Source organism: Apium graveolens, chromosome 1 (assembly GCF_009905375.1).
Source record: "Apium graveolens cultivar Ventura chromosome 1, ASM990537v1, whole genome shotgun sequence".
Lineage (NCBI taxonomy): Eukaryota > Viridiplantae > Streptophyta > Magnoliopsida > Apiales > Apiaceae > Apium > Apium graveolens.
In genome coordinates this window covers 99,240,634-99,312,722 of record NC_133647.1, presented here as the reverse complement: position 1 = coordinate 99,312,722, position 72,089 = coordinate 99,240,634, and positions in this window count along the sequence as shown.

The following is a 72,089-nucleotide window of genomic DNA, read 5'->3' as shown; positions in this document are numbered from 1 at the left end:
TTTCTCAAAGTTCTCTTGGACATATTTCCTTAAGTCTAAAGATGAGACTAGTGAAATCATCATCAATCACATAAGGCAAGTCAACAATCATCCTGATTTCAAAGTTAGAAGAATCAGGAGTGACAATGGAACTGAGTTCAAGAATTCTGTCATGAGAGCATTTTGTGAAGAAAATGGGATTTTTCATGAGTTTTCAGCAGCAAGAACTCCACAACAAAATGGAGTAGTAAAGAAAGAACAGATCACTTATTGAAGCTGCAAGGACAATGCTTGAAGAATCTAAGGTACCAACATATTTTTGGGCTGAAGCTGTAAATACTGCATGCTACACTCAGAATATTTCTCTGGTTAATCAAGCAAAATGCATGACTCCCTACCAATTTTTCAAGAATAAGAAGCCAACTCTAAATTTTCTTTATGTCTTTGGCTGCAAATGTTATATCTTGAGAAATCAAACTGATCAGAATGGGAAGTTTGATGCTAAAGCAGATGAATAAATTTTTTGTTGGATATGCTGTTGGTAAAGCATATAGAGTCTACAATCTGAGAACCAACATTGTTGTGGAATCAATACATGTTGTGTTTGATGATAAAAAGATTGAAGGTCTGCAAGATGGAGATTACCATGAGAGCCTCAATTTTGACAATGTGGAGATGGTTAGTGATGACAGTGATGATGAAAGTGATCAAGAAACAGTATCAAAGGAAAATGCAGAAAAATCTACTACCAATGAAGCACAAAATTCAACATCAGTCGAGTTGTAAAATGCTTCATCCGTCGAGAAACAATCTGCTTTATCTGTCGGGAGACAACCAGCTTCATCCGTCGGTACTCAAAATTCACCATCCGTCGGGTCATCAAAAGAAGCTGAAAGTCAGAATAGATCACTTACAGAATATCCCCCTTTCTCAAATCAAAGATCCATAAACTCAGGGGGAGTTTCTAATAATCAAAACTCAATCACACATCAACACAACAATGAGGCCTCTTCATCTAGAGCTAATCTACCTCAACAAAGTAAATGGACAAAGGATCACCCCTTTGAGCTCATTATTGGTGATGTATCTTCTAGAGTTCAAATAAGGAGAGCAACTCAAGAAGAATGTCTATGTAGCAGCTTCCTTTCCAAGGAAGAACCAAAGAAGGTAGAAGAAGCTTTGTTGGATCCTGATTGGATTTTAGCTATATAGGAGGAGCTAAACCAATTTGAAAGGAACAAAGTATGGAAGCTGGTGCCCAAGCCTAAAGGAAAGAATCCAATAGATACCAAATGGGAATTCAGAAACAAGATGGATGAAAATGGCATAGTAGTCAGGAACAAAGCTAGATTGGTTGCTAAGGGCTATTGTCAACAAGAAGGAATAGATTTTGATGAAACCTTTGCTCCTGTTACAAGACTTGAAGCCATCAGAATCTTCTTAGCTTATGCAGCCCATGCCAATTTCAAGGTCTATCAAATGGATGTCAAGAGTGCCTTTCTAAATGGAGATTTTGAGGAGGAAGTCTCTGTCAGTCAGCCTCCTGGTTTTGAAGATCCAAATCTACTTGATCATGTATACTATCTTTTGAAAGCACTCGATGGATTGAAGTAAGCACCTAGAGCCTGGTCTGACACTTTGTCAAAGTTTCTCATAGAAAATCATTTCACAAGAGGTACTGTAGACAAAAATTTATTCTTTAGAAATGTTAATGGCTCTAGCATACTTGTTCAAATTTATGTAGATGACATCATTTTTGGCTCTACAGATGAAAAAGTTTGCAAAAAGTTTGCCAAATTGATGCAAAGTAAGTATGAAATGAGCATGATGGGACAACTAACTTACTTTCTTGGTTTGCAAGTTAAGCAAGTTAGTGATGGAATATTCATTAGTCAAACTAAATACATTTATGATCTTTTAAAGAAGTTTGATCTAATGGATTGCACATCTGCAAAAACTCCCATGGCCACTGCAACTAAGCTTGAATTAAACACTACTGAAAAGTCTATGGATATTTCAAGTTATAGGGGCATGGTTGGCTCACATCTGTACTTAATACCTAGTAGGCCATATATAATGTTTGCTACATGTCTTTGTGCTAGATTTCAGGCTGATTCTAGAGAATCTCACTTAGTAGCTATTAAGAGAATTTTCAGATATCTCAAGGGAACACCAAAACTTGGCATTTGGTACCCTAGAGATTCTGGTTTTGATATAACTGGTTATTCTGATGCAGATTATGCTGGTTGCAGAATTGATAGAAAAAGTACAACAGGAACCTGTCAATTTCTAGGAAATAAGCTTGTGTCCTGGTTCAGTAAAAAGCAAAATTCAGTTTCTACTTCGATAGCTGAAGCTGAATATATTGCTGCTGGCAGTTGCTGTGCATAAATTTTATGGATAAAAAATCAATTGCTAGACTATGGTCTGCAAGTGGAAAGAATTTCTATTATCTGTGATAACACAAGTATAATTGCCATCATTGAAAATCCACTATAGCATTTAAGAACAAAGCACATAGACATCAAGTATCACTTCATAAGGGAACATGTAATGAATGGTACTGTAGAACTATATTTTGTTCCAAGTGAAAAATAGCTTGCAGATATATTTACCAAGCCACTGGATGAATCCACCTTTTCAAGGTTGGTAAGTGAGTTAGGTATGCTTAATTACTCTTGAATCTTTTCAAATATTTTGCAAGTTGTAAAGCAGCTAGAAATTTAATTGATTTTTCAGTGTTGGATGAAATTTTGGCCAAGTCAAAATTTACATCCCGACGGATGATCATTATCCATCGAGTTTGATCATCTGTCGGAATACAATTTGTTAATAAAATCAATTATTTTTCTGGAATATTTTATAACTCGACGGATAACTGTTTATCCTCACCCGTCGAATTATCTTAATTCTAGCCATTAATTCTCTGAACATTATCCATCGAGTATACTTACAGTTTGTAAGCATAACATGACGGATAAGTGATGGAATTTTTACAGTTTATTTTTTAAACGGCTATTTTGGGCAATTTTTATTGGTCGCTTTATTTTACTTTATTATTTTGGACAATTATTTTTTTGAGATAGTATAAAAGCATAATTCATTTTCATTTCTTTTCTTTTATCATTCTCAGTTCATCTGCTCTAAATTCTCTCTTTCTCAAAAGCTATTATCATCTCTCTCTGCAACTTTTACTCTCTAACAATGGCACCAGTCGTCAAAATCATGTCTCAAACTAGATTCATCTATGAGAAGAATAATTTCACGGCTGTTGTGAACAAGGGGACTCAGCAGTCTGGCGACTACCACAAAATGATGGATTTTGTGAAGAACTGCAAACTCAACTATGCCATGCTGGAATCACCCACCATCTACTGTGAGGTTGTTGAAGAAATGTGGACGACTGTAGTGTACAATTCAACTGATAAGACTATCACTATTAAAGGTAAGGAATTCTGTGTTAATAGTGATATTGTTAAAGCATGCTTCAAGTTTCCTGATAATACTATCACTACTCTACACACAGACATTGATATTGTTAATATGCTTAATTCCATGGGCTATGCACTCTCTACTTCTAAATTAAGTGAAATTAGGAGATTGGGTCTTAGGAAGGAATGGAGTTATCTGTGTGATGTAGTTACTAAAGTATTTTCTGGTAAAATTAGCAATTTTGATTCAGTTAATATCTTCATGCTCAACATGCTTTACATGCTAGTAACTGAAAAAAATTTCAATTTTAGTGATCTAGTCATATTTGAGTTGGGGTTTAAGTTAGGGGAGCTAAATAAGAGGGGTAAAAATATTTACTATGCTAGATTTTTAATGATGCTTGCTAACCACCTCTCTAAGGATATTATGTTTGAGAACCCAACCAACAAATTAGATTGTTTGGTTCAAGAAAGGAGAATCATTGCAGATTTGAACAGGGAAAACCATCACAAAGAGATGCCACTCTTCTACTTCCCAGTAATGGAAGCACCTCAGGTAAGTGAGGTAATTTCCATTGTCTCTACTCTTCCAACCTCACAAATTTCTTTGCATACTATTATAGCTATGGCAACTGTGTCATTGACCAAACAATTGCCTACCCAAGCTACCAAATCCAAAATTTCAAAAACAAAGACAAAGAAAGCCCCCTCTGGAGTCTCTCAAAAGATGCCAGTTGTAAAATCCACCAAACCTAAAGAGGGGAGTGTGAAGGTGGGTAAGAAAGGTGAGGGACAGGGTGAACATCAAAGAAACCCTAAGGATAAGGTTGGAGAGGTGAGTGCCAACAAACTGCAGTGCTTAATAAGGACATTAGCTCAAGACTGGTTTCATCCTCCCAAAAGGATGTTACCATTGAAACAAGCTCTCAGCCAAGAGCACAGGCCAAAAGGGTAAGGGACTCAAGCTCACCCCAAACTTACACTAGAAAGAAGAAATCAAAGACCCTTGGGGATGCACAGGGTTCACACACTGTGCAAACTGGTGCTAAAGATACAGTCACTGCACCTTCTCAAAGTCAGGTTGATGTGGCTCCAATAAATGTGGAATCACAGCCAAAATCTCTAATAATAGAATCACTTGAAACACCAAATTCTCCCACACACTCTTTGGATGTTGACATGATAAACACATCACTTCCAAATTCTCCATCTTTAAGTCTCTTGGAGAAGTCAAAAATCCAAGCAAGTGAGCATCATCTTCTAGATGATTTGTTGGCTCACTTGCCATTTCTTTCTGAGACTGTTGAGACATCTGTGCCAAAATTTTCATCAATCTGCACAGAGTCCACAATAGTCTCCATACCAAACTTATTTATTTACACTCTCTCGATGGATATTGTTCATCCGTCGAGTAGTGATTGTATCCCGACGGATGTGCCTAACAGCAGTCATCCGTCGGTTAGCCAAATTACTACCCCGATGGATATCACTTATCCGTCGACTGTCTCTGCACAACTTCAAATCTCTTCAATTCTTACAAGTGCAGAAGACTTAGTAGTAGTGCAATCACTCCTAGGACTGAGGGAAGGGAGTGAAATGAGTGAGAGTCTGGGTTGATCCCAGGAAAAAGGAGAGGAAAAGAGTGAACCAATGCAGTCCATTTCTTCAGGACTGGCAAAAGTGAATGTGAGAAGTCCCACCTTAGATGGTGAAGGTGAGGGTGTGAGGGTGGGGAGCCAAGGTGAGACCTTGATGCAACAAAAGAGAGATCATGAGAGAAATGCAGGTACAGGAGTGATAAAGATGGAAACCATTGCAAGTGAGTCAATGAATGTCAATGATGCAGAAAGGAAAAGGCTATTTCAGCAAGAATATCAAGTTGTTATAGATTCTATTTCCCTAGATGCTAAGACATTTACTCACCCTGTTATCGCTTACCAAACTCTAGCTGTACATGGCAATGAGGAGGCTGAAAGATTGCTGAACTTGGTGCATACTACACAATCTTTACAAAGAGCAAAGGATGCAATCACTGCTATGCCTTCTAACATTGGCAGCGATTTTGAACTGGATGAAACTTCTTGAGGGGATGCTGGTGGGGATGATGAGGAAGATAGCATGAGCATAGGGGGAGATGCAGATGTTCCTACCTGGATGCTAACAAAAGAATGTTCCTACTCACATCTCCAATCAACAATATTCAAGCTAATTCATGACACCCAAACTACCATTCAGACATCTTCCAATTCAAGCACAAAGAAGCTACTCACGGCACATCTTGAAGCACTCCAGCTGCATAAAATTCAAGCCCTCCAACACAGTTAGAGTGTGGATGCAATCAAGTAAGAAATTTCTGAAGTAAATCATGATATAATAGAAAGGTTGGATGCTAGACTTCCTGCAACCACCATGACTGAAATTATTCAAAAGCTAAGGAAGGAGGCTGATCTCAATAGGAAAGTTGAGGCCATGGACTTAAGATTATCTGCTGTAGAGAAGTCAATGGCCAAGATACTTACCAATCAAGAAACTCAGACTGCTCTACTCCAACAATTGGTGGTTGCTCAACTCCCTCCCATACAACTTGAGGATAACAAAAAGGGGATAAAGGCTCAAGTGAGGGGGAGAAACAACTTAATATTCAATTTAGCAAAGTAATTGTGCCTATAATTGCTTTCACTAAGCCATCAACTAAAGACAACATTGATCTGATTAATGAAGCAGCAACCACATTGAGAGCAGCTCAAAAGAAGCAGTTGAGTCCAATCAACTGGGAGAAGATTGATGAGGATATACAAAAGAGGTTTGTTCTAACAAAGAAGCCAGAAAAATCAGCCATTCATCACTCTCAAGTCAGGCAAATCTCTGTGAATGATATGAGCATGAATAATCTTGAAAAAGGCCATCTATCCTGCATCAAATCTCCAAAGGCTGAGCTAATTTCGAAGCCAAAGGTGAAATATCCTAAATCTTCTCTAAAGAACCCTTTGGACACAGTGTATGAGACACCAAAGCCTGATGAAAAGAAACTGTTGTCAAGATCTATTGCATTCTACAAGGATCCAGCTGATTCAGCATTGAAAAGAAGAATTGCCAAGATTTCAGGAATGGTAAGGAAATTTGTGTGGTGGCTGAACACCCTCAATTTGCTGAAGCAAAATAAGAAGAAAAGGCAAAATTGAAGCAAGAAAAGAAGCAAACTGCTCTAGATGTTAAAAAGGTTAAACAAAAGAAGGAGCAAGCTGCTATCTTGGCCAAGCTGCAAGCTGTGAAACCTACACAACAAATTCCTGAACAATCATCTGAAACCACTGAATCTAAGGAGCTGAAAATGCAAGAAGAATCACAGCAGAGAAAAAGGTTTAGATAAAAACTTCATGCCAAGAGAAAAGTGGACTTTGATAAAAAGGAATTGGAAGATCAGTTTCCCAAAAAGTCTACCTCTATAACAACTCAAACATCCATGCCCTCTGTGGCACATGAAGAATTCAAGATAGATCCATCCAAGAATTTTCATGGTGAACCTATCATTCCAAAGGATGAGCCAATAGACTGGGATAGTCTACCAGTTGCTGAACTCAATCTACCTCATTTCATGAAGCCAAAGAAGACAAAGAAAAGAGTAGTCAAGACAGTGAAGCCCTCAACTCTCAGATCCAAGTCCCTAACCAAAGCTCAAACCAAAGTCAACAAGGGAGATATTATGTATATCTGTGATATCAAGAAATTCTCATATCTAAACCTCTATCTAGATGAACTGGAAGAAGTTAGAGGAATTGATGCTTACGGGAATCTACCTGAAAGGTTAGTATTCAAGTATAAGGGAGGAAAAGAGATATAATGGCCACTTCACAGGATCCTTCAAGAAAGCCAATCTGTGCTGATAAAGGTTTATTCACCATTCAAGAAGAACTTTGGATTCAATGTGACAGCTAGAAGACTAGTTCTAAAGAAGATTGAAGAACTGAGGAGTATTAGAGCCAAAGATGTACTCCCAAAGACTTTAACTATTCCTTACACAGGGAGTAGAGTGCATCTAAGGCTCTACTGGCTGATGGAATTCATGGATGATAAAGGAGTTAGAATATTCTTCAGATTAGAAGACCAGTTGAGCATCTCTAGCAATGAGACTCTTTTGGAAATGCAAGGAATGCTAAATCTCTCAGAATCTGTTGAACTGGAATTCCACAGACAGCTCCAAAATCAGATAGAAGAAAACAACAGAAAGCTTGGAAAGAGATCTAGATCATCAAGAAAATAGATCAATCTGCTCAGACTAGAGGAGCACCTTGAAAAAGACTGTGAGCAAATCTTTGTACACTTTGCCTTGTAAATTTTTTTAAGTGATTTTTGCAACACTTTACAGTTTTATCTACTTCCTTTTAAATTTGTATTTTTAGGGTGTTTTGTTATCATCAAGTTTCTCTTAATTTATGGCTACAATTCTAATAGACATAAATTGGGGGAGATTGTTGGGAATATGTTGTGAACTTGATGATTTCATTAACAAAACACCTTAGTAGATTTAACTTAGTGAAAAATGTAGCACTCGACGGATGATCAAATATAGTCCCGACGGATGACTCAATATAGTCCCGACGGATGATGATTTGACATCCATCGAGTGAGTAGCTTATGTAACAATTAGTCATATAGCACATTTCTGTAAACAACTTTGTATAGATTCTGTAGTAGCATATAAGTCATGTTGACTTTAATTAGATATTCAGAATAGGTTGATTAATTATAAATATATGATATCTTGTAATTCTGCATAAATAAAATGAAGTCAAGTGCCAAATAGCTATCTGACGGATGATCAACAAAGCTACCCGACGGATGATCAACAAAGCTACCCGACGGATGATCAACATGGCTACCCGACGGATGATCATGTACCCGACGGATGATCAATTCAAACATCTATTGATAGTGACAACACAGTCACATGTGTCGAGTGTTTGTAAAAGGAATGTGGCAGCCTACTCAACTGGGTTTTTGAGAACAAAGAAGCATTACCATTTCCATGCCATTATGAAGATATTCAAAGATGCTGGAATAAAGTAGTGAAGCAGTATAGTATTAGACTTGATAGGTTTTGTTTTATTATCTTGTCTTATTACTGTGTAATCTTGGTGATATATAAACCAAGAGTAGCAAATAGAACAACAACAAGACTAAGCAAATTCATTCTCAGAGAAATAATTATAAGTTGTATCCTTAGCATCTCTGTAAGTTTAGTTGTTCATATTTGTAAGCAGCTGTGAGCTATTCAAGCTACACAGGGTTCTCTTGATATATATATATATATATATATATATATATATATATATATATCTGTTGGATGCATTCAAATCCACCAAAAAGTTTTAAAGATTTGTATTTTTATTAATTTTTGTTTTGATTCATTTTAACTTGTCATTCCGCACTTTGCAAATCAAAACACTTACATATATATTTTGAGTTAGAACATTTTATAATTCAGAAAAAGTTTCAAGAATTTCATTCAACCCCCCTTCTGTAATTCTTGTTGCATTGTTAGGGACTAATAATTTATTTGTTGCTGAATATCCAAGCGTCGGTTTACTTAAAATAATCGTATTAGTAAGTTAACATGTCAGATTTGTATGAGTAAATAATTAGGTGTGTTAGGAATTCAATAACACACAAAGGGGGTGATTGTGTTTTACTATTTTTTATGCTTTTCTTGAATTCTTTTTTTGGTTGAACAAAGTAAATTGAATCTTGTAATGAAATATGTTACTGCAGAAATTAAACATGCAATTGTTATTCCCAAGGAACTAACAATGAGATTTACAGAAGGGTGGTTGAATGTAAATCTCAAAACTTTTTCAAGTTTTGAGTAGTTTCAAAAGCTAAGTGTATGATGAACAGATGTGTGTGAATTGCTTTGAGCAGGTGCAGACAGATGTATATTCAAGACATAAATGTAAAGAACATAAAGGCTTTAAAAACTTTTCTGGTGGATTTGTTGTTCCACCAGAGATGTGTATTTCAGAAAATCTGTGATACAAAGAATTGATCACAACTGCTTCCTAGTACAAACTAGATGATTTTCTCTCTATGTTTTTCTAAACAGCTCTGGAAAATTCATATCTAATTACTAGCTGTAACTTGGTTTATATATCACCAAGTTTACAAGTGAAGACAAAAATAAAATAAAATTATAAAATAGTTCTTCACATGTTTCTTCTTCATTTCTCTATCCAATGCAATCTAAGATAATTTGTGAATCTTTCAATACTTCCTTGTTTGCACCAGAATGGAAATGCTGCTTTTTCTTGATTCCTCCAAGAGGCTACCACATTCCAATTGTCTCTGTCAACCCATTTGCCTCTGTCAGCTTATAAATTGTCACTATCAACTGCTATGGAACTGAGCATCCGTTGAAGCTTTCATCCGTTGATGGATTTATCCGTTGATGCTTTAGTGACATCCGTTGATGCTTTAACAGTTGAAGCTTTATCCGTTGATGCACTCATCCGTTGGTGGATGTTATCCGTTGAAGCTTTAGAGACATCCGTTGAAGCTTTGTTTCTCATCCGTTGAAGGCCTCTAATCTATCAGTTAATACTACTTCATTTACACAAAATTACAAGGCATGAAATATTTACAATCAGCCCTCATATTTGCATATCCACTAGTAGTCAACATGACTTATAATTTCCACAACTTCTAAGAATTATAACGCAAATACAGAGACTGAAATGTGCTACAATACTAAACTTATTTCTAAGTAAAGCTACTCCATCAACGGATAGCCAAAATGGTCTTATCCGTTGAGGCTACAAATACTAGATTTCTACTTAAGTGTTTTGTTTAAATTATCATCAAACTAATACAAATATTCCTAACAATCTACCCCTATTTATGTCTACTAGAATTGTAGGCATAAATTCAGGGTTAACTTGATGATAACAAAACACTTAACAAATATATGAGTTGAAACCAAGTAGAAATTCAAAAGTGCTGCAAAAGTGTATGTACTGAGATATAATTAAAGATTTACAGTGTTTCCAAGGGTGCTTCTTTAGTCTGAGCAAATCATTTTCTTTTCCTTTGTTCCCTTATTTTCTTTCCTAGCCTCCTGTCATTTTCCTCTACTTGGAGTTGGAGTTGTCTGTAGAATTCAGCTTCATCTTCGTCACTGATATCCAACTTAGATTGCATGTCCTTGAGAGTTTCATTACTGGCAATTTTAAGCCGGTCTTCAAGTCTGAAAAATCTTCTGACTCCTTTATTGTCTCTGAACTCCATCAACCAATGAGGTGATTTATGAATTATGATTCCATGCTCAGGGATGAGTAATGTTCTAGGCAAGGAATTTGACTCCCACCAATTCTTCCTTATGCTGGAAATCTTGTTGAGAATCTCAGTTTTGGCAGTCCTGGTAAAACCAGTATCCCTTTTTATAGCTGAGTAGACTCTAATCAAGGTAGAGTAGCCCTCACTTAGAATTCTTTGAAGAGGCCAAGTCCTTTCCACACTTCCTTTATACTTGAACACTAGCCTTTCTGGTAGTTGTCTATAGGCATTTATTCCCCTTACTTCCTCCAGCTCATCCAGGAAGAGTTCAATATCTGTATGTTCTTTTATGTCACAAATGTGAACATAATCATCCTTTGAGGCTTGTGGCTTAGGCTTAGGTTTATGTTTCTGAGTGAATTTACTTGAGGTTAGATGAGGTGTTGATTTGGATTTTCTTTTCAGTTTCTTTGGTGGTGGAGAAGTAGTTAGGAAGGTAGGCAATTTGATGGTGTCCCAATCAATAGGTTCCTATTTAGGGATGATTGTTTCACCATGAATGTAACACCCCCAATCCGGGGTTGGGGATCCGGGTTGTTACGAGTTCCATTTCCCTTAATAACACCCAATCTTAATAATTACTCAACTACTCTGTACTGTGACCCCACAATAAACACACACACCACACGTTATAGTCTCAGAAATGAACATCCAAAAATAATCACAAGTCATTTTATTCCACAATTATGTCAATACACCTTAAAAAGGTTTCTGAATAAATTTACATTTCTTTGCCATTATTACAATTCATAATATACATAAGTCTGGTACATTACTAGTTGGAAACTTAGCCTATTGGTAATTTCTACCTCAGCTACAGCGGCCTGAACGCTTCCAGAAAGCTGCGGAACGTTTCCTATCCGCTTGCGAATTGGGAGCTTGGTCCTGTTCATCTTATCTATCTGATGTTGTGTGATGAAAGAAGAAAGCAAGGGTGAGCAGCAAGCCCACCAAAATAATATGTATAATGATTAACAATATATATGAGCCTACTCATAATACTCATGAAAGTCTTGGTCAAAAGAAATGAACCAAGTTGATATCTTAATGCGATGAAGTCGCAAAGTATTCAGTATATATACATATATACTTTTTAAAATATTCGAAGTCCTCTTCCATGCATAATACACACAAGTTCCAGTGTATAACTATATAAAAATATCGTTGCAAGGTGATCTCATATATCTAACCTTGTCTCAACGTTTTTCTGAAAATCTTTGTCATGCATAAGATAATCATTTACTAGATATAAGTTTAAAAGATGAAGTTACAAGATACTCCAATATACTTATATCTTTTCCAAATACTACTTGAACTACCACCGTTCAAGTTATAATTAGTTTCAAAAGTTCATCACGTAGATGAGACTACAAGATAATACTTGAATAGATTCAACCTTTAAAATATCATCAAAATAAAATGAAGTTATGAGATACTTCATTTGATGCAAACATCATTTTGAAAACTTGACCCTGCCAACACTCAACAATCGCCCAACCATAGCCTTTCTATCGAAGTGCTCTGGGTAGTGTTGCAGAAATTATCCAATTGGATGATGAACTCATTACGGGAGTTTGCCGCGCCAGGAAGACCACTTACTATGATCAGTCGTAGTAGTACAACCCCACCATTTTCTACATGTAGAGGAGAACCTGTCGGATTTAATTGTCAACCGAACACTGAACTCCTAAGGAATGGACCGCCTTAGCGGAACTTCCAGGCCATTTGGGCCAATATAATAAGGCTGGGCCGGCGCTACTCGGCCACTTACGCCACTCCTAGTTCAGAGGAAATCCATGACTCTGAAACGTAAAGCTCGTTCCCCCTTTCCCCAAGTAGAAACTTGTTGATACGGCTCCACCAAGAAGTCGTATCTAGTTGGAAAGGAAAACTCACCGATATTTCCCAGGCGATGCCTGTTAATGGATTAACTTGTTCCAAGAATTTTACTTCCCGAGTGTTGGGTAAGTAATCAATTCATTTATCAAAACAGCAACCTTGTTGCGAATATAAAACACACCACAGAGCCGGATTCCTCAGGTTTTGAGCGAGTATTTAAATCCCCTTCGAAAGGAGGATCTTAAATAAATGAGTTTTGGGATCCGCTCTAACTTTTAAAAATCATTTTGAAGACTCGCAAAACATTTTTAAGAATGTTTGGAGTGAAGCTGATTTAATGAAGTAAATCAGTCCCCAGAATATTTAAAAAATGTCTGAATATTATTATTTAAATAATATTTCCATAAAGAATAATCTTTATAAAAATAATTGAAGTAGAAGTTTGAAACTTGTACTTGAAATGAATATTAAATATCCAAAGATATACCTATACGAAACTACTATCTTTATTTGAATAATCAAAAGTGAGTTTGATTATCGACACCTTATTCTTTAATAAAATAAAGAATATATCTCAGCAAATAATCAGAGTCATAGATCCTCAAATGAATATTCAAATAATATTCAATAAATTAAATAAGCTGAGTCATAAGCCCTCGAATGAATATTCGAAATAATATTCATTAAATAATAAGCTGAGTCATAATACCTCGAATGAATATTATAAATAATATTCATTAAATAAAATAAAGGAGTCATACATCCTCAAATGAATATCCAAGTAATATTCAATAAATAATATAAAGGAGTCATAAGTCCTCGAATGAATATTCAAGATAATATTCAATAATAAAACAAAGTTAAAGTTTATCGAATAAACCCTATTCGATTAATAGTTTTGAAAACTATGACCATATATATATAAGTATATATATATGTATATATTTATATCCATATATACAAAATCTACTCGGGATCCTCGACTCCCGGTTTTAGAAAATATTTTCACCTTTGGGTCCCTATACCAAGGGTATATGTAAATTACCGCTATCCTCTAGCATAGGTATTATCAACTGAATCAACAGATATATATGGAAAGAATACGAAACAGGCATGCATATATATACCATATCAGCATGCTTCAATATATCGCAAAATTTGCTAATTAACCAACATGCATCTATCACAAGATAATGCATATACATATATACATCACAACAACAGTATAACGGATAGAAAACTTGCCTGAGCGACTGGGGGTTACGAATGGCTCGGGACGAGTCTGGTAACCTATAAACAACAAGTAAGTTGGAATTAAACCAAAGTCACTTGTACATCTATACTCTAACCAACTCAGACTCTAACGCTCGTTTTGTGCTTACTGATTCTCTTAAGTCACTCGAGTACCCTCGGCTCCACCATTTTTAATAATTTAACCTTTACGAGTTTTAAGGCGATTCCTTCGCGAGTGTCTTACCAACTGCCTAACACACTTACCTTAAATGTTTCACGCATTAATTAACCCTTTTTGGTCTTTAACCTATGTTTCAAAGTAAGGCGAGGGGAAAAGTTTCGTTCGTGAAATGCCGTTACTTGAAACGGTCGTTTCTCCTAAACCGTGCATCGGAATCGAACGAACTACATATCAAAATGAAGCTCGTAACATGAGCTATCTAGAAATGGCAATGGTCATAATCTAGCAGGGGGTTCTCGGGTCCTAATGTTATGCACAAAACAGTCTAAAGAAAATCGGACGTTACGACGGCTATGTTTACGCGATTTCCCAATTTTAAACCATTCAAAACCAACCCAATTCAACCTCAAGTCCAACATACAACCAACATCCATCCTTATCACATCATATCAACCCCAACCAATTCAATTTTAACATTCATACTTATGCCTAAGCTTAACTTTAATCATACTTAAGTTCTTTTAATCAAAACCACAACATTTACCATTCCACTTCAATACCAAATTCAATCCCAAACTCTAAATCACCAACATCAAGCTACAATATCATCCTACTAATCAAAATCATCTTATAATACATAGGAATCTAGGGTTTGGAGATGGTATACCTTCCTTGAAGAGTGGAGAATCAAGAGAATGGCTTGGAATCACCCTTAAAGTCCTTATCCAAGCTTAATCTAAACAAAACTTCAAGAACACAAATTTTAGTTCTTGAAAACACTATTCACCATCTTCTTTCATGATTTATAGAAAAAGATTGGCTTGGAATTAGAAGCTTAAACCTATAGGAAGTATGTAACTATCCATGGGGAAGCTTAGATAATTACCTTGCTAAATAGTAAGTGGAGGAGCTTGGACTTTCATTTTTTAAGAAAAGCACCCGAGAGCATGAAGAAGAAGAAGAAGAGAGATTTTTGTGTTTTGTTTGGTGAAATGAAATGTTTTGGCTTGGTTGGTTGATTTTTGTTGTTTGATTTAGTCAATTACCTTGTTGCCCTTGAATTTGTGTGGTTCTCATTCAACCACACCTCCTTCCTTCCCATGTCATGCCTACATCACTTTATGATGTCATCACCCCTCCTTTGTCCTCTTTCTATTGGTTGGATGACATCATCCCCACTAATCCCTTTGATTAGCTTTTAATTGTTTGCCTAATGACCGCTGATATGTTATACGGTTCGCTAAATTTTCGTTTTCGTTTATCGTTTGAGGGATCATACCCGGGATCTTATTACTTAGGCTCCCTTAACCTATCTCAATACATTATATTCCTTTTTATGATCCTCTCTTATAATCCTTTAATTTAAATCCTTTTTATCCTGCTACCTTTTTCTCAATTCTTTCTGTATCTAGTGGATTTCCGGGAAAATCAAAGTGTTCGGAAATTGGATTCTGACGATCTTTACATACACTTATATACCACATAGAGTACTAATAATATCCCAGAAGATCAATAACAGAACCCCTACATAGTGTGGCATGAAAAGTTTTCTCATTCAGCAAAAACACTATTCATAAGGGTTTCAAAATTTCCCAAAAATTGGGGTTATTACAGTCTCCCCTCCTTAAAAGGATTCCGTCCCGGAATCAGATAGAAATGAATAGGGATACCTTCTTAGTATTGCACTTTCTAACTCTCAAGTCAATTTTCCCACATCGTGGTTCTACCATCAAACTCTTACTAGTTTGATAACCCTTCTCCTAAGCAATCGTTCCTTCTTAATCTATACCCTTCCTGGTTGCTCCATATAGGTTACGTCTGGTTGCATGTCTATGCGCTCCTATGCCCCTATTTATCTGGCATCCGAATTACCCTTTCTTAACATTGATACGTGAAACGCGTTATGACTTGCTACATGGTAAGGCTAGCTCATATGCTAACTTCCCAATACTTCTTAATATATCCAAGGGTCCAACAATTTGGTGGACTTAGCTTTCCTTTCTTTCCGAATCTCATTAATTCTTTTCAAGGGAATACTTTTAACAATACAAGGTTGCCTCCTTCCTATTCTTTGTCCTTTCGTGTCAAATCGACATACTTCTTATGTCCTTCCTGGCTACTACCAGTCGTCCTCTGATTAGATCTATTATATCCCTGGTCCTTTGGACTACTGCGGGTCCGAGCATCTTGCGCTCTACAACTTCATCCTAACATAAGGGAGATCGACATTGTCTTCCCTCAAGGATCTCATAAGGCGATACCTCAATACTGACATATGATCTATTGTCGTAAGATAACTTAATCCGCGTTAAGTGATCATTCCAAATTCTTTCAAGTCTATTACACAGACTCTCATCATAACTTCTAATCATTACAGCTTTTGCTTCTCAATACCCATTCTTTTCCAGTTCGTAATCGCTATCACCTTCCGTTCCTAATATTATACTGGTTATACTTTTTCTCATTAGCGTTCTATAACCTTTTAATAACCACGTCAACCTTAGTATCACGAATGTGTTTCCATTCCGCATACTATCACAATTTTATTATCCTTTTTCAGTTGCTTCTATCTTCGAAAGCTTAATCCTTCATTATAGAAGTAAAAGAATTTATTGAGAGATCACTATGATCATGAACACTTGTTATATCGCATAGTTAGTACAGAAGGTGGCCAGCCTTTAGTACTTGACAAGCAACTAAACAATAGATGGTATCCTACTAGGCTTCTATCACAAAGATAGATAGTCATTCGGCAATACCTCCCCTTCTGGAAGGGTTGTTCTTCTCAGCTTACTTGAAATGAAAAGAAGAGAAAAGAACGAACTGAAGAGAATTGTATATATGTAAACAAAAATATTGCCATAAAATATCTGGCTTGGAATCTACCTCTGAACTATAGAGGTTTGTCATAGGAGAACAAAACATATATGTATTTATATCAACATCAAGTATTATAGCATCGTATTTCACATGCCTAAATATTTTCGCTATCCCGTCCATCATTCTATGGACCCATGCTCTTCCTCGAGCTTATACACAATCACCTTTGAAACTCCCTCGACATTGAAAATCGAATCTGGGATCTCATTCTAGACATCATCGTTACTAGAATTCTATGCTTGCATCACAACCTTCCTCGTATAGTCATACGACCCTCAATTGATAAGGATGAATAAATATTCAATAGGTAAATAATCTACTTAATTAGTCTATTCAATGATAACTTATACATCACCACGACCCGATTAGTGGTACTTAATCTCAACATCCATTCAAATACAACTCTCATGGTTGTAACCAGCTCATTACTCGCAGAATCATTGCTGCATTACTATGGTCCACCACTGACCTACTGTCGTCATTCACTTTCCATGAAATCTTAATATCTAACCATACGGAGTCCATACATGTCGTATAGAATACTTCTAAGGAGTTAACATAACCCCCATTCATAATTCATGAAGAACACTCCAGATCCTGACGTACTTTCATGACATGAAGCAGATAAAATTGCAGAAGAGTTTCAATCAAAGCAACGATAGCAGGTTAATACCATTCTTAATCATATGCCTTCAATAGAAGACTTAACTCAAAGGTTCGTTTAATCCTTTTTGAAACATGGTCCTGGCTTATCTCAAGATAGTATCTTCTGAGATAGATAGCCCGCTCATGGCGATTACACGAATTAAACCTTTACTAACTACTATTACGGTTGGGTATTGCACAGTCATCAGAAGGAATGACAATCTTCCAACCCAAAATACAACCATCACTGCTTTAACCATCATCACTGTATCCCTCTCGCACGAGCGCCTATAATTATCCTCTTACATTTAAAGTGTCGGCCACCTCTTTGGCCTTTCCTGATAGTAATATTTCCTTACAATCAATGTCGTCTTAACCACTTTCATAAATTTTCTACCCTATTTCCGATCACTGCTTGAGTGAAGATGTTTTCCTTTATTAACATTTTTTATTCTTGAGAATTTTGAATATTTCCTTTCTCCTTGTAAACCCTCTAAGGTTATCCTTCAATCGTTCCTCCTGTATTCCCTATATACAGGGCATATCAAAATACCATTTACTAATACTAGAACCATTGTCTATATACTTCTGAAAAATTTCTCCACTGATCCTTAAAGGTTATTATTACCTTAATCCTTTCCAATTCATACTGTCAAAACTCATACTATCCCTATTAAGGGTGAAATGCCAACCTTTATGCATTCCCCTAGGATTCGTTTTAAGTTACCGATATTCTATCCTTAATTCCACCTTTAAAAAGGTATAAGCATCCTTCCATGGATAAATAAAGTCATATATCCCTAATAAGGGTATCTTATTCAATCATTTCCACCTCGATAGTCTATACCGAATTTCACAATAGCATCCTTATTCAAGTTAAGGTCAATCCACATGGCCTCCAAAAGATAAAAATGGTTATCCGCTTTTCTTTCCTGATTTGGTAATGATCACATGGATGATCTGGAAGATATTGGTCGTGTTCAACGTGAACTTCTTCTTAATAAATCCTTATTTACTTTTGTTGTTTATCTCAACAGTCATCTCAATGTTGGGATATCTTTCATACCTGGCGTCTCCCTTCCTGGGTATCAAGCCACCGGTCTTACACTTCACATTCTTGAAGGTCACTTCCTTCATCCAATTTTCCTAATTTCTTACTTCCTTGTCTCCTCAGTCTATCCGCGTCTCAATATTTATCCTTCGAACTATCTCAAGGTTTCCTCAAATCCTCCCAACTTACAGGGGATAAAATATATTTATCTCTTATGCCTTCAACCATCAATTTAACTCATGGTGAATCACCCTCATCCTAAAGATTACATACTTTTCTATTTCTATTGCTACGAGTCTTTAGGGTTTCCTCATACCCAACTTCCTTATCATTCCTCAAACTCTATTGCCTTTATATTTTTTTTTCCACTTCAGTTTCTTTTTTTCTTTTTTTTTCCTTTCTCTTATCATTATTTCATGAACCAACACAACATAAGCATTGATTTCAAATATCCCGTCATTCTGGATTCGTGTCCTCAGAACGAATCTTGATAACTTTTACAACTTAGATTCATAATTTATCATACTTGTCTGCCTTTGTTCTGGCTCTAAAGCTTTTACACTATCTCCTTATCTTTGGGAATTACTTTCCCGAAAACAATTGACTGGACTTAAATCAGTTTATTATAATCTCTTGCTCCGTGCCTTCCTTGGTCTTTCACCAGCGGGTGGTCTCTTTCTTAGGAGGGTAAGTGATAAAACAGTCTTTTGTGGTTCGTCAATCATTCAGAATCTCAAATGATTCCTCTATTTACTTTAGCCAGGCTCTTGCCTCGACTAGGTCAACCTGTTCCTTGGAACTCTGAGAGCTTAGAGACTTACAGGTCCTGAAAGAATTTCATATCGCATTGTTTCCTCAAGGTGGTGGTTGGGGATAATAGTCCAAGTTCTGTCTAGACAGGTCCATGAATTGCCGTATAGGAGTACCGTCTCGGGTCTCCTTTCCTTACTCGACTTTCTGTTTCCTTAGTATGAAATGTTTCATTCTACTCCCCATAATTGGGGTCATCTTTTAATTTAAAATCCTCATTTTCCACTCCATTATGTCATGGGTTCCTTCTATCTTGATGGCGACCTCCCTGACTATCACGTTCAGGGTTTGCTCTAAATCTTATTTCTCAAACTATGGCTCTCATCTAAGTTCTCATCCTTACGCTCTTGAACTTTCGGAACCCAAATTCTATAGGAATACCTCATTATTCCCTTATCATCTTTCTCGGTATTAATCTCATATTTATTTGTTGGCTCTCTGCCTTCATTCATCACCTTTTTCTGGCATAATATGCTCTTTTCCAATAATTCGGTCTCTATTGCAATCTCAAACAGCTTTTCGGTACCGGCTCCGGTTACCTTCACTTCTATTTCCATTTTCTCAAAAACTCTTATAAACTCTCTCAAAGACATTATCATCTAGAGTCTCTCCTTTTTATTAAGGGCATCAGCCACCACATTGGCTTTCCCCGAATGATAAAGAATCTCATAATCGTGATCCTTGATTAGCTCTAACCACCTCATTTGGTGCATGTTGAGCTCTTTCTGCGTGAAAATGTACTAGAGCACTTATGGCTTAGGTAAATCTCGCACTTCTCTCCATACAAGTAGTGCCTCCAATCTTTAGGGCAAAACTATTGCCACGAGCCCAAGCTCATGGGTGGGGATATCGAATTTTAAATTCCCTTAATTGTCTTGACGCAGACGCGATTATCTTGCTGTGCTATATAAGAAGCACCCTAATTCCTTATGCGAAGCGTCACTTACAAACCACAAAATCTCCTTTTTTTTCCCTCCGGCAACGCCAACATAGGGGCCATCACCAACCTTTGCTTCAGTTCTCAAAAGCTGTCCTCGCATTTCTCTGCCTATTCGAACTTCTCAGTCTTATGAGTAAGCCGCGTTAAAGGGGCTACTATCTTTACAAACTTGAACGAACCTCTGGTAGTGACCGACCAATCCTACCTCTGGTAGTCGACCTAACCATGGTCATCAATTCATCAGTGGTCCTTTATTTATTCTTGTCAGGATCCTCCATGGGATCCTTCTCAGCAACTATCCCTTATAGGACAACATCCTCAACCGCTACATTCTCAATATCAACATCATCCGGTCCTGCATTAGGACACTCTATCGGATCCACAATCCGATCTCCAATTAGTAATAAACATCATCGCGTTGTTGCTCCTCAACCTCAGGGTTCGGAGTCCCGCTACCATCTACGATAACGAACTACGCTTCTATCACGATATTTATAAGGGTTCCCATAAGGGTTTTAACTGTCAGTGCTACGTTAGGTAGCCCGACTATGAACTTGGCAAGAGTTCTTATTATCTTAGTTAACTTATTATCTTAACGTCCCATCATCTCTGAGGTTTATAACGCTTAGCTCTGATACCATTTCTGTAACACCCCTAAATCCGGGGTCGGGGATCCGGGTTGTCACGAGTTCCATTTCCCTTAATAACACCCAATCTTAATAATTACTCAACTACTCTGTACTGTGACCCCACAATAAACACACACACCACACGTTATAGTCTCAGAGATGAACATCCAAAAATAATCACAAGTCGTTTTATTCCACAATTATGTCAATACACCTTAAAAAGGTTTCTAAATAAATTTACATTTCTTTGCCATTATTACAATTCATAATATACATAAGTCTGGTACATTACTAGTTGAAAACTTAGCCTATTGGTAATTTCTACCTCAGCTACAGCGGCCTGAACGCTTCCAGAAAGCTGCGGAACGTTTTCTATCCGCTTGCGAATTCGGAGCTTGGTTCTGTTCTTCTTATCTATCTGATGTTGTGTGATGAAAGAAGAAAGCAAGGGTGAGCAGCAAGCCCACCAAAATAATATGTATAATGATTAACAATATATATGAGCCTACTCATAATACTCATGAAAGTCTTGGTCAAAAGAAATGAACCAAGTTGATATCTTAATGCGATGAAGTCGCAAAGTATTCAGTATATATACATATATACTTTTCAAAATATTGGAAGTCCTCTTCCATGCATAATACACACAAGTTCCAGTGTATAACTGTATAAAAATATCGTTGCAAGGTGATCTCATATATCTAACCTTGTCTCAACGTTTTTCTGAAAATCTTTGTCATGCATAAGATAATCATTTACTAGATATAAGTTTAAAAGATGAAGTTACAAGATACTCCAATATACTTATATCTTTTCCAAATACTACTTGAACTACCACCGTTCAAGTTATAATTAGTTTCAAAAGTTCATCACGTAGATGAGACTACAAGATAATACTTGAATAGATTCAACCTTTAAAATATCATCAAAATAAAATGAAGTTATGAGATACTTCATTTGATGCAAACATCATTTTGAAAACTTGACCCTGCCAACACTCAACAATCGCCCAACCATAGCCTTTCTATCGAAGTGCTCTGGGTAGTGTTGCAGAAATTATCCAATTGGATGATGAACTCATTACGGGAGTTTGCCGCGCCAGGAAGACCACTTACGATGATCAGTCGTAGTAGTACAACCCCACCATTTTCTACATGTAGAGGAGAACCTGTCAGATTTACTTGTCAACCGAACTCTGAACTCCTAAGGAATGGACCGCCTTAGCGGAACTTCCAGGCCATTTGGGCCAATATAATAAGGCTGGGCCGGCGCTACTCGGCCACTTACGCCACTCCTAGTTCAGATGAAATCCATGACTCTGAAACGTAAAGCTCGTTCCCCCTTTCCCCAAGTAGAAACTTGTTGATACGGCTCCACCAAGAAGTCGTATCTAGTTGGAAAGGAAAACTCACCGATATTTCCCAGGCGATGCCTGTTAATGGATTAACTTGTTCCAAGAATTTTACTTCCCGAGTGTTGGGTAAGTAATCAATTCATTTATCAAAACAGCAACCTTGTTGCGAATATAAAACACACCACAGAGCCGGATCCCTCAGGTTTTGAGCGAGTATTTAAATCCCCTTCGAAAGGAGGATCTTAAATAAATGAGTTTTGGGATCCGCTCTAACTTTTAAAAATCATTTTGAAGACTCGCAAAACATTTTTAAGAATGTTTGGAGTGAAGCTGATTTAATGAAGTAAATCAGTCCCCAGAATATTTAGAAAATGTCTGAATATTATTATTTAAATAATATTTCCATAAAGAATAATCTTTATAAAAATAATTGAAGTAGAAGTTTGAAACTTGTACTTGAAATGAATATTAAATATCCAAAGATATACCTATACGAAAGTACTATCTTTATTTGAATAATCAAAAGTGAGTTTGATTATCGACACCTTATTCTTTAATAAAATAAAGAATATATCTCAGCAAATAATCAGAGTCATAGATCCTCAAATGAATATTCAAATAATATTCAATAAATAAAATAAGCTGAGTCATAAGCCCTCGAATGAATATTCGAAATAATATTCATTAAATAATAAGCTGAGTCATAATACCTCAAATGAATATTATAAATAATATTCATTAAATAAAATAAAGGAGTCATACATCCTCAAATGAATATCCAAGTAATATTCAATAAATAATATAAAGGAGTCATAAGTCCTCGAATGAATATTCAAGATAATATTCAATAATAAAACAAAGTTAAAGTTTATCGAATAAACCTTATTCGATTAATAGTTTTGAAAACTATGACCATATATATATAAGTATATATATATGTATATATTTATATCCATATATACAAAATCTACTCGGGATCCTCGACTCCCGGTTTTAGAAAATATTTTCACCTTTGGGTCCCTATACCAAGGGTATATGCAAATTACCGCTATCCTCTAGCATAGGTATTATCAACTGAATCAACAGATATATATGGAAAGAATACGAAACAGGCATGCATATATATACCATATCAGCATGCTTCAATATATCCCAAAATTTGCTAATTAACCAACATGCATCTATCACAAGATAATGCATATACATATATACATCACAACAACAGTATAACGGATAGAAAACTTGCCTGAGCGACTGGGGGTTACGAATGGCTCGGGACGAGTCTGGTAACCTATAAACAACAAGTAAGTTGGAATTAAACCAAAGTCACTTGTACATCTATACTCTAACCAACTCAAACTCTAACGCTCGTTTTGTGCTTACTGATTCTCTTAAGTCACTCGAGTACCCTCGGCTCCACCATTTTTAATAATTTAACCTTTACGAGTTTTAAGGCGATTCCTTCGCGAGTGTCTTACCAACTGCCTAACACACTTACCTTAAATGTTTCACGCATTAATTAACCCTTTTTGGTCTTTAACCTATGTTTCAAAGTAAGGCGAGGGGAAAAGTTTCGTTCGCGAAACGCCGTTACTTGAAACGGTCGTTTCTCCTAAACCGTGCATCGGAATCGAACGAACTACATATCAAAACGAAGCTCGTAACATGAGCTATCTAGACATGGCAATGGTCATAATCTAGAAGGGGGTTCTCGGGTCCTAATGTTATGCACAAAACAGTCTAAAGAAAATCGGACGTTACGACGGCTATGTTTACGCGATTTCCCAATTTTAAACCATTCAAAACCAACCCAATTCAACCTCAAATCCAACATACAACCAACATCCATCCTTATCACATCATAGCAACCCCAACCAATTCAATTTTAACATTCATACTTATGCCTAAGCTTAACTTTAATCATACTTAAGTTCTTTTAATCAAAACCACAACATTTACCATTCCACTTCAATACCAAATTCAATCCCAAACTCTAAATCACCAACATCAAGCTACAATATCATCCTACTAATCAAAATCATCTTATAATACATAGGAATCTAGGGTTTGGAGATGGTATACCTTCCTTGAAGAGTGGAGAATCAAGAGAATGGCTTGGAATCACCCTTAAAGTCCTTATCCAAGCTTAATCTAAACAAAACTTCAAGAACACAAATTTTAGTTCTTGAAAACACTATTCACCATCTTCTTTCATGATTTATAGAAAAAGATTGGCTTGGAATTAGAAGCTTAAACTTATAGGAAGTATGTAACTATCCATGGGGAAGCTTAGATAATTACCTTGCTAAATAGTAAGTGGAGGAGCTTGGACTTTCATTTTTTAAGAAAAGCACCCGAGAGCATGAAGAAGAAGAAGAGAGATTTTTGTGTTTTGTTTGGTGAAATGAAATGTTTTGGCTTGGTTGGTTGATTTTTGTTGTTTGATTTAGTCAATTACCTTGTTGCCCTTGAATTTGTGTGGTTCTCATTCAACCACACCTCCTTCCTTCCCATGTCATGCCTACATCACTTTGTGATGTCATCACCCCTCCTTTGTCCTCTTTCTATTGGTTGGATGACATCATCCCCACTAATCCCTTTGATTAGCTTTTAATTGTTTGCCTAATGATCGCTGATATGTTATACGGTTCGCTAAATTTTCGTTTTCGTTTATCATTTGAGGGATCATACCCTGGATCTTATTACTTAGGTTCCCTTAACCTATCTCAATACATTATATTCCTTTTTATGATCCTCTCTTATAATCCTTTAATTTAAATCCTTTTTATCCTGTTACCTTTTTCTCAATTCTTTCCGTATCTAGTGGATTTCCGGGAAAATCAAAGTGTTCGGAAATTGGATTCTGACGATCTTTACATACACTTATATACCACATAGAGTACTAATAATATCCCAGAAGATCAATAACAGAACCCCTACATAGTGTGGCATGAAAAGTTTTCTCATTCAGCAAAAACACTATTCATAAGGGTTTCAAAATTTCCCAAAAATTGGGGTTATTACAATGAATATTTATACTGGGATCAGCCACAACAGGTTCAGGAATAGAAGGTAGTGGTTTAGATTTTGATTGGGTTTCCTCAGTGTCATTTCCACTCTTCCTTTTTGCCTTGACCTTCTTTCTGTTCCTTTTCTGCCATTCCTTTCTTTCCTCACATCTTTCCTCCACACTCTCACCAACCATATTCCCCATATCCACATTTATGCTTTCAGTCTTGTCTCCTTCACTCTTGTCTTCAATCTTCTTTTTTTTTTCAATTTGACTTGACTTTAGCTGTTTTTCAAGATTTGTTTGTGCTCTTTTGTCAGCCTTCAGCTTTTTAGCTTCTTCCTTTAGCCTCTTGGTCTCTTCCCTCTTGGCTATTGAGAATTTGGGATGTCCTTGCATCACACAGATGCTCTTTCCCTCTCTATAGATGATAGCCATATTCATTCTTTCCACTACATCCTTGGTCTCTTTGTGCTTTATGATGTTACCACCCAAAACTTTGTCTTCATCAGGCTTTGGAAGAGGAAAATCCACTTCTTTTAGTTGAGCAAAGCTTAGAGGGTTCTTTGTAGAGTCCTTGTTGAATCTAATGGTGATCTTGAGTACCATGGGCTTCAGGTTCTTGAAAGAAGTTTCTTCAACCTTATTCCTCCTTACTGGCTTGTGCTCCATAATGATTGGCTCAACTTTTGTGCTATGTTTCACAGATAAGGATTTTGTAGTTGAAGAGCCAAACACTTGTTGCATCCTTTCATCAATTTTTCTCCTTTGCTCTTTCACCTTCATCTCAGCTGCTGCTAGCTGGATTAAATCAATTCCATCAAGTTTTCCTTTGAATTGAAGTGTTGGAGAAGTAGTGATGGCTTGAACTAGCACTTTTGATATTTGTATATGTGTAGATGGCTCCCATTCCCCTTCCTTTTTATTCTCCCCCTTTTTGTTATCATCAAGGAGAGGGGTCAAGCCCTGTGCTCTAGCCAGTTGCATTAGAAGACTAGTCAGAGACTGTTGATTGTGAAGAATGGTGACCACAGAGTTTTCAATAGCTTGAACTCTTTCCTCCAATTTGGCAATCTTCTTTTCAGCATCTGATTCTCTTCTCAGTTTCAGTAACAGTTCCTGCATGGTACCAAAGGGCATGATTGAATCCAGCTTCTCAGAATTGTAGGACTTCAAGTCAGCTATATCCTTCTTGAGTTCATCCACCCTTAGATTCTGTCTTAATTGTTGTAGCTTCATTAGATGTAGAGAATCTAAGTGGGCTTGAAGAATAGCCTTGGTACCAGTATTTGAAGTTTCCTGAATTGCCTTTTGGATAGCCATGACTTGTTTGACTAAGGATACATTGAAATGGCATGGTGTAGACTCCTTTGTCAATGCCCATTCAGGTAACTCTAGAATAGAACTTGGGCCTTCATCTCCCCCTAAGTTCATGCTTCCATTAAAAGAATCAGAGTCATCATCATTAGAATTTACTCCAAATTCTTCAGATGGCTCACCAGCTGTAGAAGGCATCACATTGACAGCAGCTTTATCCCTTTGTAGAGATTTTGAAGTATGTAGTAGATTTAAAGTCTTTTCTGCCTCCTCATTGCCCTGAATAGCCAACAGTTGATAGGCTGACACAAGATGAGTAAAAGTGTCAGCATTCAAGGAAATGTTATCAATTACAGCTTTGTAATGTTGCTGAAATTGTCTTTCTTTTTCAGCATCATCCACAATCATTGACTCACTAGCAATGGCTAGATCTACCCTTATATCTCATGTACCTGCTTTTCTCTCAATTTCTCTCTTTTCTTGCATCAGGGGCTCCCCCTGGCTCACACTCCTCACACCCTCACCTTCACCTACTAAGGTGGTACTCCTCTCACTTTCTTTTGCCATGCTGGAAGAAATAGCATGCATATTTAGACTCTCAAGCTCTCCTTTTGCCTGGGAGCAACCCAGCCTCTCACTCAAGTTTTCACTCCCTTCCCTCAATCCTAGAAGTGATTGTACAGTAACCATGTCTTCTACACTTGGAATTAATTCAGTTGTTTGTGTAGAGACCATCAACAGATAGGGAATATCCGTTGAAGTTGAAACCGATGGTATCAACGGATAATTGCTGTTAAGCTTATCCGTTGAAGAACAACCACCTGTCAACGGATGAGGAATATCCGTTGAAGAAGGAAAAGAAGTAGAAATTGAAAGTGACATAATTGTTGAATCTGTGTGGATTGATTTTAATTTAGATGACACAGATTCTTCAACTAAGTCTGAAAGAATTGGCTGATGATCCAACAAATCATCTAAAAGATGATGATCACCAGTATTTGAGTGGGGCTCCTCCCTGAGTTGTAAAGAGGGAGAATCAGGAATTGATGTGAATATCATGTCCACATCCAGAGATGGTGATGGAGAATTTAGTGATTGGTGTGTGTCAATTTTGACTGTGACTCCACATTTGTTGGAGTCACATCAAGCTGAATTTGAGAAGGCATAGATACAGGTGGTTGTATCTGTGCAGTGTGTGCACCATGTGTGGAAACTAGGGTTTTGACCTTCTTTCTTCTTATGAAGGCTTTTACAGGTGAGTGTGTGGCTTCAGTGTCCCTCCCTCTTTTGTTCTGTGTCCCTGGTTGGGGACTATTTTCAATAGATGCACCCTTTTGGGAGGATGCAACTAGGGATGAATTTGAATCCTTTTCAACCACCACAGTCTTTTGAGAAACTGTGTCTTGGCTAGCTTGGGTACCACTCACCTCTCCTACCTTATTCTGGGGGTTTTCTTGATGTTCACCCCTCCCCTCACCACTAACACCCTGTACACTCCCCTCAAAGTTTATGGTAGGTGTTACAACTGTTGTCTTTTGAGAGACAATAGAGGTGGCTTTCTTTGACTTGGATTTTGAAACTTTAGGTTTGGTGGCCTTGGTAGGAACCTGTTGGGGGCATTAACACAGATTCCCTGACCACACTTGAAGGCAAAGAAATGATAGGGTTGGAAGTAGTAGGAGTTGAAGAAGTATTTACCTCACTTACCTGAGGTGCATCCATGATTGGTAAGTATACCAATGGCACCTTACTGTTGAGGTTAATCCTTAAAAGGTCTGCAAGAACCCTCTTCTCTTGTGCCCATCATTTGAGTTTATTACTCTCATTATTTATGACCAAACCTTCAGCAATATGGTTAGCCAATAACATAAAGAATCTAGCATAGTAGATGTTATGAGGTCTATTAGCCTTGTTACGTAACCTAGTACCCAATTCTAGTATAACATAATTGCTAAAATTAAAGTACCTATCAGAAACCAGCATATAGAGCATATTAACAAGAGATGAAGTTATTGCATCAAAATTACTAATTTTCCCAGAGAAAACCTTGATAAAGGCATCACTAAGAAAACTCCATTCTTTCCTAAGGCCTTTTCTCTTAATACTGCCTAAACTAGTAGAATCAAGGGAATAGCCTATGGAATCTAACATGCTAGATACATCATTATCAGTGTGTGGTGTCATGTCATTGTTTTCAGGTAATTTAAAACAGGACTGTATATCATCACAGTTAATACAGTAATCCTTACCTTTGAGAGAGAAAGAGATGGTTATATCAGTGGGGTTGAACTCTGCAGTTGTCCATATTTCCTCAGCTACCTCACAGTAAATCATTGGGGCTTCCAGCATTGCATAGCTCAGTTTGCAGTTTTTGATGAAGTCCATCATTTTGTGATAATCTGAGTGGGCTTCATTCTTTTCCACCAAAGCTACGAAATTGTTTTTCTCATAGACAAACCCAGATTGGGACATTATCTTTACTACTGGTGCCATTGTTATGATTAGAAGTTGCAGAGAAAGGTTGAGAGTTTTGGGAGAGAATGAGAGTAAAAGCTTTTGAAAATTGCAAGAAAGCGTAAAGTGAAAATAAGAATTCAAAGGGGCTTTTATACTTTCTCAAATTAAAACATAAAGAGAATGATTAAACAATATTTTCAAGTGAATTACAGCCGTTTGAGAATAAAAGAAAAACTATATGTATTCTAAAAACTGCCTTTAATACAAATACATACAACTGTGTATATGTATATGTATCAACGGTTAAGTAAATAGAATCAATGGCTGTGACTCACTCAAAACGACTGATGTGACACTTCAACGGATGAGGTAAAATAGTTATCCGTTGAAGATTAACACAGTTTTATCCGTTGAAGGATAAAATTACCAGAAATGTATTTGTCTTTCAACGGATAATGGACATCCGTTGATAGAACAATTTTGGCTTTCAACGGATAGGGAATATCCATTGATAGAATAAACTTTACTTAAAGCCAACTTTGTTCTTGCAACAAATTCATTTCAGGCTACAAGACAAATTACAATTAGAATATGAATTTAGGAATAATTAAGCATACCTAGCTCACTTACCAAACTTGTGAATGTTGATTCATCAAGTGGCTTGGCAAATATATCTGCAATTTGTTTTTCACTTGGAACAAAATGAAGTTCCACTGTACCATTCATCACATGTTCCCTTATGAAGTGGTACTTGATGTCAATGTGCTTGGTTCTTGAATGCTGCACTAGATTTTCAGTAATGGCAATGGCACTTGTGTTGTCACAGAATATTGGAATTTTGTCAACATTTAGCCCATAGTCAAATAGTTGATTCCTCATCCATAATATCTGTGCACAGCAACTACAAGCAGCAATGAACTCAGCTTCAGCTGTTGATGTAGAAACAGAATTTTGCTTCTTACTGAACCATGACACAAGCTTATTCCCTAGAAATTGACAGGTGCCAGTTGTACTTTTCATGTCTATTTTGCAACATGCATAATCTGCATCTGAGTAGCCAATTAGATCAAAACCAGACTCTCTAGGGTATCAAATTCCTAGATTTGGAGTCCTTTTGATATATCTGAAAATTCTTTTAATAGCAATTAAGTGAGATTCTCTAGGATCAGCTTGAAATCTAGCACAAAGACATGTAGAAAACATTAGATCAGGTCTACTGGCAGTTAAATATAGAAGTGAACCAACCATGCCTCTATAGCTTGTAATGTCCACAGACTTTTCAGCCTTGTTTAATTTAAGCTTAGTGGCAGTGGCCATGGGAGTTTTTGCAGATGAACATTCCATTAAGTCAAACTTTTTTAAAAGATCATAAATATATTTAGTTTGACTAATAAAAATTCCACCACTAACTTGTTTAACTTGTAAACCAAGAAAATAAGTTAGCTCTCCCATCATGCTCATTTCATATTTACTTTGCATTAACTTAGCAAACTTTTTACAAAGTTTATCATATGTAGAACCAAATATAATATCATCTACATAAATTTGAACAAGTATTGTAGAGCCATTAACATTTCTAAAAAAAAGAGTTTTGTCAACAGTACCTCTTGTGAAGTAATTATCTAGGAGAAATTTTGACAAAGTCTCATACTAGGCTCTAGGTGCTTGCTTTAGTCCATAGAGTGCTTTCAACAGATAATACACATGGTCTGGAAAATTTGGATCTTCAAACCCTGGAGGTTGGCTCACATAAACTTCTTCCTCCAATTCTCCATTCAGAAATGCACTCTTGACATCCATTTGATAGACTTTGAAATTGGCATGGGCTGCATAGGCTAGAAAAATTCTGATGGCTTCAAGCCTTGCAACAGGAGCAAATGTCTCATCAAAATCTATTCCTCTTGTTGAGAGTAGCCCTTGGCAACCAATCTAGCTTTATTCCTTATGACAATGCCATTTTCATCCATCTTGTTTCTGAATACCCATTTTGTGTCAATAGAACTCTTGTTCTTTGGCTTGGGTACCAGCTTCCATACTTTGTTCCTCTCAAATTGGTTTAGCTCCTCTTGCATTGCTAAAATCCAATCTGGATCCAGTAGAGCTTCTTCCATTCTCTTAGGTTCCTCTTGTGATAGAAAACTACTGTATAGACATTCATCTTGAGTAGCCCTTCTAGTTTGTACCTTAGATGTTGCATCACCAATGATTAGTTCAAAAGGATGATTCTTGGTCCATTTCCTTTGAGGTGGTAGATTAGCTCTAGATGAGGTTGCCTCAGTATTGTCATGATGTGAGATAGAGTGTTGATTGGTTGGAACTCCCCCTGAGTTATTGGTCCTTTGCAAGGAACTGGGAGTTCTATCAACTGATGATGTAAACTGATTATCCGTTGATGAACTATGATCAACGGATGCCATTATGTACTTCAACGGATGATGCACTTTGTCTTTCAACATATGCTACATTACTTCTGTCAACGGATGTTGAATTATGACTTTCAACTGATGCAACATTTTGTGCATTATCCAAAGGCAGATTTTGAATCCTTTTTGAAGTGTCTTCTCCATCATTCTCATCTTCACTATTATCACAATATATCTCAATGTTGTCAAATTTGAGTCCTTCATGATGTCCCTCATCTGTTAGTCCATCAATCTTTTTATCATCAAACACAACATGCACAGATTCCATAACAATGTTGGTTCTTAGATTGTAGACCCTACATGAATTCCAGTAGAATAACCAACAAATATCCCTTCATCAGCCTTTGCATCAAACTTTCCTTTGTGATCAGGTTGGTTCCTTAGAATGTAGCATTTGCAACCAAAGACATGAAGGAAGTTTAAGGTTGGTTTTCTTCTCTTGAACAATTGACAGGGAGTCATGCCTTTTGCCTGATTGATTAGAGAAATATTCTGAGTGTAACATGCACAGTTAACAGCCTCAGCCCAAAAATATGTTGGGAGTTTTGACTCTTCAAGCATTGTTCTTACAGCTTCAATTAGTGATCTGTTCTTCCTTTCCACCATACCATTCTGTTGTGGAGTCCTTGGAGCTGAGAACTCATGCATGATCCCAATTTCTTCACAGAACAACCTCATGGTAGGATTCCTAAACTCAGTTCCATTGTCACTCCTGATATTCCTTACTTTGAAATCTGGATGGTTGTTGACTTGCTTGATATGATTGATAATGATTTCACTAGCTTCATCCTTTGATCCAAGAAAATAGGTCCATGAAAACTTTGAGAAATCATCTACAATCACTAGGCAATATCTTTTCCTTGAAATTGACAATACATTGACTGGTCCAAAAAAGATCCATATGTAGCAGTTGTAATGGTTCATCAATTGCTGATTCAAGCTTCTTACTGAATGATGCTCTCTTTTGCTTTCCTTTCTGACAAGCATCACACAGTCCATCCCTTGAGAATTCTACTAGAGTCATTCCTCTAACTAAGTCCTTTTTTACTAGATCATTCATTGTCTTGAAATTCAAATGGGACAGCTTCTTGTGCCACAGCCAACTTTCATCTGAACTTGCTTTGCTGAAAAGACAAGTAATTGATTCTGCATCTGTAGAGTTGAAGTCAGCCAAGTACACATTCCCTTTTCTAACTCCAGTTAGAACCACTTTGTTATCCTTCTTACTGGTAACAACACAGGCTTCAGAATTGAAGGAAACAGTATTCCCTCTGTCACATAATTGACTGATGCTCAATAGATTATGTTTGAGACCATCAACTAATGCAACTTCATCAATGATGATATTTTCTTTTAAAATCAGGCCATATCCCATAGTGAACCATTTGCTGTCATCTCCAAAGGTTATGCTAGGGCCAGCTCTCTCCTTGAACTCTGTGAGCAGGGTGAAATCTCCTGTCATGTGCCTTGAACAACCACTGTCCAAGTACCATAGATTCCTTCTTTTTCCCTGCACACAACAAAATCAAATCAAGTTAATTTTGGTACCCAAGTTTCCTTGGGTCCAGCCTTGTTAGTCTTTTTCCTAGACTTCATACTTCCTGAACCTTTTGACTTAGGTAACTTTGAGTCAACCTTGGTCTCAGATGTAGTTGGTTGAAGTGTAGGGTTAGTCATAGAATCATTTAGCACATTTGGTTGAATTTGATAAGGCATAGATTGTGCAAACACATTATTCCACATAGGCATATTGTATGGCATTTGAGGCATACTAAATGCAGAAAAATTAGGATTATTAACATATGGCATGTTGCAAAATGTGCATGAGGATTCTGTTGAGACATGACAGGCATAACATGCAATGGTGACATAGACATGTTAGGCATGGAAGGAGTTAAAGGCATGGGAGCATTCTTAACAGATTTGCAGTTAGCAGATAGATGATTAACACTACTACAATGCACACAACTTTTTCTAGGACCATACTTATCAGGTGTGTAGTTGTTGTGTTTGTTAATCCCTACCTTCCCATTTCTACTAGATTTTCTTTTAGTTTGCTTTTTATCCTCAACCAACTTAAGCCTATTTTTTAACTGATCTAAAGTCATGTGTCCTATATTTACCTTACTGGCATCTTTGGATGTGCTAGCTTCTTCTTTGACAAAGTTCTTGGAAGTTGAACCAAACTTCTTATTGAGATTTTTCAAATTATCCCTTTTAAAAATCATTTGCCTATTTTAATTGATAAGCCTTCAATGGATGCTCCTTTTCTTCCTTCAATGGATGACTTTCATCATCCGTTGATTCCACATCCGTTGACAGTCCATCAATTAATTCCATTTCCTTTTTGTTTTTCTTCCAGGCATTCTCACAGAGTGATTCAATTCCTTGAACCTTGACAATTTGAGCACCAACATCCCTAGATGTTTTCCAGGCCTTGATTACCTCTTGCTCCCGTTCTAGTTATTTAGAAAGAACTTCTACTTTCTTAACAGACTCTTCTAGTTCACTCTCAACAGATAAGCATTTGATTTTAATCTTTTCAAGCTCAATTACCTTACCCTCTAACACAGCATTCCTATCACTTAAAAACAAATTATTCTCTTTAAATCTCGTGTTCTCTTTAGCCAGTGATTTAAGGGAAACACGAAAATGATATAATTCACTGGACATATGATTTATAGCTTCATTGCATTCATTTTTAGAAAGCTGAGAGAGGTCAGTAGTGATTACCTGGTTGCTTGATGAACTAGTTTCATTTTCATCAGAATTAGCCATCAGGGCTAAGTCGACATACTCCATATCATCATCTTCATTGGCTCCATCAGCTACCCAGTCATTATCCTGAGTCAGAAAAGCCCTTTCCTTTTGGTTAAGAAATTCGAAATATTTCTTTTTGTAATCCACTTGCTCAAATTTCTTCTTTTCAAAAGCTTGCTTTTTGCACTCACTTGCAAAGTGTCCACTGGTGCCACAATTATAACACTTGAACTTAGATTTGTCCACCATGTTCTGGTTTGGCTTAGTGGCTCTAGTGTTTTTCTTGAATTTCATATTTGCAAACCTTCTGGACAGAAAAGCCAGATATTCATCAACATCATCAGAGTCATCTTGGCTGGAATTGTCTTCAACCTCAGCTGCTTGCTCCTTTCCCTTGCTTGATTCTGATTTGCTTGTGCCAATTTTGAGACTTGGCATTGTCTTTTCTTCATTCCTGGTTTCAGTTCTCTCATTTTCAGCTACAAGTGCAACTAATCCACCTTTTCTCTTTTCCTTCTCTAAAAGCTCATCTTGCTCCATCTCAAGTTCATAGTTCTTCAAAATTCCATATAATTTTTCAAGTGTGAAGTCCTTATAATCTTGAGAATTCCTTAGTGAAACAGTCATAGGCTTCCATTCCTTTGGTAGAGACCTCAGAAATTTTAAGTTGGAATCCTTGACTTGGTACACTCTGCCAAACAGCTTCAATCCATTCAACAGTTTCTGAAATCTATTGAAGGTATCATTCAATGATTCTCCTTCTTCAGAATGAAAATATTCATATTGTTGAATGAGAAGCTGCATTTTGTTTTCTCTAACTTGTTCAGTACCTTCACAGATAAGTTGTACAGTATACCAAATTTCCTTAGCAGTTTGGTTGTTAATGACATTATCAAACATATCTTTGTCTAGGCCATTAAATAGAATGTTCATGGCCTTCTTGTCCTTGTGAACCTCTTCAATATCTTCATCAGTCCATTCTGCTTTTGGCTTGGGAATAGACTGTCCAACAGCAACTGTGGCAGCTGTGGCCACTTTGTGAGGGATGTGAGGACCATTCTCAATGCAGTTGATGTAGCTTTCATCTTGAGAGAGAAGATGTAGATGCATCTTCACTTTCCAGTGATGATAATTATCTCTTTCCAGGATTGGAATCTTCACTCCAATATCCTTCTTACTCATGATGTTAGTAGAATAGATCTTTAAATTCTTTGTATGTCAAGAGCTTGCTCTGATACCAATTGTTATTCCCAAGGAACTAACAATGAGATTTACAGAAAGGGGGTTGAATGTAAATCTCAAAACTTTTTCAAGTTTTGAGCAGTTTCAAAAGCTAAGTGTATGATGAACATATGTGTGTGAATTGCTTTGAGCAGGTGCAGACAGATGTATATTCAAGACACAAATGTAAAGAACACAAAGGCTTTAAAAACTTTTCTGGTGGATTTGTTGTTCCACCAGAGATGTGTATTTCAGAAAATCTGTAATACAAAGAATTGATCACAGCCGCTTCCTAGTACAAACTAGATGATTTTCTCTCTATGTTTTTCTAAACAGCTCTGGAAAATTCACATCTAATTACTAGCTGCAACTTGGTTTATATATCACCAAGTTTACAAGTGAAGACAAAAATAAAATACAATTATAAAATAGTTCTTCACATGTTTCTTCTTCATTTCTCTATCCAATGCAATCTAAGATAATCTGTGAATCTTTGAATACTTCCTTGTTTGCACCAGAATGGAAATGCTGCTTTTTCTTGATTCCTCCAAGAGGCTACCACATTCCAATTGTCTCTGTCAACCCATGTGCCTCTGTCAGCTTATGAATTGTCACTATCAACTCCTATGGAACTGAACATCCGTTGAAGCTTTCATCCGTTGATGGCTTTATCCGTTGATGCTTTAGTGACATCCGTTGATGCTTTAATAGTTGAAGTTTTATCCGTTGATGCACTCATCCGTTGGTGGATGTTATCCGTTGAAGCTTTAGAGACATCCGTTGAAGCTTTGTTTCTCATCCGTTAAAGGCCTTTAATCTATCAGTTGATACTACTTCAATTACACAAAATTACAAGGCATGAAATATTTACAATTAGCCCTCCTATTTGCATATCCACTAGTAGTCAACATGACTTATAATTTCCCACAACTTCTAAGAATTATAACGCAAATACAGAGACTGAAATGTGCTACAATACTAAACTTATTTCTAAGTAAAGCTACTCCATCAACGGATAGCCAAAATGGACTTATCCGTTGAGGCTACAAATACTAGATTTCTACTTAAGTGTTTTGTTTAACTTATCATCAAACTAATACAAATATTCCTAACAGCAATAATAAAGAACACAGATCTTTTCAAAACTCACTTAATTTTATATTAAAATTAAGAATGTTTTGCTACAAAATTTCTGGCTCTTTGTTGATAAAGAGCTTAGCTTCTCCTTGAGAGAGTTACAAGATTTTCTATCTAATTGTTACAACTGACTAAAGAACCAGTGTTAACTTTATAATTTAGTTAACTGCTGGTTTACACAGTCTAAAATAAGACATGCTATTAGCTTTTGCAAACAGTCAATTGTCATTTCCATTTATAGAAAAGTGTATCTTCTATTTTTAGCTTAGCATATCTTAGCATCATGTGTTTACTTTGATCTTCCTTTGTCAGTTAATCTTTACCATTGATCTTGCACATCCTTCAAGCTATTTTTTGTAGACTTGTCAATCCAGCTGTTTGGATTTTTTGTTGATTATAGAACTTGGATATTGAACTGGTCTGCAATTTTGTACTTTGAGATTTTACCTCGAGATCTCCCTTTGGTCTATAGAGAACTTGACATCTCGATAAGTATATTGCCATATCGAGATCTCTAATACTCCATAGCAAATTTGACTTGTAGAGGTCTCTGCGTTCTCTTCAAGAGAATTTGGCTTGTAGAGATCTCCAGTCTTCATATCTTCACTTCGACTTATCAATATCTCTAAGTTCTCTTGTAATATCCGGAATATGACGTGTAATTATTTTTGTTAATAAATAAATATTATGTGATTATTATATGAATTTTTGGTGAATTATCTGTGAAGTGGTATATGGGTTTGGATATGTAAATATGATAGAATTTGAGTATTTTAATTTTTATATGTCCAAAATAAAATATAGATAATTGTCATATTTTTCTATTAATTTTTATGTTGATTTATGATTTTATAAATGATTTATGGATTTAATAAATTATTTTTCCGAGTATTTATAAACTATTTTGTATAATCAGGAACCAACCGACTTCAACCGTTTTTACATTTTTACAATCCGAAACTCTTCCGAAAACTCCTTCCTAACCCAGTTGCAATATTCCGAGCATTTTTCATGTTTTGACTTTTTCGATCCGGCGTACGGTTTTCTCCGTGCGGGTCCCGACACGATATTTTTGATACTAAATTTGTTTCGGTAAATCGATAAGACCCGTATTTCGATAAACGGGATCTTTTTATTAAACTATTATAATTATCATCTCGTAGTACGTGTAACCAAAGCGCTGAGACCAAGACCGCAGTACAAAAGGTACAGATTTGGATAATTATCCCAAAACCGGTATCGTTTTGGATCTGTTTTCTCAAATAAATATAATATTTTATATCCGGTATAATCCAACGGGGTACCAATATTCCGTAATTATAAATAGCCCTTACTGTATTTTATTTTGTACAGAAAATTATTTGCAGTTAGTAATTATATAATTTTACAGAGAATATCTATATATTCATATAAACTTTCAAGAATCAAACAAACTTTTGGAGGTGTTATCGGAATCCGTTTGGAAAGCTCGAGTACTCAAAACGAAGCTCTTGAAACATACTATCAGATTCCAGAACTGGTTTTGTGCAAAATTAAAGGTTATTTTTCTGTACTTTTATTTATTTTCGAATTAATTTGATTTAAATTATGAAATTTTGTTCGAGCGATTGTTTGTATGATTTGATGATTGCATGTTGTAGAGCTTTTCTTCCTGATGATTTTGAAATATTATAAGAATGATTTGGAGTTCAATAACATGTTCAAAATTGAGTTTGATTTTCGAATTTCAAAATTATGGTTTATAACCCGTATGAATATTTTCAATTGAAATTAGGGGTTTCTGTTCTAGGGGTTATTAGATTGTTTTGTTGGTATGAATTTGTAGAACTTGAAGAGAGGAATCAATTGGTGGTGGTCTCGTCAATAGACGATATCGGAATCAAGCTGGGCGGAGAAAAGAAGAACTCGCCGTCCGGCAAAAAATTTTCGAGTTATTCCGGCCAACTCAGGGGTTATCTGTGTGATTGAATGGTATGGTTAGATTCCTTGTGAATTATAGATTAATTCTGGAGCTTTGATGATGGGAGGATTCCGGGAACGAATTCACCGGTGATCCCTGTCGTTTTCGGGCGAGGGGTTGGAAAAATTGCAAACAAGTCCTCGAGATTTTGAAAACGATGTAACTAGGTCCCTGTAGTTTCAGAAAGTTGCAAAAATAGGGTTGTTGTTTAAAAATTATTTAAAAATCATATTTCCTATTTATTTTAATTACATAAATTCCTTTTTAATTATTAAAAATTCTAAAAATTATTATTTTAATTCCAAAAATCATTTTTAATTCAAAAATAGATCTGAATTAATTATTTAATTACTTTTAGTTAATAAAATTCGAAAATTAATTGATTAATTGATTTAATTAATTATTAATTAATTTTAGTCAATTATTTAATTAGATTTAATTATTTATTTTTGATTTAAAATTCCGGAAAAAATTTCGAGCTTTAAAATATAATTTTAAATTGTTTTCAAGGCTCGATAATTATTATAAAATTATTTTGAAGCCAGATTCAGTCAATCGAACCCAGTTTATTGTTTCAAAAATGGTTCGACGGCCCGTTTAAATTCCGAAAAATGTTTAAACTTCGTATTAAATATCCGAAAAATTATTTTAACATCAAATCATCTTCGAAAAGCATTTTCATCGAACATCTTACGTGTTATGTGTTAAATGTGAACTGATGGATGTGTTAAATGCATATGTGTATATTATATGGTTGTTTTGATCATATCTTTCAATCCGTAAATCGGATTTGGTTGAAATGAAGGGTAGATAAAACCTTATGACGTCCATGTGACGATTAGAATAATGTGAGATGAATATTGATAGATTCTTATGATGCCTAGCAGAGTAAGCAAGACGTACAAAAGGAAAGCAGGTGATCAGAAATGGAATTGATGCGTAGAAAATACAGCACGTGATCAGTGAATAGAAGCAAGGCATAGAAAAGTAGCCAAATGGTTGTCGAATAGAATTGTTAGAAAAGTACAAGAGAAGTTGGAATCATTTGTGATAAGGAAAGTACTTCTAAACCTTTTTCGAGATATAATGCAAATATTTCTAAATTCTCTCGTGACATATTATTAAATATTCAAAATAGCTCTGTTTTATATTATAAGTACTTTGAATCATTCAGCCTTGAACCTGAGCCACATCATTTGATCTTTGAGCCGTAAGACTTATTACTTGTGAACCATTCCTTGTTGATTTACCAGATACTAAACCACATAAATAGGATACTACTCTACAAATATATACCCATCATATACCAAATACTGGAACAGAATTGTTTGAACATACAAAAACCTTTATACTCAACCATACCTTGTGACATCAAAGAACTAAACCTTGTAAACTCATTGTTCATCTAATACATGATTCTCCTACAGGCTGAAGGCCATTTCTTATACATACTTTGATACACCCTTGTGATACTCATGAATTGCATCATGCCTTTATACAAATATTTCATCACTGTTGATTATGATCTTGTTTTATTGAGTTATATTGTTTATCATATTGAATTGCTTTAGAATTGGATAGTTTTCTTTATGTGGACCAGATTCGTGGTCAGAACAGATTTGTGGTCGAATTAGGCCAATGTGTGCCTTGGATCCAGTTTATAGAGCAGAGTCGTGTGCCTTGCTCGGGGTTAGTGCGTGATTGATCAGCAGCCTAACCTTGGTTTTAAAATTTTAAAAAAATGAATATCCAATTATAATAATTGTTTAACAAGAAACTTGATTCCTCTGAATCATCCCATTTGAACATTGTTTAACCTCAGTTATCATTATTATGACCTGTTGAGCTAGTTAGCTCACTCTTGCGAATCTTTTTATGTATTCTATAGTTAAAAAGGATATGGCTGATAGCGTAGTTTCCTCAGCCCAATGTGCGAGCTAGGATTCCAGATTGAGTTGGATCGAGCTAGCGGGAGCTTTATATGGTGGTGAGATAATAAGATTGTAGGAATAATTTCATTATCAGTTGTAAGTTAAATTAGTTGGGACTTGGTACGTTGTAATAAAAGTTAAGGTTGTGGCTTATTTCATACTTTAACATGTTGTGATCCGTGGTTACGTAAAGCAGGTGTTGTGGACCCCAAACTTCTAACCCGGGTTTGGAGGGCGCCACAGGTTGGTATCAGAGCTACAGGTTATAAGTCACTGAAATAAGCCTAGATTGTCGGGATTGGGTAGAGTGTTAGGATTAGGAATAGGAAATAGAAAGATAAGACGTCGTAAGGTTGAGTGCGGCTGTATAGTAGGTTTTCAGTATGATTCGTGTTATGATTCGAGATTCTTAGCTTGTGATGTGATTTCCAGACAACGGCAATGGCAGATCCTGATTTCCCTGTATCATCTGATTATTTGGAGCCTTCCGTTCGAGGATCGTCATCTTCTCTCAGATTTGATTTGCACCTTATTCTTCCATCAGTATTAATGGTATTACCTTCTGTTATAACAGTTGCACTTCTTCAAGCTATTCTACGCTATTTTACCACCTCTTGATATGAGACTACCTATTTAAGAACCTCCATCTATTTATTCTTGTTTTACTGGATATTCAGCTGTGAGTGTATCTCTTCAATTTACCCTACACCCTGTTCTATACCCCCAGTTTAAAACTTGTCGTATAAAGCAACAGTACCTACGAGGATGGATTCAGGAGTTACAGTAAATGGTGAGTACTTGGGATATAAATAAAGGTGAGAAGGAGTTTAGAAAGAAGATTCAAGTGTTCCGGAGGATAGCTGCTACCAGGTTAAAAGAAGCCATTAGTGACTAGGCCACCCATGACTAGCTTGTGGAATGGATTAGATGAGTTTTGAAAGAGAGTTAGAGAAGATTATAGATCTGGAGCTTTCTTGAAGTTATATAATGGTGTTATGATGATGTGATATATTTATAGTAACAATGTGATGTGACATCAGCCCACTTGTTGACTATTGGATAGTCTGTTCTACTTAACGACTACAAAGTTGATGACGGGAGTATTACCAGTATGGAAGCTTTGATGTGAAGCTACGAATAAGATAACATGCAACGACAACTGAAGTTTTCGTCGATTAAGGAAGGGAAATGGACCCAATAAAGGAGAGAAGGTAGATTGAAGTGAATGGACCTTTATGTGATCGTTTCTTTAATTTGGTACCTTGTTATAGGTAGGAAGGACAACAACCAACTCATATAGTAAGGACAACCAGATATGCGATTTTCAAAACTTTTAAACAAACTCTCGAAAGATATTTTCTTAACAAATTTCCAAAGGCTCTTTTTAATAAAATAAGTTTTAAACATTGGTTGTCAAGTTACTACTTGAGTTTCTTGTTTGTTAAAAGACCCGGATTACCTGGAAGGATACCTGTTTCAGACTTAATATTGTTAATTCAGAGAACAAAGTAACCCGCATGAAGAAGTTGATTATTCCTAACAGTAAGGTGAAAATATTATTTGATAAGATTAACAACAGAATCAGCGTACAGAGTAACTATTCATCCAATTACTAGGACTATCAGAGTTCAAAGAATTCATTGATTTAATAGAAGCCTGAGTATGACCGAAGAAGATTGGGAAGATTTCCAGACTTTTCTAAAAGAAGAATATTATTAACAAAAGGATCGTTATATTGAATGATTCATGGTTATTCTAAATTAAAAAGAGGAAACTCGAGATTATCTGGTAAGAACGCCATTATGATCGAATTGTTAAAGTATTATACGTGTAGGTGCGATGTTAAAGACGCGAGACTTAACAAGTAAGAATCTACCATAATGCTTAATTTGCGAAGGCATTTTTGCGTACTTTCTAAAGTTGTTATATGACACAATTGGGATATGATCGAACAAGCTCGAAAGATGAATACAAGTGAGATGTGGATGGTGACCAATGATATCATTCTTGTCTCCAATATTACAGCATATATTCTTTTTGATTCCTAAATATGTATGAACTTCTTTTCTTAATAAATTCTTTACGATGATATCGAAAAGGAGGATATTGCATTCCTTTCAAATTTAATTTTTCCCCTCAAGTTTTGTTCTCTGATTGGGACGAGCAGTATTATGGTGAGACGCTTTGTCGGGTGACGAAGAGTCGGGTGGGACACCACCTAATTATGTGATGTATGCCATATGGTATGAAAGACTGGCCATCTTAAGTACTAATGTGGTTTTCTCATTCATATTCAAATCATTACTTCTTCTTTCTTTTCAACTCTAAGTTTATTAAATTGCGAATCCTTCTAGTTGTTTCGTTGTACTGTCATTATTTGCAAAAGTTTTTTTAAACAAAAATCAATATATTCTGAACCAAGTGGGAAAAGTTCCATCTACCTCTCAGGCATGGAAAGAAAACAAGGGCATATGGCGAGGATTGCAAATCACTAGCCCCAGTCAGGGATGAACTAAGAGTCAAGGGAATCTACTCCGATAAGGAATACAACTCTAAGAATGAGAGTTTACGAATTGTCTATGAATTATATTATTCAGAATACGGGTATGATGACGTGGATGATTATTGTGGATACCTTATGCGTTAAAGTATTGAAAGATGTGGGAGCAACTTGATTATTTATCTCTCAAGGTTTTGTTGATAAGATAAATTACCCTGTTGAATTGATAAGATTATGACTGAAGGGCTAGAAAATCAAGAACGTGTAATTGTTAAATAAGTGAGTACCCATAATGGAATTGAGATTTCTGGCAATAAGTTATGAGGATTTGACATCATTTAAGATAGGAGAATTTGACATTATTCTAAGAAATGGACTAACTATTTAAGCTTGATGCCCAGATAGATCGTCATGATGAAAAGATAGTCCTGAAGATGCCAAATGAGAATATGATGAGGTTTAGAGGACGAAGGAAGGTAAAGAATTTGTTAACGATGATTTAAGCTAAAAGGTTACGGTGACCAAGATGTAAGCACTATGGCGATTATAAATAAAATTCAGGAGCAAACAGAATTTGAATATTTTATAGTAATTAACGAGTTTCAAGATATGTTTCTAGATGAATTACCAAAATTTCCTCCAGATAGAGAAATTAAGTTCACGATTGACTTAGCACCTGAAATGAAGCCAGTGTCCAAGGCCTCACACAAAATGGCACCAGTTAAAATGAGGGAGTTAGCAAAGCAAATGCAAGAGATATTAGAAGAAGGAGCGATTAGACCTAGTGTACCCCATAAGGTGCACCGATATTATTTGTTAATAAGAAAGATGGAAGTATAAGATTATGTGTCGACTAGCGAAATCTCAACAAGTTTACTATCAAGAGTAAGTATATGTTACCTCGAACTAATGATTTGTTTGATCAGATGGAAGAAGCAAAGTATTTTCTAAGATTGATTTAATATTTGGGTATTACCAATTGGAAATTGAACCTATGGACATATCAAACATAATTTTCAGAACTAAGTACTGTTGCTATAAAATTCTAGTAATGTCATTTGGATTAACCAATATACCAGTAATATTTGAACTTGATGGACAGAATCTTTAAGGAATATCTGCATAAGCTGTAGTTGTGTTACTTAAAGTCAACGGAGGACCATGCAAAGCATTTAATGATAATTGGGGAGTCGGAGAAGAAAGAAATTGTATGTAAAGTTTACAAGGTGAAAGCTTTGATGGCAGGAAGTATAATTCTTAGCATAAATAGTCAGTGAGGAGAAGACAAAAGGGGATCCAACAGGGATTAAAGTTACTATAAATGAAGAAAGACCAAAAGCACCAACAAAAGTAAGAAGTTTTACAATGGGCCAGTTATTATCAGAAATTTGTTCTAGAATTCTTGAAGATTGCAACGCATTTGATAAAGCTTACTAGGAATAGCGAGAAGTTTATATGAAATGAGAAAGGGTGAAGAAAGTTTTGCGGAGTTAAATGAGAGAATGGTCACAACACTTGTTTTATCACTTTGAGAGGATCAAGGAGATTTTGTAGTCTATAGTGATACTTCTCATAAGGGAACAGGATGTGTGTTGTTGCAGCTTTAAAGTTATTGCCTATGCATCCAGACAACCAAAACCTTATGAGCGGAAGTACCCTACTCATAAATTGGAACTAGCAGTAATAATACTCACTTTGAAAGATTGGGAAACATTACATGTATGGAGAAAGGTGTAAGATCTATACGGACCATACGAGTTTGAAGTATGTATTCACAAGGAAAAGCAAATGTAGTGGAAAACAATAAGCAAAAAGGAGAAAGTAAACATAGAAACGGCACCGAAAGAATTACCTTTAGAATTTCAGAAGTTGGAGTTGGAAGTCAGATATATAATCCAAAGAAAGCAGGGATGGATAGTATGACCTTTCAGTCAGAATTGTTAAGAGAACATAAAGAAATGTCAAGAGGAGATAATGGATCAGGATGTTAACAGTTTAATGAGAGGAAATTTATGCGCTTAAAAGAATGATCATGGTATCCTCAGATTTTCTTTTAGAACTTGGATGTTGCGAGTGGCAGAATTAAGGAATGAGATCCTAAAGAGAATTCACAATCCTAAGTATTTAATCCATTCAAGAAATGCCAAAATATACAGAAATTTAAAGAAGAAAATTGATAGCCAGTTATGAAAAAGGAAATTTCAAAATGGATTAGGAAGTGTTTGGAATAACAAAGAAGTAAGGCAAGTGTCAGAGGCCTAGTGGATTTTGCAACCATTAGAAATACAGAATGGAAATAGGAGTATATTACTATGAATTTTATAGTCAGATTACCAAGAACGAAAGCAAACCACGATGCTAATTGAGTTATGGTGAACAAGTTGGCTAAATCAGTCATTTCTTGCCTATTAATGAAAGATATTCACTGGATAAGTTGGTTCACATGTATTTGAAGGAAATAGTAGTTTGTCATGGGGTCTCTGCATCTATTGTACCAAATTAAGATCCACGATTCAATTCAAGATTTTGCAAAATTTTTCAAGAATGATAGGCACCAAGTCAAATATGAGTACAGCTTATCGTCAACAAACTGACGGCCAAGAGCGAGAAAACGATCCAAAAAATTGAAGACATGTCACGTGTTTGTGCCATTGATTTCAAAGAAAATTGAGACGAGCATTTGCCCTTATTGGAATTTGCTTACAATAACTGTTATCATGACGGTGTCGGAATGCTTCCCTACGAAGCTCTTTATGAACGCAAATGTCGATCACCAATATATTAAGATGAAGTCGGCGAACGTGAAATACTTGGACTAGAGTTGCTAAAACAGATAAAGGAAGCTATCGAGATTATTTAGAAAAGGTTAAGTGCCATGCAGGACTGTTAAAGGAAATGTGTAGATCAAGCTAGAAAGAGTACAAAATTTGAAGAAGGAGATTTAATATTGTTAACAGTGTTACCGTGAAAAGGAATCATCCAAGATCGGAAAAGAAAAGAAAATTGAGTCTGAGATGCGTTGGACCTTGTGAAATTTTGAAATGTGTCGGTAAAATAGCATGCGAATTAGCGTTACCCCGCATGGGTAGCATATTCATAATGTTTCTATGTGGCAAGGTTAGAAAAGTTTGATATAGAATTCTAGATATGCGATAGAATATAAGCTGATAGAACTTCAGGCATAATTGTCCTATGTTGAGAATCTAATAGGGATTATAGAAAAAAAAGTGTTGAGAAAGAAAGTTATAAAGTTAGTAAGAATATTGTGGAAACCCAAGGGTTGAAAGGATAACCTAAGGTTCAGAAAGTGATATACGTGAAATAGTGCCCTGAGTAATTGCTTAAGTGATTCTGAGGACAGAATCCTTTTAAGGGGGAAGGATATAATATCCGGAATATGACATGTAATTATTTTTGTTAATAAATAAATATTATGTGATTATTATATAAATTTTTGGTGAATTATTTGTGAAGTGGTATCTGTGTTTGGATATGTAAATATGATATAATTTGAGTATTTTAATTTTTATATGTCCAAAATAAAATATAGATAATTGTCATATTTTTCTATTAATTTTTATGTTGATTTATGATTTATATAAATGATTTATGGAATTAATAAATTATTTTTCCGAGTATTTATAAACTATTTTGTATAATCGGGAAACAACCGACTTCAACCGTTTCTACGTTTTTACAACCCGAAAACTCCTTCTTAACCTAATTGCAATATTCCGAGCATTTTCCATGTTTTGACTTTTTCAATCCGGCGTACGGTTTTCCCCGTGCGGGTCTCGACGCGATATTTTCGATACAAAATTTGTTTCGGTAAATCGATAAGACCCGTATTTTCGATAAACCGGATCTTTTTATTAAACTATTATAATTATCATCTCGTAGTACGTGTAACCAAAGCGCTGAGACCAAGACCGCAGTACAAAAGGTACAGATTTTGATAATTATCCCAAAACCGGTATCGTTTTAGATCTGTTTTCTCAAATAAATGTAATATTTTATATCCGGTATGATCCAACGGGGTACCAATATTCCGTAATTATAAATAGCCCTTACCGTATTTTATTTTGTACAGAAAATCATTTGTAGTCAGTAATTATATAATTTTATAAAGAATATCTATATATTCATATAAACTTCAAGAATCAAACAAGCTTTTGGAGATGTTATCAGAATCCGTTTGGAAAGCTCGAGTACTCAAAACGAAGCTCTTGAAACATACTATCAGATTCCAGAACTAGTTTTTGTGCAGAATCAAAGGTTATTTTTCTATATTTTCTTTATTTTCGAATTAATTTGATTTAAATTATGAATTTTTGTTCGAGAGATTGTTTGTATGATTTGATGATTGCATGTTGTAGAGCTTTTCTTCCTGATGATTTTGATATATTATATGACTGATTTGGAGTTCAATAACATGTTCAAAATTGAGTTTGATTTTCGAATTTCAAAATTAGGGTTTATAACCCGTATGAATATTTTCAATTGAAATAAGGGGTTTGTAAGTCATATGTCATAGCCTATTTGTATATACGAGGATTCAACTCAACTCAAATAAGAATGTAATAAGTAAATAGTGGATCTACCGTCAGAGAGATCTCGCAAAGTAATATCTGTCAAAGGATTCAGAGACAAGGTTCATCTACAGACTTGAGGAGTTAATTCACTGGAAGAAGTTCAAGAAGTTGATCATGCCTCAGTGATATAAATCAAGATCGTGGATTTAATCAAGTGACAGAGATCTCGTCAGGGTATCAATAAATTACAAGGATTTAATCTGAAGAAAATCAAAGTGTCAAAGTCAAGATATGAAGAAACGTCACGGAAGTTAGTCACTCATGAACCAGACAGTACATCGAGTGTCAACGTTGAAGTGGTGGAATTGATTCATAATTTTCAGTGATTTTCAGAAGATTTGTAGAAGAATGGTTGCTGCTCAAGACTAGAATTAATTCTCTATTAATTAATTAAGTCATCTAATTTAATTAAGAAAATAAATTATATCTGCGAAGAATAATTTATTTATTAATTGAATTAATTGATTAATTAATTCTAGGAATTTTCAGAAGTTTAATTGGATTAAATTCAAGCATTAAATCAGCAAGACAATTGAAAATGAACTAGCATGACAATCAGGATTGTCATACCGATTGTCATGCTAGGCCATATTCAATTGTCATACCGAAAGTTACTCTAGGAGGATGATTGTCTTGCTAGTTCATTCTAATTGTCATGCTAGTTCATTCAGATTGTCTTGCTAGTTCATTCAGATTGTCTTGCTAGTTCATTCAATTGTCTCACCGAAAGTCTTGCCAGCTATAGGATTGTCATGCCAAGTCAATTCTATTCGTTTGTTGATTTAAAAAGAAGCAGAGAAGCAGCACTTATTATTAAGAACACAGAAGTCAAGAAACAAGGCAGAAAAGAAAATCAAGAAGAAATATTTCATCTTTTCATCTGCATACTTCAAGATTAAATTTCTAGATTGTAAAGTTAAATCCAATCCACTAGAAATCTTTATCTTGCTCTTGTGTATCAATCTAGCGGATTAAAATCCCTAGAACTTAATCTCAAATCGCGTTTAGCATTTGATTCTAATTATTGCAAAAATAGAAAAAGTTCATGTCGAATTTATTCTAGATTTGTGATAATTAATTTGAGATTAATTCCTTGTAATCGATACAGTTGTTGTAACACCTTTCAAGTTTAATAATATTTTTATTTAACTTGAATTTTGTTTCACATTTTTTATTCCGCATTTAATTCGATTATTCGGTACTGTTTGTATTCAACCCCCCCTTCTACAAACACATTGGGACCTAACAATTGGTATCAGAGCCTTCTGATTAACGAACAAATCAAGATCCTAGACTTTTGTGATTTTTCAACTCCTTGAATTTTTATTTATTCAAAAATTCATAATGACTTCACATAAAGTTGGAACCGTTAAAATTCCACAATTTGATAAAGAGAATTATATCATGTGGAAGAAGAAGATGCTATTATTTTTACAAGTTGCAAATCCCAAATATTCAAACTTGTTAAAGAAGGGTATAAAAACTCCGATGGTTATTGAACCGGAGGTAATAATAGATGGTGTGGTGACTACTGAAGCTAGAACCTATCCAAAAGAGCCTGAAGATTTTACTCCTGCTGAGAAGGAAGAAGCCTCCTTAGATGCCAGCCTTCAATTAATATTAATTGATTCCCTTGATCCCTTGATGAACAGACATGTGATGAACTGTAAAAATTCTAAACACATGTGGGAAACTATTGAGGTGATTAATGAAGGCACAGAGGAAGTTAGGGAGAACAAGTTGGAAATCCTAACCTCTGAATATGAACATTTCAAATCAAATCCAGGAGAAGGAATTACTGAAGTGTTTGAGAGGTACAATGCGTTGATCAACAACCTGAACATCAATGGAAAGTATTATTCAATCAGGGAGGTCAACAAAAAGTTCCTTTTAACACTGCCAGCTCATCTTGAACATAGAATCACTGCCATTAGAGAAGCTAGAGATCTGAGTGAGATTTCTTTGGACAGGCTCTATGGAGTGTTAAAAACCTATGAGTTGGAGCAGATTCAACAGAAGGAAGTCTACGGGAAGGATAGAATGGTCAGCACATCTACTGCACTTGTAGCTGAAGGTCAACAACAACAACAATCTCAACAGTTAGAAAGAATGGTACAGTTTTCCAAGGGCGAGGAAAATGAGTTAGTAGCAGAATATGATCCTCCTACTACAAATCAATCAAGTGATGATTTTTATTCCTTGGAAGAGCTGGAGCAATTGGAAGATGAATCAATGGCCCAAATTGTCAAGAGATTCTCCCATGTCAGATTCAGGAGGAATCCCAAGCTTAAGTACAAGTCCAACTACAACAAATTCCAGAAAGGTGGATCTTCATCCTCTAACACCAGCAGTGGTGGGTACAAAACAGGGATGGTTGATCGAAGCACCATTAGATGCTATAACTGCAATGAGTTGGGACACTTTGCCACAGAATGTAGGAAGCCAAAGCAAGTAAGAAAGAACTCTGAAAGGGCTTATCTGGCAAAGGGAAGAAGCTGGGATGATACTGACAGTGAAGATGAAGATGAAGGAAATCTTGCTCTTATGGCTATTGATGGAAAAGCTTCATCGTCAAGAATAGAGGTAAAACTTTCTGATGCTGAAATGGTTTATCATCTAAGAGGTAACTTAGATTGTGCACGTCGTGATAATGAACTGTTAAGTTTACAGATCACAGACCTTGAGAAAGAGGTCAATGAATTAAGACTTGTGCACATTAATCAAGACAAATTAAAAGAACAGGTATCTTTTCTAGAGAATAGAGTTGACTGTTATAGAAAACTCGAAACTATTCTCAAAGACAAGATCACCGGTCTTGAGACTAAGGTTAGAGCCTACTTCAATTCTTGTTCGAAGGCTAAAGAGTTCTACAGTAAGCAAGCTGTTAATCAAACATCTGGAATAGGTTATGATTACAATGCTGCTATTGGAGAATTAGGCATAAACTCCCCTCCTCATGTCTGTGCTAAAGGGAGGGAAGTACCACATGTGCTTAAGGGTGTTGATGAACCCCTCTATAAAGCATCAATTGCTGAACCATTTGATGCGACCTCTTCTGTTATTCAAGAAGAAATACGTGCTGAAGATCTTGCTAATGAGAAGATTGTTTCCAAGTCAAGTGAGTCGAAAGTTCCGGTCAAAGTTGTGAAAGCAACTGAGACTAACTCAGACACACATGAGTTGGATAACAATAATGCCATGTCTACCATGCATAAATTGCCTGCTGTTAATCACTCTCATAAAGCATGTGGTGTTGCTAATTGTATGTCTTGTGCTTTTAATATGATGTATGCTTATTTTAATGGTAAGCATGTGTCTAATGATAAGACTACTCCTCGTTAGCATGTGAATAACATGAAGCATGATAGGTCTAAGACTGCTAGTCCTTCTAAGGCTAGAAAGGAGACATTTGTGCCTAAGCTTAAACAGAAATTTGTTAAGGCTGTTTACAAGGTCAAATGTTCAGTCATTGAGAAAGTTGAGACAATTAAAATTAAAAATGTTGTTTTGCCTGACAAAGGACAATTCTACAAGTATGCCGGGCCCAACCAAGTTTGGGTTCCGAAGAAGGTCTAATCCATTTGTAGTGCAGGGCATTAAACAAGTATAACCGGTAGTGTGGATTCTTGACAGTGGATCATCAAGACATATGACCGGAGATAGAGCCCTGCTATCAAATGTGGTTGAGAAAGCTGGCCCCATGGTTACCTTTGGAGATAACAGCAAAGGTTTATCCGAGGGATATGGCTGTTTGCAAGCTGGGAATGTTATCATTATAATTTTGTATATTGTGCTAGGTTATTATCAGGAAGCATCATCTAACATATAGCACCAGTGACGAGACTTGAGAATATTACGACATATCAGACACATGCTGCACATTACACTTGGAATTGTACTCTAGTAAGATGTGTACAAGTGTACTCCTGATTGGTAAGTCAAAAGAGGAAGTCAGTGCATCACAGTTCATGGACTTTGCAGTTGCAGATCTATTGGACTATGCAATCTCTTCTTCACAATCTCACTTCAGGTTGGTATGAACTAGTATACTGCTCAAGCAATCGTCAAGGACATGGTATGGCACTCTAACAGAAATTGTAATTTTATATGAACTAGTAGAGTCGTCATAGTTAATGCAACATGACAATTAGTATCTAAAGTACTTGACAAGTATCGGTCAATGATATCTTGTTAACATTATGTTGCAGATATTTGTAAGCTTTTGATATGAATGAGAATTACTTAGACTTTACCCTAAGTGATCAATGTTTTATCAAAAACTCATTCATATTGAAAAACAAAATCAAACTTCTTTCTACATTAGTGATTTCTTATGTCATGTAAAATCTTTTGAAATCACTATTGTAAATCATTTTCTCTCTATTACCATATGTTCTATGATACAGGTTCAGTCTCCAATGACTTTCTTTCATTGACAGTCATGAGGTTGAAAACCCACAACGTCTATCCCAGACTGTAAAGACAAACACAAAAACAGAACCAACCAACACTCTCTTACCACTAAATGTAGTATGAATGAGCGTGAGGGAGATAGTGCCTTAGTGCACCACATAAGGAAGGTTCTGTAGTCAACCCAGTAGCTCTGTCTCCTACATAGATGAGTAGTATTTAAACCGAGACAACTGCTAGCCCCCATACATCTTCTCAAAAAGATGTAATGGCTGAAAAGGCACAAAAACAGTTACTAGATTCATTCTCTCAACAGGGTGAGTCTATTGAATTTTGCCTGTCGGCCAAGGTATCCGATGTAGTGTCACCACTTCAAACATAATCAATTCTTGATGCACAAGGAGAGATTACACACACAAAGGATGAGTTGACAGAAACAAGAGTTTCGACCATTTTAAGGTCAGATTCGATTGTTCAAGGTTCGTTAGTGGACCAATTGCCTTTACAGGTGTTAGGAGAGGATACTGATCCAAAAGCCATATGTCAGTGGTCAGTGTCTACCTCCCCAGGCTTAAATCCCCTGGATGCATCTGCGGATAGTGGATCTGACATAGGCGCAGATCGGCAACTTGTTGACAATGATTCAGATATTACCTGATGAGTCACAAGGAAATGTCTTCACAGACATTAGAAGGGAACTTTGATCTTTATGCTAAATTCGTTGGATCATTGTTTACCTTCCCAGAATTCAAATCTGGAACCCTAAAAGGGAAACTAGCAACTTGTAGATTATGACTCAGATTCATCTGACGAGTTTAAAAAGGATGGGGATTTGTGAACTCCCATTGCACCACCTGTGACCTCCTTAAGGATGGCTAAGGTGATTTTCCTTGCAGGTACAGCTGATTTTTGGAGCTATGAGAGGAGTGATACACTTGTGAGAATGAGTGTAAACACGAGTGGAGAGAAGAGTGAAACACATGTGAGGTACACTAAAACACAATCACACACTCACAGTGAGGAAGAAAGAGAAACTACTTGTTATTTCTTTTCCAACCAAGTGAAATATGAGAACTCCTTCAGACGACGGCATACATTCCTTCTTTAAGGGGGAGATAAAAGCTTAAGAAATAGTTTGGAGGATTCCTCAACTAAGGGGGAGAAATAGCACGGAGGAAGAAAAAGATCCTAAAAATGTACACTACACCACACCATTGTTGTTTCTAACTACGGATCCTATTGTACGGGAGAGGTGGTAAACACAAGGTGATTTTCTGATAAGGGAAGAAGCTGTTAGAGGAGTACCATTGGTTTTTATCTGCGGATCCTATTGTACGGGAGAGGTGGTAAAACAAAGGTGATCTTCTTTAATCAGTTGATTCTCATAGGGGGAGAAGCAAGAGATATGGGCTTCTCAACAGGAAATGTGGTTGTACAAATGAAGATGGAACTACTTGAAGATATGTTCAGTCTAGAGGAACATCTACTTGGAATCTGGAAAATGTTAAATCTCATCCAGAACTTTTCTGCTATTTACTTTGCATGTATGTTTATATCTTTTTCTTATTTGTTAGTTGAGTTATCCTCTAGGTATTTGTGTGTTATTGTCTAACAAACAAATAGGGGGAGATTGTAAGTCATATGTCATAGCCTATTTGTATATACGAGGATTCAACTCAACTCAAATAAGAATGTAATAAGTAAATAGTGGATCTACCGTCAGAGAGATCTCGCAAAGTAATATCTGTCAAAGGATTCAGAGACAAGGTTCATCTACAGACTTGAGGAGTTAATTCACTGGAAGAAGTTCAAGAAGTTGATCATGCCTCAGTGATATAAATCAAGATCGTGGATTTAATCAAGTGACAGAGATCTCGTCAGGGTATCAATAAATTACAAGGATTTAATCTGAAGAAAATCAAAGTGTCAAAGTCAAGATATGAAGAAACGTCACGGAAGTTAGTCACTCATGAACCAGACAGTACATCGAGTGTCAACGTTGAAGTGGTGGAATTGATTCATAATTTTCAGTGATTTTCAGAAGATTTGTAGAAGAATGGTTGCTGCTCAAGACTAGAATTAATTCTCTATTAATTAATTAAGTCATCTAATTTAATTAAGAAAATAAATTATATCTGCGAAGAATAATTTATTTATTAATTGAATTAATTGATTAATTAATTCTGAATTAATTCTAGGAATTTTCAGAAGTTTAATTGGATTAAATTCAAGCATTAAATCAGCAAGACAATTGAAAATGAACTAGCATGACAATCAGGATTGTCATACCGATTGTCATGCTAGGCCATATTCAATTGTCATACCGAAAGTTACTCTAGGAGGATGATTGTCTTGCTAGTTCATTCTGATTGTCATGCTAGTTCATTCAGATTGTCTTGCTAGTTCATTCAGATTGTCTTGCTAGTTCATTCAATTGTCTCACCGAAAGTCTTGCCAGCTATAGGATTGTCATGCCAAGTCAATTCTATTCGTTTGTTGATTTAAAAAGAAGCAGAGAAGCAGCAACTTATTATTAAGAACACAGAAGTCAAGAAACAAGGCAGAAAAGAAAATCAAGAAGAAATATTTCATCTTTTCATCTGCATACTTCAAGATTAAATTTCTAGATTGTAAAGTTAAATCCAATCCACTAGAAATCTTTATCTTGCTCTTGTGTATCAATCTAGCGGATTAAAATCCCTAGAACTTAATCTCAAATCGCGTTTAGCATTTGATTCTAATTATTGCAAAAATAGAAAAAGTTCATGTCGAATTTATTCTAGATTTGTGATAATTAATTTGAGATTAATTCCTTGTAATCGATACAGTTGTTGTAACACCTTTCAAGTTTAATAATATTTTTATTTAACTTGAATTTTGTTTCACATTTTTTATTCCGCATTTAATTCGATTATTCGGTACTGTTTGTATTCAACCCCCCCTTCTACAAACACATTGGGACCTAACAGGGTTTCTGTTCTAGGGGTTATTAGATTGTTTTGTTGGTATGAATTTGTAGAGCTTGAAGAGAGGAATCGATTGGTGGTGGTCTCGTCAACAGACGATACCGGAATCGAGCTGGCCGGAGAAAAGAAGAACTTGTCGTCCGGCGAGTTTTCTTCGAGTTATTCCGGCCAACTCAGGGGTTATCTGTGTGATTGAATGGTATGGTTAGATTCCTTGTGAGTTGTAGATTAATTCTGGAGCTTTTGATGATGGGAGGATTCCGGGAACGAATTCTCCGGTGATCCCCGTCGTTTTCCGGCGAGGGGTTAGAAAAATTGCAAACAGGTCCTCGAGGTTTTGAAAACAATGCAGCTGGGTCCCTTAGTTTCAGAAAGTTATAAAAATAGGAATGCTGTTTAAAAATTATTTAAAAATCATATTTCTTATTTATTTTAATTACAAAAATTCGTTTTTAATTATTATAAACTCTAGAATATTATTTTAATTCCAAAAATCATTTTTAATTCAAAAATAAATCTGAATTAATTAGTTAATTAATTTTAGTTAATAATTAATTAGTTAATTGGTCAATTAATTCGAAAATTAATTGATTAATTGATTTAATTAAATATTAATTGATTTTAATTAATTATTTAATTAGATTTAATTATTTATTTTTGATTTAAAAATTCTGAAAAATTATTTTGAGCTTTAAAATATTATTTTAAATTGTTTTCAAGGCTCGATAATTATTATAAAATTATTTTGGAGCCAGATTCAGCCAATCGAACCATGTTTATTGTTTCAAAAATGGTTCGACGGCCCGTTTAAATTCCGAAAAATGTTTAAAACTTCGTATTAAATATCCGAAAAATCATTTTAACATCAAATTATCTTTGAAAAGCATTTTTTTTCTTTTTTTTCTTTTTTTTATCATAGGTAACCCGCAGCCGCTACCCTTTGGGTGCGCATTGGGTAAACCCTACGGGCTCACGCAATAGCCTACAAACCACGTGAACCAAGGTAAACCGCATTTAAGCGACAGACTCTGACTCAGGAGGCATAATCATAAATTCTCCTCCCGTGGGATTCGAACCTGTGACCAAGATGATAGTTATCCCCTCTTTAACCAACTGAGCCAACCCTTGCAGGCTTGAAAAGTATTTTCATCGAACATCTTACGTGTTATGTCTTAAATGTGAACTGATGGATGTGTTAAATGCATTTATGTATATTATATGATTATTTTGATCGTATCTTTCAATCCGTAAATCAGATTTGGGTGAAACGAAGGGTAGATGAAACCTTGTGACATCCATATGACAATTAGAATAATGTGAGATAAATATTGATAGATTCTTATGATGCCTAGCAGAGTAAGCAAGGCGTAGAAAAGGGAAGCAAGTGATCAAAAAATGGAATCGATGCGTAGAAAATACAACAAGTGATCAGTGAATAGAAGTAAGGCATAAAAAAGTAGCCAAGTGGTTGTCGAATAGAATTGTTAGACAAGTACAAGAGAAGTTGGAATCATTTGTGATAAGGCAAGTACTTCTAAACCTTTTTCGAGATATAATGCAAATATTTCTAAATTCTCTCGTGACATATTGTTAAGTATTCAAAATAGCTCTGTTTTATATTGTAAGTACTTTGAATCATTCAGCCTTGAACCTGAGCCACATCATTTGATCTTTGAGACGTAAGCCTTATTCCTTGTGAACCATTCCTTATTGATTTACCAGATACTAAACCACACAAATACGATACTACTCCACAAATATATACCCATCATATACCAAACACTGGAATAAAATTGTTTGAACATACAAAAACTTTTATACTTAACCATACCTTGTGACATCAAAGAACTAAACCTTGTAAAATTATTGTTAATCTAATACCTGATTCTCCTACAGGCTGAAGGCCATTTCTTATACATACTTTGATACACCTTTGTGATACTCATGAATTGCATCATGCCTTTATACAAATATTTCATCACTGTTGATTATGATCTTGTTTTATTGAGTTATATTGTTTATCATATTGAATTGCTTTAGAATTGGATAGTTTTCTTTATGTGGACCAGATTCGTGGTCAGAACAGATTCGTGGTCGAATTAGGCCAATGTGTGCCTTGGATCCAGTTTATAGAGCAGAGCCGTGTGCCTTGCTCGGGGTTAGTGCGTGATTGATCAGCAGCCTAACCTTGGTTTTAAAATTTTAAAAAAATGAATATCCAATTTTAATAATTGTTTAACAAGAAACTTGATTCCTCTAAATCATCCCATTTGAACATTGTTTAACCTCAGTTATCATTATTATGACCTGTTGAGCTAGTTAGCTCACTCTTGCGAATCTTTTTATGTATTCTACAGTTAAAAAGGATATGGTTGATAGCGAGGTTTTCTCAGCCCAATGTGCGAGCTAGGATTCCAGATTGAATTGGATCGAGCTAGCAGGAGCTTTATATGGTAGTGAGATAGCAAGATTGTAGGAATAATTTCATTATCAGTTGTAAGTTAAATTAGTTGGGACTTGGTACGTTGTAATAAAAGTTAAGGTTGTGGCTTGTTTCATACTTTAACCTATCACGATCCGTGGTTATGTAAAGAAGGGTCATTGCAAATAATATTTCTTATACAGGTTTATATATTGTGTATGTGTTGTGGACCCCACACTTCTGACCCGGGTTTGGAGGCCGCCACATCTCTAGTGGCTTATTCACTTATCGATAACTCAGAGTTCTCTAGTCAAATTTGACTTGTCGATAACTCAGAGTTCTCTAATAAAATTTTGGCTTATCGATATCTCTGAGTTCTCTAGTGGAATTTGACTTATCGATAACTCAGAGTTCTCTAATGAATATTGACTTGTCGATAACTCTGAGTTCTCTAGTGAAGAAATGACTTGTCGATATCTCTAATCTTCCTGTCTTCAATTTGGCTTGTCGATATCTCTGTGAGTTCTCTAGTACCTATCCTAACTTCTTGATAAGTCATTTGGAGTTCTCGAGTGACTTCTCTGTAACACTAAATCTGTGACTTGTAAAGATCTTGACTTAGAATATTCTTATCCAAATATATTTATTCAACCCCAAGCTTCTTCAAAAATTCTTCTGAGGCATGACCTTCTTGATCTTCTTTCAGATAGAATCCTTAGGCTTGATATTCTTTAAACAAAAAGACTCCAGTCTGCTCTTTTACATTTTTACAGACTTTAAATGTTACAAGTACAAAATACAAATTAAGATAACAATAGAACTTACTTAGGGTTGATAAATTATCTTAGTCTTGTTAAAGTACAGGCATGTCTTGCACAACAATCTCCCCCAATTTGTGAGAAGATTGCTTAACACAAATTCATGCATGTTAACAAGACTAACCCCAAGTTTAAAAATGATGAAACATAAAATTAATACACAAAGCTTGATAGAATTAAACCTTTTGTATAACATGAGATTTATAAAGTTCAATGGTTACAAGTATCAGGTAAAGACAGTTTTTGTATCTGCTTCTTCCCTAAGAACATCCTTCAAGTGATCAAGAATTTCCAGTTCTTCTATGATATATGTTCCACTTAGAGCTTCTACAAGTTTTTGTCTTGCTACCTTTGGATAACCACTGTCTAGCAAATCTATTCTAAATCTTGAGAATCCACCAGCTTTGATGTTTAGAAATTTCCCATCTTTAGAGATTTTGCTTATTCCTTTTGCCTTGAGCTCTTCTGATCTTTTTATAAACATCTCAATTTCTTCATCATACTTCCTCCTTCTCTCTTCAGCTTCAACTTCATTCCTTTTTCTTGTTTCTTCCCTTTCAATAAACCACTCAGTTATAACTGATCTCCATGCCCTTGTGGCAGTATCCCTGTCCTTTAACAAACTTATTATTCTCTTAATTTATGTGGAAGAAAGAGAATCCGTCAAATCACTACCAAGAAAAGTGAAGGACCCATCTTCATAGAAAATTCTAACTTCTTTAAGAGACACAACCTAGTCTCTGACTATTTCCTCAACAAGTTGTTGAAAATGATCTTATCTGAGATGCACCAATTTAAAGGTAGAAAGTCAGATTGCTTGAAACAGTTCCAGATGGCCCTTTTAGTGACTTCTCCTTTCTTTGTAAGTTTGACTTTCTTAGACTTTCTTCCAACAGATTTAAGATTGACTTTTAGTGAAGGCTTGGTTAAAGGTAGGGTTGAGATTTTCTTGAGACTTGTTTGGCTTGTGGTGATTGGAATTTTTAGGAAATAATTTGCAGTTTGTTTGTAAAGAAATTTAGGCTTTGGAGTTTGGGAAGGTATGATGTTTGAAATAATTAACTTTGAATTTTGAGCTAAGGTTTGAGCTGGTTGTGTTTGGATTTTTAGGGTTTGGTGTGGTTCTGAGCCATCATATCTTCTTTTGCTTCTCATCTCACTTGCTTTCTTCTTCTCTTCATTCTTCTTATCATCCTCCTTCTTCTCTTCTCCACCCTTGCTTCCAGATGGTTTAGTTGATTGACTTGGATTTGAGCTAGAAGGATTTTGATCATCTTTCTTCTGCTCATCATCATCCAAATTATCCTTGTTGATTTGAGTTTTGGGCAAGTTGGATTCAGCATAATTCAAGTACCTCATCAACAGCTTTAACATATACATCATTATTATTCTTATTCTTCTTTGATTTTAAGCCAGTTTCCAGAATCATGATAAGCTTCTTATTGGCCATGACACATTGTTTGGGGATTTGAAAATGTTTGTAATGTTTGGTGTTTATACAGATGTATGTTATACCCTTGCTTGGATGAAGATAAGCTTCAGGAAAAGCAGCCACTTGTGCATTCTTCAATTCAGTTAGCAGTAGGGTGTCTTTATGAGTTATAACCCTGACTTTGTTGATCATAATGTCCAACTCAGATGCCCTCCTTGAGACAAGATAATTGAGGGACACCTGCATACATCTGTCTATCCCTGAGTCATTGATATTGACCACAATCCTCTTTTGTAGAAAATTGTCTTGATTCACCATGATCACCCTTAAGAAATTTATTATCTTGTCCAGGGTCTTTTTGTATGAGAAGTGATTATAATTGAGAGAAGCTTTTAGGGCCTTAAGCAATTCATCAAACTCTCTGCTCAGACTTGGTCCTTCAGCAGCCCTAATAAGTCTCTACATGTCAAGATTTACTTCTTGATTTAAATTATGTGTAGCACCCTGGACTTGTTATGATGATCTGGATTGTGCTAGCCTAGCCTCTATGTCCCCCTAAGTCTTGTTGGCAGACATGAGAAGGGAAGTAGGAATTTCAGGCCTTATCTGTTCTGGAAGTGACGGTAGAGGAATGTTGAGCTTGCCGATGATGGCTTCCAAAGCAACAGAGTTTTGCATTTGGAGGTGCTTGTGAGAGTCCACCAGAGTCTTGATGTCTGTATGTTGACTTTTGACTAGAGAAGTCAAAGCATGAACTTGAGTGCTGAGAGAAGCATTGGAGGTTTCCAAAGAAGCTACTTGATCCTTGAGTGCTTGAATGTCTGAAGAGGAAGAGCTTGGAGCAGAGATAGCAATAGATTGGCCAAAGGTAGCTTGCACAAATTTCTGAATCTCATCCATGACCAAAGTTGAAGGAGTGTATCTTACAGTGTGCATCTGATCCACCTTTAACTTGTATCATTGGATTTGGAGATGTGATCTTGAACAACTTTGTGCAAGGCTACAAAAGATTTTTTGAGCTGATTTACACATTTATCAATCCCACTGAGATCATACCTTGACATTTGTTCTGAGAAGTGCTTGAATTGGGTTTTGATCTCAGTTTGTGAAGGGATAATTTGATCCATCTTTTCTCTGACCATCTTCATTACTTTGTCTTGATGACCATTCAATGTTATTTGTAGAGCTTTTCCAAAGTTGTGGAAAGCTTTGATTTGAGCCTTGTAGACCTCATTGATGGTATCATAAACCTCTTGTGGAGTGAGAGATCTTGTATTACTTCCCAAGATAGTAATGTACTCTTCTCTGGATTTTGCTAACAAGGTATCCATCTCAATTGTGAAATCCTTGTCCAACCAAGCATCACAGTTAGCATCTTGACCAGCTTCATCCATAATCTTTGCCTGATTTTCTTCCACATCAGCCTGATATGAGAGCATGATAGCTTGATAATCTTGATTGGACATATTTGATGTGAGAAGCTACTATGAGATTTGAGCCAGGCCACCAAGTTGATCAACCCTAAGACCTTCAATTGTGGATGCTTTATTTTCAGTGTATTGGAGCCATTGAGAGATGAGGTGTGAATGAGAGGTGGAAGGTTAAGCATAAGAACCACCTGTGACTGAAGTACAGTTTTACTCACAGATTGCTCTGTGGTTGTGGCTAGTTGTTGTTCCATACTAGTTGTGGGAACCTCCAATTGAATTGGAGGGGATTTGACTGGGTTACTTCCATGTGCACCAGTCTCAAACCCTTGTGTGTCTTGCACCACACTGTCACCTAAATGTGCTATACTTGCCTCCCCTATGACAGGATCATTGGCAATTATACTCCTAGCACCAACTGCCAAAGCAATTTCTGCTAGGGTTTTTAGGGGAGTTGTTCCTACATAAGGAACCTCCAATTGAATTGGAGAGGATTTAGATAGCTCCCCCTCAGGAGTACTACCCTCAAACCTAACAGTCTGTGAAGACTGATTTGCACATGAAGGTACATTTAGGATCTCCATGGGGTCTTCAGTAAAGACTGATGAATCCTCCATGGTTTTGATGGTGTCATCAAGGTCTACCGCAGCTAGTAGCCTTTCACCATCTGATTGTAGTGTCTAGGTGGTGAGCAAGGTTCCTTGAACCAAGTCACTTGATTTAGCTTGCACTTGAGAATTGGATTCAAGTGCTGTAGATGGAGAAGAAATTTGTGAGATTAGAAGTGGTTGTTCAGAAGTGAGTGTTGGCAGCTCCCCCTGAATGGATGAGGGAGCTTCAAAAGATGTGCCCTCACTGTGTGTGCCATCCTTATTTATTCTACCATACACTTGGATTTGATCAAGTGGAGGCTGTGCAGACTCTATACAAGATGTATGGGGGTGAATGCTCTTTTCAATAGACTCTGTTGAGAGGATGCATCTAGAGTCTATTTAATCCCCATATTTACAACTGCATCCTTTTGGGAGGACACAGAGGTGGTTTGAGTGGCCAGCTCAGATTTCTTATTCTTCTTTGTTCTCTTGACCAAGGGTGACTCAACTTCTGTTTGGTCCTCACCACTCTCAATCAAAACTGTTAAGGTTACCTCCTTTCTTTTCCTTTTACTCACCTCATCCTTTTGAGAAGATGAGGTGGCTGGTTTCCTAGCTACTAATGGTTTTGAAGAAATAGGCTCAACATGGGTAGGTTCTTGTGGGTGTGCTTGTGTTTATGCTTCCACAGGCTCAGGAACCATTGTTGCACGAAGTTGACTTATACTAGTTCTCATATCTGGCATAAATAAGGGTAAGTCTTAAATCTTTCAATCATGAAAGGTGTTAACTTAAGACTTACTGGAACCTTATTCTTAGTAAAAAGTGATCCAAATAAAGTTTTAGATACTTGCTTATAGTTTCCAATTAGTGACCTATTTACTCCTTCTAGCATATGTATGTCATTAACTTTATAGTTTAAAGCTGACATAATAAATCTAGGTAGAAAGATTTCCTTACCTCTTGATTCAAATGGTATTGTTAGCCTGGTGCTCAATTCTTCCAGTATGTAGTGTTCTACATTGATCTGTTTGTTGGTGGCTATTGAGTAAACAGCTTATGGACAACACTGGATATATTGTCAAACTCTAATTTCCTGCAGGTGAATGCCCTTATTACTGAGTCAAAAAGAAAGGACCATTCCCTCCTTAGATGCTTCTTGTTCATGCTGGCCAGGTTGATCTTCTCAGAATAATTGATGAAGTCCATGAATTCATACAGTTCATCCTGAGTTGGAGCCTCCACCAGCTTGTCAGTAGGAATGCCCAGTGCTAGATTGACATCATTTTCAGAGATCTCCACCTGTTATCCCTTGATTGTGTAGTTTATCACAATTGTTGCAGCTTGGTTCTCATGCACAATTGTCCTTGTTGTAGCTGTGTTCCAAAAGTCCCTTAACACATCCAAATATAATACAAGATTAGCAGTAAGAGCACCTACAAAGTAGATCTCAGACAAGAACTTGACAAAGCATTGGAAAATCTCAGGCGCTTGGTTTGCATCCAGAAATGCAAGGAAGTTAGTCTCCTTGGGGATGAAGGGTACAATATTGTTTGCTGCCATTGATATGAGTATGAAGTTTAGTGAGTAAAAGAAATTAGTGAGAAAAGAGTGAAAACGAGAGAGAAATAGGTTTTGGATTGAAAAGCTAGGTCACTTGAGATATTGAAAGTTGTAAGTATGTTTATGTATCGAGATGTCTGAGTATTTATAGTAAAAGAAAATGACTTGTTGAGAACTCAAAAATAGACGTTTGGAATTAATCTATCGAGAAGTCATTTTAAGAAATGAAAGACATATCGATAAGTCATTTTATTTATTCTTGTAGAGAACTAAAAATAACCTTATCGAGATGTCAAATAAATACCCAGTTTTTCTAGAGTTGACTGAATTTGATTCCAATTTTTATTTGAATAAATTTGAAGTAAAATCAGAATGATTTTGCCAAAAGTATTTTACCAAAGTAATTTATTGAATTAAATTATTTTAGTTCTGAGTTATTTATAAGTCTAAAAAGATACTTGTAGAGAACTCTGTAAATTTATACTACTAGAGAACTCTACAATGACTTATCGATAAGTCATAATAATACTTATCGAGAAGTCACTCGAGAATTCAGTAAATTGACTTATCGAGAACTCACTCGAGAAGTCTCAAAATGATTTATTGATAAGTCAGTTAGACTTATCGAGAACTCAGTTCTCTATATACTTTTTGATCATTTTAAGTATGCCTTGTGTTAAGAACTAAGCAGTTTACTTAGAATTTGAAAAATTCAAAGTTCAATTTTTGTTTTTGAAAAATAAATATGCATAGTTTTCTAAAATATTTATAATTCATATTTCAGTTAATTTCTAATTAAATCAAATTAATTTTGATTTACTAGAAATTAATCTGCTGCAACACATTAGCTGAGTTCTTGCCTTAGGATGAAGAATTAAGCATTTCAATTTCACCTACAAGTCTATTGAAAGTTGCTTCATCCAAAGGTTTAGTAAAAATGTCAGCTAATTATTTTTCTGTAGGAACAAAAATGAGCTCAATGGTACCATTTGTAGCATGTTCTCTAATAAAATGGTACCTTACATCATTGTGCTTTGTTCTAGAATGATTCACTGGATTAGCTACTATAGATATAGCACTAGTATTGTCACACATGATAGGAATTTTGTGTAACACTAGGCCATAATCCATTAGCTGATTTCTAATCCAAAGCACTTGAGCACAACAACTTCCTCTAGCTATGTATTCAGTCTCTGCTGTAGAAGTTGATATAGATTGTTGTTTCTTGCTATACTAGGATACAAGTCTTTGTTTAAGAAATTGACAGCTTTCACTAGTACTCTTTCTGTCAACCCTGCATCCAGCAAAATCTGCATATGTGTAGCCAACAGCTTCAAAACTAGTTCCCTTAGGATACCATAATCCTAAGTTTGGAGTCCCCTTCAAGTATCTGAAAATCCTCTTTACAGCCATCAAATGTGATTCTTTTGGATTTGCTTGAAATCTTGCACACAAACATGTAGCAAACATAATGTCTGGTCTACTTGCAGTTAAGTAAAGCAATTATCCAATCATTCCTCTATAGCTTGAAATATCTACACTCTTGCCTTTTCTATCTTCATCCAACTTTGTTGTTGTAGACATAGGTGTAGAAGCAGGTGAACAATCAACCATACCAAAGTTTTTCAATAAATCTTTGACATACTTAGTTTGGCTGATGAAGATCCCATCACTTTTTTGACTAACTTGAAGTCCAAGAAAGTAACTCAATTCCCCCATCATGCTCATTTCATATTCACTCTGCATAAGCTTAGAAAATCTCTGACAAAGCTTTTCATTTGTAGAACCAAAGATAATATCATCCACATAGATCTGAACTAGGATCATATCATTACCATGGTTTTTATAGAAGAGAGTCTTGTCTATGGTACCTCTAGTAAAATCATGTTTAAGTAGAAATTCTGATAATGTATCATACCAAGCTCTAGGTGCCTGTTTCAGTCCATATAGAGCCTTGAGTAATTTGTACACAAAATTTGGAAATTCTGGATCTTCAAAGGCAGGTGGATGTTGCACATACACTTCTTCTTCTAACTCACCATTTAAGAAGGCACTTTTAACATCCATTTAATACTCCTTGAAATTTGAATTTGCAGCAAATGCTAGAAAGATTCTTATTGCTTCAAGTCTTGCAACTGGAGCAAAAGTTTCATCTTAATCAATTCCTTCCTCATGTGACTATCCTTTTGCAACCAACCTTGCTTTGTTCGTGATAATTATAACATTTTCATCCATCTTGTTCCTGAACACCCATTTTATTCTAATTACACTTCTATTCTTTGGTGCAGGAACTAGCTCCCAAACTTTGTTCCTTTCAAGCTGCTTAAGCTCCTCTTGCATTGCAGATATCCAATCAGGGTCCATTAAAGCTTCTTCAGTTTTCTTGGGCTCTAATTAAGACAGAAAGCATTCATGTAGGAACTCATTAGCAGTTGCACTTCTAGTTCTCACATCAGCAGTAGGATCACCAATAATTACTTCTCTAGTGTGACTTCAATCCCACTTCCTTGTGTGAGTCTGTTGACTTGTGCCTTCATCATTTTCTTCGTCATTGGTATGACTTGTAGATCCTTCTTCTCTTTGTCCCCCTGAGTTTGTGCTATCAAACTCAGGTGTTTGAGATGAGCTTTCATTCTCATGATTTTCATGTTCAGTAGTCTCTTCATTCAACATCTGTTGTGCATTGACTTCATCTTCACCATCAGAATCACTATCAATATTGAGGTTTTCAAATGCAAGGACTTCAGCTTTATTTTCATCAAGGCATTCCTAGCCTGGACACTTGTCATCATCAAAAGTCATATATGTGCTTTCCATAATCTTCTTTTGATCAATCACATAGAACTTGTAGGCAGTCCTCTCCAATAGATATCCCAGAAAAATTGCTTCAAAAATCTTTGACTCAAATTTTCCCACATATTTAGAGTTGTCTTTTAAAATGTAACACTTGCTTCCAAACACATGAAGATGCTTTACAGTAGGCTTTTTTCTTAGACATGATTGAGTAAGATGATTTTCCATGAGCCTTGTTAATGAGGTATCTGTTTTGAGTATAGCATGCAGTGTTAACAGCCTCTTTCCAGAAACTTGTTGGCAACTTGGCATCTTGCAGCATTGTTCTAGAAGCTTCAACTAATGTTCAGTTCTTTCTTTCAACTACTCCATTTTGTTGAGGTGTTCTAGCAGCTGAGAATTCTTGAACAATGCATTTACTTCTATAAAATTCACTCAATATTGCATTCCTGAATCCTGTTCCATTATCACTTCTCAGTCTTTTTACACAATTATGATATGCAACCTGTTTTTCTATCTTCTTTATGTGCTCAATTATGATGTGTGGAGTCTCATCTTTAGAATGCATGAATTCTACCCAAGTGTGTCTTGAAAAATCATCAACCATCACAAGTGCATATTTGTTCCTTAAAATTTATAAGACATTTACTGGCCCAAACAAGTCCATGTGAATAAGCTGCAATGGTGCACTTATATAGTTCACAGTTTTTGACTTGTGACTTGATCTTTTCATTTTTCCTTTTTGAAAAGCTTCACAAACTTTAACTTGAGCAAACTCCACATGAGGCATGTCTCTTACTAACTCCTTTTTGACTAAGGTGTTGATTACCTTGAAATTCAAGTGAGATAACTTTTTATGACATAACTTGCTTTGTTCTTCTGATGCCTTGGTGAAGAAGCAACAAATACCATCCTTATTTGTTGAGTCCAAGTCTGCAAAAAACAAGCTTCCTTTTCTTGCTCCTTTCAGAGCAACTTCACCAGTTTTCTTGTTGACAAAAGTGCATTCTTCTTTTTTGAATAAAACTTCAAAACCTTTGTCTGTAAATTGGCTAACACTGAGAAGATTCACTTCAAGACCAGCTACCAGTGCTACATCATTAATGAATATTTCCAGAAATAATCTTGCCATATCCCATTGTGAATCCTTTGTTGTTATCTCCAAAGGTCACCAGAAGTTCAGCTTTCTCCTCAAACTGTGATAGCAAGGCCTTATCACCTGTCATATGTCTAGAATATCCACTGTCTATGATCCATATGATCTTCTTCATTTTTCCCTGCACACAATGAGTTTTAAGTGTGTTTAGCAACCCAAGCAATATTGGGTACTTTCTTCTTGTTGACTAATTTAGTAGAAGTAGAATGAGTTGTTTCAGATAAAATAGAATTCATTGACTGTTGTGCATTTTCCCTATATGATGTAGACCCAATTTTTGTTTCCTTAAGGCCTAGTCTCAGTTTGTAACAACTTTTCATCACTTTCAAGTTGCAAGGGATGCAATCAAACTTGTCACAGAAGATGATTTGCATCTGCTTCATTGTATTTGCAGGCTCCTTCAGCTGGCTTGCTAACAACCTTCATACAAAGGTGAGTTAGGTGATTCATAGAGCCACATTTCTCATATTTCTTTCTTGGAGCATCTGCAACATAAGCAAAATTTTTGCTTTTGTTTATCCCAATTTTCCCTTTTCTATTTTTCTTCTTCTTTCTTGCATCTTCAGTTTTGGTTTCTTTGACAGGTGTCTTGGAGGCTTGGTTGTCCATGAGCTTCTCTTCAACTTTGGAATATTGAGTTGCTTCTGCATGTTTCTTCTCACTGTCTTCATCAGCAATTTATTGCTTGATAATTAACTCTTCTTCACTGAAGTTAACTTCACATGCCTTGAACATAGGTGAATCAACCTTTTTCAGAATTGTTGGAACATTTTTATTATCTGTTGCTTTTCCTTTGTCACCTATATTTTTCTTCTTTCTGTTCAAGGTATCATAATCAAGACCAATAGCAATATTTGCACATGGCTTGTTCTTTTCATGGTATTATGCAACCAACTCAGATGCATTCTTGAAGGACTTCAACTTCACCTCATTCTTTTCCAACTTCTCCCTTAGCACTACTTCAATTTCACTTGCACACTTTAGCTTGTTCTTAAGATACGCATTTTCTTATCTTATAGCTTCAAGCCCTACCAACAACAATTCAGCTTCTTGTTTCTCTTTTTCAAGCTTCTCATTTATCTTTGTTAGTGTTCTAACTTTTTCATTAGCAGCAACCATACTTGTATGAATGTGAAATATTTATGTGCTCTTCTTTTCTAAAGTTTCCTTATATTGACTCACATTTAAATCAATAGTGGTGAGAGTTGGTACCTGTGATTTTGATGAGGATGATTCTCCTTGCTCCAAGGCCATGAGTGCATAATTTCCAACTTCCTCATCTTCATCATATCAGAGTCATCCCAACTTTTTCCCTCTGCAATATAAGTTTTGTTTTGCTGTTATTTCAGAAGAGCTTCATACTTTGCATCCAATTCAAGATAAGCTTTGTCTTTCTTTGCTTTCTTGGGTTTCATGCATTCTGTAACAAAATGGCCTAGTTCATCACAGTTGAAGCATCTTATCTTTGATCTGTCAACATATCCAGTTTTGTAGCCATTTCTGCTATCAGATGTGTACTTCCCTTTTCCTTTTCAGTTGTTGTCTTTGTTGAGTGATTGTCCTTTACCCTTGAAGAATCTTGGCTTCTTTACTCTAATGTTAGAGAACTTTCTTGCCAGATAAGCCATTGACTGATCAAGTTCATCAAGTTCATCTAGGGTGTAGGAGCTCATCTTCTTCCAATTCCAGAATGACTTGTTCCTGTGAATCATTGTTTTTTTGCTCACTTGTTGAAGTAACTGGAGTCTGGAATCTTGGCTCATCATTAGAGGTCTGGCTTTCATTGACAATTAGAGCACTTGAACCATCCACAACATGCCCTTGACCAGTTCTCAATGATTTTCTTTGAATCATTTCCAGTTCATATGTTTTTAGAATTTCATATAGAACTTCCAGTGTTATTCTGCTCAAGTCTCTCCCTTCTCTGATTGCTGAAATTTCCTGTTCCAAATGGCCAGGTAGTGTAAGAAAAAATTTTAAGTTCACTTCTCCAGCTTCATAGTATTTGTCATGGAGCTGCAAGTCATTATCGGCTTATTAAACCTTTCAAACACATTAGTGATACTTTCTTTTGGCTTGACCATGAAACCCTCATACTGTGAAATCAGTGTCCTTCTTTGATTAGATCTAATCTCATCCTTTTGAGAAGATGAGGTGGTTGGTTGCCTAACTTCTAGAGGTTTTGAAAGAATGGTTGCATCTTGGGAAGATACCTGTGGGTATTCCTATGTTTGTACTTCCACAGGTTCAGGGATCATAGTTGTGCTAGATTGTATATTTGATCTCATGTCAGGCATTGGATAAGGGTAAGTCCTAAACCTCTCCAACATGAATGGAGTGATTTGCATACTTACATTTACCTTATTCTTTGTAGTAAGTGAGCCAAATATTATTTTGGATACTTGCTTACAATTTCCTATATTTGTGCTATCTATACCATTCAATAAGTTTATGTCTGCTACTTTATGATTCAAAGTGGACATAATAAATCTAGGAAGGAAAATTTCCTTGCCTCTAGCTGACAGGGGCATTGTTAGCCTGGTTGCAAGTTCTTCCAGGATCAACAGACCAACATTCAAGTGTCTGTTGTGGGCAATTGAATTCACCGGCTTTTGCACAACACTTGAAATGTTGTCATACCCTATTTTCCTGTATTTGAAGGCCCTTACCACAAAATCAAAGATAAAGGACCACTCATTCCTTAGATTGGTCTTGTTTAAGCTTGACAAGTTGATTCTTCCACCATATTTGATGAAGTCCATAAACTCAGTCAGCTCATCAGGAGTTGGCACCTCCACCATATTTTCAGTTGGCAGCCCCAAAGCTCTATTCACATCTTGGTCATTGAACTCTATCAGTTGGCCTCCAATTGTACATGTCACACCATAGAAAGAGAGTTGTCATTCATATCAGTCCTCACTACTTCTATAGTCCATAATTCATACAGCACATCTAGGTACAGAACAGGGTTTGCAGTCAAAGCTCATGCAAGATAAGAATCAGCCAAAAGTTTCACAAACCTCTTGAAACTGTCAGGAGCCTGGTTAACATCAGTAAAAGCGAGGTAGTTTGTTCCTTTCTCTGGAATAAAGGCTCTTGCAACATTGAGTGCCATTATTGATTGATGAGAATGATTGGGTAAGAAAAGTTTTTGAGAAAGGAGTGAAAATGAGAGAGAAATCATTTTTTGGATTGAAAAGCTAGGTCACTTCAGATCTCGAAAGTTGTAAGTATGTTTATGTATTAAGAAGTCTGGTTATTTATAGTAAAAGCAAATGACTTGTCAAGAACTCAAAAATAGACGTTTGGAATTTGTCTATAGAGAAGTCATTTTAAGAAATGAAAAACATATCGAGAAGTCATTTTAAATCATTCTTATAAAGAACTAAAAATTGACTTATCGAGATGTCAAATAAATACCCAGTTTTCCCAAAAATGGACTGAATAAATTCCAAATTTTATTTGAATAAATTCAAAATAAAATTAGAATAAATTTGCCAAAAGTATTTTACCAAAATAATTTATTAAGTTAAATTATTTCAGTTCTGAGTTATTGAGAAGTCTAAATTATTCTTGTAGAGAACTCTGTGAATTAACACTACTAGAGAACTCTACAAGGACTTATTGATAAGTCATATTTAAGCCTATCGCGAAGTCACTCGAGAAGTCAGTGAATTGACTTATCGAGAACTCATTCGAGAAGTCTTAAAATGACTTGTCAAGAAGTCAATTAGACTTATCGAGAACTCAGTTCTCTATATACCTTTGCACAGTTAAATTCTTCCTTGTGTTAATTTCACATATTAAGAATGTAAATCAACAACTGAGCAGTTTACTTAGAATTAAAAAAATTCCAATCTAGATTTTGTTTTGAAAACTGAATATGCGGAGATTTCTGAAATATTTATAATTCATATTTCAGTTAATTTCCAATTAAATCAAATTAATTTTAATTTACTAAAAATTAATCTGCTGCAACACATTAGCTGAGTTCTTTCCTTAGGATGAAGAATTTAGCATTCCAATTTCACCTACAAGTCTAGTGAAGGTAGTTTCATCTAAAGGTTTAGTAAAAATGTCAGCTAACTGTTTTTCTGTTGGAACAAAAATGAGCTCAATGGTACCATTTGTAACATGTTCTCTAATAAAATGGTGTCTTACATCAATGTGTTTTGTTCTAGAATGATTAACTGATTAGCCAATATGGATATAGCACTAGTATTGTCATACGTGATAGGAATTTTGTGTAACACTAGGCCATAGTCCATTAGCTGATTTCTAATCCAAAGCACTTGAGCACAACAACTTCCTGCAGCTATGTATTCAGGCTCTGCTGTAGAAGTTGATACAGATTGTTGTTTCTTGCTATAACAGGATACAAGTCTTTGTCCAAGAAACTGACAGCTTCCACTAGTACTCTTTCTGTCAACCCTGCATCCAGTAAAATCTACATCTGTGTATCCAACAGCTTCAAAACCAGTTCCCTTGGGATACCACAATCTCAAGTTTGGAGTCCCCTTTAAGTATCTGAAAATCCTCTTTATAGCCATCAAATGTGATTCTTTTGGATTGGCTTGAAATCTTTCACATAGACATGTAGCAAACATGATGTCTAGTCTACTTGCAGTTAAGTAAAGCAATAATCCAATCATCCTTCCATAGCTTGAAATATCTACACTCTTGCCCTTTTTATCTTCATCCAGCTTTGTTGCAGTAGACATAGGTGTAGATGTAGGTGAACAATCAACCATACCAAACTTTTTCAATAAATCTTTGACATATTTAGTTTGGCTGATGAAGATCCCATCACTTCTTTGACTGACTTGAAGTCCAAGAAAGTAACTCAGTTCCCCCATCATACTCATTTCATATTCACTTTGCATAAGCTTGGAGAATCTTTGGC